The sequence below is a fragment of the Sturnus vulgaris genome, chromosome 3, assembly GCF_052056855.1.
Source record: "Sturnus vulgaris isolate bStuVul1 chromosome 3, bStuVul1.hap1, whole genome shotgun sequence".
Taxonomy (NCBI): domain Eukaryota; kingdom Metazoa; phylum Chordata; class Aves; order Passeriformes; family Sturnidae; genus Sturnus; species Sturnus vulgaris.
In genome coordinates, this window is record NC_142245.1 from 115,245,867 (window position 1) to 115,314,014 (window position 68,148).

General features: G+C 49.2%; 1 long non-coding RNA gene across 1 annotated transcript; it reads right to left on the reverse strand.

The window, feature by feature from the left end:
* Positions 1-38,817: 38,817 nt before the first annotated feature.
* On the reverse strand, positions 38,818-55,327 carry LOC148224589 (uncharacterized). Its single transcript, XR_015802930.1, has 5 exons — positions 55,042-55,327; positions 50,704-50,932; positions 48,256-48,374; positions 47,522-47,712; positions 38,818-39,019 (listed from the first exon to the last, which is right to left on the reverse strand). It is a non-coding gene; the product is annotated as an uncharacterized LOC148224589 (long non-coding RNA).
* Between the last annotated feature and the right edge of the window lie 12,821 nt (positions 55,328-68,148).

A 68,148-nucleotide genomic window follows, 5' to 3' on the forward strand; every position in this document is an offset into this window, starting at 1 on the left:
GAAACAAGGCCTCTGGAGCTGTGCAGGGCTTTAACCTTTGTCATAACTTCCTTTCAGATGCAGATGGTTTAAATCAGAAGCAGAGCGCCCCATTGTGGGTGAGGGGGTTGCCCCAAGCAGGTCGGTGACTGTTTGTCCTCGCCGGGGAAGCATAAGTGGTGGCTGTGTTACAGCACTGTTCTTTCTCTTTATTTTTAGGAAGTGATGCTGGATATCAGCTGTCAGGTGGAAGTGGGCAAGGTGAGCAGTGACAGAAGCAGTTATTTGTGGTAAAGGTCTCAATTTCTGGTGCAAGTCTAAGCGTCCGTTACTGTTGGTGTGTTTTAGGCATTGCACTTTTATTAAGGTGAGACCCCTCCTCGCTAAGAAAAGTGGTTTTGCACTGTCCTGAGAACTCGGGAAGTATTCCAGGAGCCTGTGATGAAGCCTTGACCTTTTCCTGTTTGGAGATGCCATCCAGGTAACCTTCAGGAATAGGTAAGGAGCTGTGGTGAGTTGGGGAGGTAGGGTGGAGTAGTGTGGGTGCACTCAAGTTTGAGCAATGTCGCATCACCTTGTCCCCCCCTCAGCCACGCATACCCTGTGATGACGGCGTCAGGCTCTGCGTGTGGCCGAAGCGTGCGGCCCTCCAGTGTTGTCAGGAGATGGTGAGCGGCAGAATTGTCATGTTTTGGCTGATGGTGCTGCTCAGATCATACACTGATGGTTGATTTCATTTATAGCGGCTGACATGAGTGACAGCAGCCTGGTGAGAACATGAAATTGCAGAGGATGAGGTGGCCTCCCTTTACAACTGCCGTGGGTTCGCATCTTCGGACGTCGGAGAGATAAGTCGAGGGCTTCCGCCCACAGGGAGGATGAAAGCGGGATGTGGATTCGGGACTCTGCGGGAGGGATTTTTGAGCCAGCTTTGGAGATGGGGGCGTCCAAGATGTGTGCCCTTTGGCCATATAAAGGGTAAGTCCTGTAATGCTGACGTGCGCAGGGCAGAGCGGCCCTGGTGTCTGTCGTGTCATTTGTCTATCGTGCAGTGTGTGTCTTTAGTGTGTCTTGTGTGGCATGTCTTTTGCCTTTGTCCTTCGAGGGGCTTATTGGGACCTCTAGCATCATTCTTAGCATCTGTATTCCCACCTTTCCTGTCCCTGCGCCGGTGCCATCAAACCTTTGAGTCGGGAGCTAGGACAGGCATCAGAATCTCATCTCTCTTTAGAAGCATCCAATCAGAAGTGTTTTACTGTCTTATTCTGAGCTGCCATTGACAGCCGTGCACTGCAGAGATCCATTTTTAGTGGAGTAGGACTTGCAGGAGTGTGAAGATAGGTAGTGGATTCTGAGCGTAGGGTTCTCGTGCATCCATCTTTGCGGTTCTTGGAATGAATCGTCCTGTTAGCGTCTTGTTCCTGCCGGCTTCTCTGAGCCTCATCAGGTCAGCGTCGCTCTCATCTCGACCGTGTCCTTCCTCGTTCTCTCCGTGCTTGCAGTCGCTCTTCTGAATGAGTTTTCTCTTGCTGTTGCGTCCCCTTGTTTGTCATCCCCTGTGTCAGAGGCGTTTGCGTGTCTGGCCTGGGATCGTTCTGCCCTGCTGCGCAGTGTGGGAGTGGGGGTAAAAGCATAAATGCTGGGGACTTGAAATTTGTAATGCAGAGTATATTTGGATTCTGGATGGTTTTCCTAGGTAGAAACAAGGCCTCTGGAGCTGTGCAGGGCTTTAACCTTTGTCATAACTTCCTTTCAGATGCAGATGGTTTAAATCAGAAGCAGAGCGCCCCATTGTGGGTGAGGGGGTTGCCCCAAGCAGGTCGGTGACTGTTTGTCCTCGCCGGGGAAGCATAAGTGGTGGCTGTGTTACAGCACTGTTCTTTCTCTTTATTTTTAGGAAGTGATGCTGGATATCAGCTGTCAGGTGGAAGTGGGCAAGGTGAGCAGTGACAGAAGCAGTTATTTGTGGTAAAGGTCTCAATTTCTGGTGCAAGTCTAAGCGTCCGTTACTGTTGGTGTGTTTTAGGCATTGCACTTTTATTAAGGTGAGACCCCTCCTCGCTAAGAAAAGTGGTTTTGCACTGTCCTGAGAACTCGGGAAGTATTCCAGGAGCCTGTGATGAAGCCTTGACCTTTTCCTGTTTGGAGATGCCATCCAGGTAACCTTCAGGAATAGGTAAGGAGCTGTGGTGAGTTGGGGAGGTAGGGTGGAGTAGTGTGGGTGCACTCAAGTTTGAGCAATGTCGCATCACCTTGTCCCCCCCTCAGCCACGCATACCCTGTGATGACGGCGTCAGGCTCTGCGTGTGGCCGAAGCGTGCGGCCCTCCAGTGTTGTCAGGAGATGGTGAGCGGCAGAATTGTCATGTTTTGGCTGATGGTGCTGCTCAGATCATACACTGATGGTTGATTTCATTTATAGCGGCTGACATGAGTGACAGCAGCCTGGTGAGAACATGAAATTGCAGAGGATGAGGTGGCCTCCCTTTACAACTGCCGTGGGTTCGCATCTTCGGACGTCGGAGAGATAAGTCGAGGGCTTCCGCCCACAGGGAGGATGAAAGCGGGATGTGGATTCGGGACTCTGCGGGAGGGATTTTTGAGCCAGCTTTGGAGATGGGGGCGTCCAAGATGTGTGCCCTTTGGCCATATAAAGGGTAAGTCCTGTAATGCTGACGTGCGCAGGGCAGAGCGGCCCTGGTGTCTGTCGTGTCATTTGTCTATCGTGCAGTGTGTGTCTTTAGTGTGTCTTGTGTGGCATGTCTTTTGCCTTTGTCCTTCGAGGGGCTTATTGGGACCTCTAGCATCATTCTTAGCATCTGTATTCCCACCTTTCCTGTCCCTGCGCCGGTGCCATCAAACCTTTGAGTCGGGAGCTAGGACAGGCATCAGAATCTCATCTCTCTTTAGAAGCATCCAATCAGAAGTGTTTTACTGTCTTATTCTGAGCTGCCATTGACAGCCGTGCACTGCAGAGATCCATTTTTAGTGGAGTAGGACTTGCAGGAGTGTGAAGATAGGTAGTGGATTCTGAGCGTAGGGTTCTCGTGCATCCATCTTTGCGGTTCTTGGAATGAATCGTCCTGTTAGCGTCTTGTTCCTGCCGGCTTCTCTGAGCCTCATCAGGTCAGCGTCGCTCTCATCTCGACCGTGTCCTTCCTCGTTCTCTCCGTGCTTGCAGTCGCTCTTCTGAATGAGTTTTCTCTTGCTGTTGCGTCCCCTTGTTTGTCATCCCCTGTGTCAGAGGCGTTTGCGTGTCTGGCCTGGGATCGTTCTGCCCTGCTGCGCAGTGTGGGAGTGGGGGTAAAAGCATAAATGCTGGGGACTTGAAATTTGTAATGCAGAGTATATTTGGATTCTGGATGGTTTTCCTAGGTAGAAACAAGGCCTCTGGAGCTGTGCAGGGCTTTAACCTTTGTCATAACTTCCTTTCAGATGCAGATGGTTTAAATCAGAAGCAGAGCGCCCCATTGTGGGTGAGGGGGTTGCCCCAAGCAGGTCGGTGACTGTTTGTCCTCGCCGGGGAAGCATAAGTGGTGGCTGTGTTACAGCACTGTTCTTTCTCTTTATTTTTAGGAAGTGATGGTGGATATCAGCTGTCAGGTGGAAGTGGGCAAGGTGAGCAGTGACAGAAGCAGTTATTTGTGGTAAAGGTCTCAATTTCTGGTGCAAGTCTAAGCGTCCGTTACTGTTGGTGTGTTTTAGGCATTGCACTTTTATTAAGGTGAGACCCCTCCTCGCTAAGAAAAGTGGTTTTGCACTGTCCTGAGAACTCGGGAAGTATTCCAGGAGCCTGTGATGAAGCCTTGACCTTTTCCTGTTTGGAGATGCCATCCAGGTAACCTTCAGGAATAGGTAAGGAGCTGTGGTGAGTTGGGGAGGTAGGGTGGAGTAGTGTGGGTGCACTCAAGTTTGAGCAATGTCGCATCACCTTGTCCCCCCCTCAGCCACGCATACCCTGTGATGACGGCGTCAGGCTCTGCGTGTGGCCGAAGCGTGCGGCCCTCCAGTGTTGTCAGGAGATGGTGAGCGGCAGAATTGTCATGTTTTGGCTGATGGTGCTGCTCAGATCATACACTGATGGTTGATTTCATTTATAGCGGCTGACATGAGTGACAGCAGCCTGGTGAGAACATGAAATTGCAGAGGATGAGGTGGCCTCCCTTTACAACTGCCGTGGGTTCGCATCTTCGGACGTCGGAGAGATAAGTCGAGGGCTTCCGCCCACAGGGAGGATGAAAGCGGGATGTGGATTCGGGACTCTGCGGGAGGGATTTTTGAGCCAGCTTTGGAGATGGGGGCGTCCAAGATGTGTGCCCTTTGGCCATATAAAGGGTAAGTCCTGTAATGCTGACGTGCGCAGGGCAGAGCGGCCCTGGTGTCTGTCGTGTCATTTGTCTATCGTGCAGTGTGTGTCTTTAGTGTGTCTTGTGTGGCATGTCTTTTGCCTTTGTCCTTCGAGGGGCTTATTGGGACCTCTAGCATCATTCTTAGCATCTGTATTCCCACCTTTCCTGTCCCTGCGCCGGTGCCATCAAACCTTTGAGTCGGGAGCTAGGACAGGCATCAGAATCTCATCTCTCTTTAGAAGCATCCAATCAGAAGTGTTTTACTGTCTTATTCTGAGCTGCCATTGACAGCCGTGCACTGCAGAGATCCATTTTTAGTGGAGTAGGACTTGCAGGAGTGTGAAGATAGGTAGTGGATTCTGAGCGTAGGGTTCTCGTGCATCCATCTTTGCGGTTCTTGGAATGAATCGTCCTGTTAGCGTCTTGTTCCTGCCGGCTTCTCTGAGCCTCATCAGGTCAGCGTCGCTCTCATCTCGACCGTGTCCTTCCTCGTTCTCTCCGTGCTTGCAGTCGCTCTTCTGAATGAGTTTTCTCTTGCTGTTGCGTCCCCTTGTTTGTCATCCCCTGTGTCAGAGGCGTTTGCGTGTCTGGCCTGGGATCGTTCTGCCCTGCTGCGCAGTGTGGGAGTGGGGGTAAAAGCATAAATGCTGGGGACTTGAAATTTGTAATGCAGAGTATATTTGGATTCTGGATGGTTTTCCTAGGTAGAAACAAGGCCTCTGGAGCTGTGCAGGGCTTTAACCTTTGTCATAACTTCCTTTCAGATGCAGATGGTTTAAATCAGAAGCAGAGCGCCCCATTGTGGGTGAGGGGGTTGCCCCAAGCAGGTCGGTGACTGTTTGTCCTCGCCGGGGAAGCATAAGTGGTGGCTGTGTTACAGCACTGTTCTTTCTCTTTATTTTTAGGAAGTGATGCTGGATATCAGCTGTCAGGTGGAAGTGGGCAAGGTGAGCAGTGACAGAAGCAGTTATTTGTGGTAAAGGTCTCAATTTCTGGTGCAAGTCTAAGCGTCCGTTACTGTTGGTGTGTTTTAGGCATTGCACTTTTATTAAGGTGAGACCCCTCCTCGCTAAGAAAAGTGGTTTTGCACTGTCCTGAGAACTCGGGAAGTATTCCAGGAGCCTGTGATGAAGCCTTGACCTTTTCCTGTTTGGAGATGCCATCCAGGTAACCTTCAGGAATAGGTAAGGAGCTGTGGTGAGTTGGGGAGGTAGGGTGGAGTAGTGTGGGTGCACTCAAGTTTGAGCAATGTCGCATCACCTTGTCCCCCCCTCAGCCACGCATACCCTGTGATGACGGCGTCAGGCTCTGCGTGTGGCCGAAGCGTGTGGCCCGAGGGTGCTGGCATTGTCAGGAGATGGTGAGCATCAAAATTGTCGTGTTTAGGCCGATGGTGCTGCTGAGATCATGCATTGATTTCCTTTATTGCAACTGCCATCCATGACAGCAGCGCTTTGAGAGCGCAGAATTGCCAGAGGACGAGGCAGCCTACCTTCGCACCTGCTGTGGGTTCGCATCCCCACACGTCCGAGAGATAAGTGAAGGGCTTCCACGCACAGGGAGGATGGAAGTTGGATATGGGGTCAAGACCCTGCGGGAGGGATTTTTGAGTCATGTTTGGAGCCGAGGACGTCCAGGCTGTGTCCCCTTGGACCATTTCAGGTGTCGGTTTGAGGATGCCGAGGTGCACAGGGCAGAGCGGTCCTGGTGTTTGTTGTGTCACTTGTCTATCGTGCTCTGTGTATCTTTAGTGTGTCTCGTGTGGCATGTCTTTTCCCTTTGCCCTTCAAGGTTCTTTCTGGAAACTCTGGCGTCATTCTTGCCATCTCTGATTGCTTCCTTCCTCAGCCTGGCACCGGTACCCTCAAACCTTTGATTCAGGAGCTTGGACAGGCATCGTTATCTGATTGGATGCGTCTCAAGAGAGATGAGATGTCTTTTTTAAGGTCTTGTTCTCTGCGCTGCAGAGATCGATTTTCAGTGGAGTAGGACTTGCAGGAGTGTGAAGATAGGTAGAGGATTCTGAGCGTAGGATTCTCAGGCATCCATCTTTGCGGTTCTTGGAATGAATCGTCCTGTTTGCGTCTTGTTCCTGCCGGCTTCTCTGAGCCTCATCAGGTCAGCGTCGCTCTCATCTCGACCGTGTCCTTCCTCGTTCTCTCCGTGCTTGCAGTCGCTCTTCTGAATGAGTTTTCTCTTGCTGTTGCGTCCCCTTGTTTGTCATCCCCTGTGTCAGAGGCGTTTGCGTGTCTGGCCTGGGATCGTTCTGCCCTGCTGCGCAGTGTGGGAGTGGGGGTAAAAGCATAAATGCTGGGGACTTGAAATTTGTAATGCAGAGTATATTTGGATTCTGGATGGTTTTCCTAGGTAGAAACAAGGCCTCTGGAGCTGTGCAGGGCTTTAACCTTTGTCATAACTTCCTTTCAGATGCAGATGGTTTAAATCAGAAGCAGAGCGCCCCATTGTGGGTGAGGGGGTTGCCCCAAGCAGGTCGGTGACTGTTTGTCCTCGCCGGGGAAGCATAAGTGGTGGCTGTGTTACAGCACTGTTCTTTCTCTTTATTTTTAGGAAGTGATGGTGGATATCAGCTGTCAGGTGGAAGTGGGCAAGGTGAGCAGTGACAGAAGCAGTTATTTGTGGTAAAGGTCTCAATTTCTGGTGCAAGTCTAAGCGTCCGTTACTGTTGGTGTGTTTTAGGCATTGCACTTTTATTAAGGTGAGACCCCTCCTCGCTAAGAAAAGTGGTTTTGCACTGTCCTGAGAACTCGGGAAGTATTCCAGGAGCCTGTGATGAAGCCTTGACCTTTTCCTGTTTGGAGATGCCATCCAGGTAACCTTCAGGAATAGGTAAGGAGCTGTGGTGAGTTGGGGAGGTAGGGTGGAGTAGTGTGGGTGCACTCAAGTTTGAGCAATGTCGCATCACCTTGTCCCCCCCTCAGCCACGCATACCCTGTGATGACGGCGTCAGGCTCTGCGTGTGGCCGAAGCGTGCGGCCCTCCAGTGTTGTCAGGAGATGGTGAGCGGCAGAATTGTCATGTTTTGGCTGATGGTGCTGCTCAGATCATACACTGATGGTTGATTTCATTTATAGCGGCTGACATGAGTGACAGCAGCCTGGTGAGAACATGAAATTGCAGAGGATGAGGTGGCCTCCCTTTACAACTGCCGTGGGTTCGCATCTTCGGACGTCGGAGAGATAAGTCGAGGGCTTCCGCCCACAGGGAGGATGAAAGCGGGATGTGGATTCGGGACTCTGCGGGAGGATTTTTGAGCCAGCTTTGGAGATGGGGGCGTCCAAGATGTGTGCCCTTTGGCCATATAAAGGGTAAGTCCTGTAATGCTGACGTGCGCAGGGCAGAGCGGCCCTGGTGTCTGTCGTGTCATTTGTCTATCGTGCAGTGTGTGTCTTTAGTGTGTCTTGTGTGGCATGTCTTTTGCCTTTGTCCTTCGAGGGGCTTATTGGGACCTCTAGCATCATTCTTAGCATCTGTATTCCCACCTTTCCTGTCCCTGCGCCGGTGCCATCAAACCTTTGAGTCGGGAGCTAGGACAGGCATCAGAATCTCATCTCTCTTTAGAAGCATCCAATCAGAAGTGTTTTACTGTCTTATTCTGAGCTGCCATTGACAGCCGTGCACTGCAGAGATCCATTTTTAGTGGAGTAGGACTTGCAGGAGTGTGAAGATAGGTAGTGGATTCTGAGCGTAGGGTTCTCGTGCATCCATCTTTGCGGTTCTTGGAATGAATCGTCCCTGTTAGCGTCTTGTTCCTGCCGGCTTCTCTGAGCCTCATCAGGTCAGCGTCGCTCTCATCTCGACCGTGTCCTTCCTCGTTCTCTCCGTGCTTGCAGTCGCTCTTCTGAATGAGTTTTCTCTTGCTGTTGCGTCCCCTTGTTTGTCATCCCCTGTGTCAGAGGCGTTTGCGTGTCTGGCCTGGGATCGTTCTACCTGCTGCGCAGTGTGGGAGTGGGGGTAAAAGCATAAATGCTGGGGACTTGAAATTTGTAATGCAGAGTATATTTGGATTCTGGATGGTTTTCCTAGGTAGAAACAAGGCCTCTGGAGCTGTGCAGGGCTTTAACCTTTGTCATAACTTCCTTTCAGATGCAGATGGTTTAAATCAGAAGCAGAGCGCCCCATTGTGGGTGAGGGGGTTGCCCCAAGCAGGTCGGTGACTGTTTGTCCTCGCCGGGGAAGCATAAGTGGTGGCTGTGTTACAGCACTGTTCTTTCTCTTTATTTTTAGGAAGTGATGGTGGATATCAGCTGTCAGGTGGAAGTGGGCAAGGTGAGCAGTGACAGAAGCAGTTATTTGTGGTAAAGGTCTCAATTTCTGGTGCAAGTCTAAGCGTCCGTTACTGTTGGTGTGTTTTAGGCATTGCACTTTTATTAAGGTGAGACCCCTCCTCGCTAAGAAAAGTGGTTTTGCACTGTCCTGAGAACTCGGGAAGTATTCCAGGAGCCTGTGATGAAGCCTTGACCTTTTCCTGTTTGGAGATGCCATCCAGGTAACCTTCAGGAATAGGTAAGGAGCTGTGGTGAGTTGGGGAGGTAGGGTGGAGTAGTGTGGGTGCACTCAAGTTTGAGCAATGTCGCATCACCTTGTCCCCCCCTCAGCCACGCATACCCTGTGATGACGGCGTCAGGCTCTGCGTGTGGCCGAAGCGTGCGGCCCTCCAGTGTTGTCAGGAGATGGTGAGCGGCAGAATTGTCATGTTTTGGCTGATGGTGCTGCTCAGATCATACACTGATGGTTGATTTCATTTATAGCGGCTGACATGAGTGACAGCAGCCTGGTGAGAACATGAAATTGCAGAGGATGAGGTGGCCTCCCTTTACAACTGCCGTGGGTTCGCATCTTCGGACGTCGGAGAGATAAGTCGAGGGCTTCCGCCCACAGGGAGGATGAAAGCGGGATGTGGATTCGGGACTCTGCGGGAGGGATTTTTGAGCCAGCTTTGGAGATGGGGGCGTCCAAGATGTGTGCCCTTTGGCCATATAAAGGGTAAGTCCTGTAATGCTGACGTGCGCAGGGCAGAGCGGCCCTGGTGTCTGTCGTGTCATTTGTCTATCGTGCAGTGTGTGTCTTTAGTGTGTCTTGTGTGGCATGTCTTTTGCCTTTGTCCTTCGAGGGGCTTATTGGGACCTCTAGCATCATTCTTAGCATCTGTATTCCCACCTTTCCTGTCCCTGCGCCGGTGCCATCAAACCTTTGAGTCGGGAGCTAGGACAGGCATCAGAATCTCATCTCTCTTTAGAAGCATCCAATCAGAAGTGTTTTACTGTCTTATTCTGAGCTGCCATTGACAGCCGTGCACTGCAGAGATCCATTTTTAGTGGAGTAGGACTTGCAGGAGTGTGAAGATAGGTAGTGGATTCTGAGCGTAGGGTTCTCGTGCATCCATCTTTGCGGTTCTTGGAATGAATCGTCCTGTTAGCGTCTTGTTCCTGCCGGCTTCTCTGAGCCTCATCAGGTCAGCGTCGCTCTCATCTCGACCGTGTCCTTCCTCGTTCTCTCCGTGCTTGCAGTCGCTCTTCTGAATGAGTTTTCTCTTGCTGTTGCGTCCCCTTGTTTGTCATCCCCTGTGTCAGAGGCGTTTGCGTGTCTGGCCTGGGATCGTTCTGCCCTGCTGCGCAGTGTGGGAGTGGGGGTAAAAGCATAAATGCTGGGGACTTGAAATTTGTAATGCAGAGTATATTTGGATTCTGGATGGTTTTCCTAGGTAGAAACAAGGCCTCTGGAGCTGTGCAGGGCTTTAACCTTTGTCATAACTTCCTTTCAGATGCAGATGGTTTAAATCAGAAGCAGAGCGCCCCATTGTGGGTGAGGGGGTTGCCCCAAGCAGGTCGGTGACTGTTTGTCCTCGCCGGGGAAGCATAAGTGGTGGCTGTGTTACAGCACTGTTCTTTCTCTTTATTTTTAGGAAGTGATGCTGGATATCAGCTGTCAGGTGGAAGTGGGCAAGGTGAGCAGTGACAGAAGCAGTTATTTGTGGTAAAGGTCTCAATTTCTGGTGCAAGTCTAAGCGTCCGTTACTGTTGGTGTGTTTTAGGCATTGCACTTTTATTAAGGTGAGACCCCTCCTCGCTAAGAAAAGTGGTTTTGCACTGTCCTGAGAACTCGGGAAGTATTCCAGGAGCCTGTGATGAAGCCTTGACCTTTTCCTGTTTGGAGATGCCATCCAGGTAACCTTCAGGAATAGGTAAGGAGCTGTGGTGAGTTGGGGAGGTAGGGTGGAGTAGTGTGGGTGCACTCAAGTTTGAGCAATGTCGCATCACCTTGTCCCCCCCTCAGCCACGCATACCCTGTGATGACGGCGTCAGGCTCTGCGTGTGGCCGAAGCGTGCGGCCCTCCAGTGTTGTCAGGAGATGGTGAGCGGCAGAATTGTCATGTTTTGGCTGATGGTGCTGCTCAGATCATACACTGATGGTTGATTTCATTTATAGCGGCTGACATGAGTGACAGCAGCCTGGTGAGAACATGAAATTGCAGAGGATGAGGTGGCCTCCCTTTACAACTGCCGTGGGTTCGCATCTTCGGACGTCGGAGAGATAAGTCGAGGGCTTCCGCCCACAGGGAGGATGAAAGCGGGATGTGGATTCGGGACTCTGCGGGAGGGATTTTTGAGCCAGCTTTGGAGATGGGGGCGTCCAAGATGTGTGCCCTTTGGCCATATAAAGGGTAAGTCCTGTAATGCTGACGTGCGCAGGGCAGAGCGGCCCTGGTGTCTGTCGTGTCATTTGTCTATCGTGCAGTGTGTGTCTTTAGTGTGTCTTGTGTGGCATGTCTTTTGCCTTTGTCCTTCGAGGGGCTTATTGGGACCTCTAGCATCATTCTTAGCATCTGTATTCCCACCTTTCCTGTCCCTGCGCCGGTGCCATCAAACCTTTGAGTCGGGAGCTAGGACAGGCATCAGAATCTCATCTCTCTTTAGAAGCATCCAATCAGAAGTGTTTTACTGTCTTATTCTGAGCTGCCATTGACAGCCGTGCACTGCAGAGATCCATTTTTAGTGGAGTAGGACTTGCAGGAGTGTGAAGATAGGTAGTGGATTCTGAGCGTAGGGTTCTCGTGCATCCATCTTTGCGGTTCTTGGAATGAATCGTCCTGTTAGCGTCTTGTTCCTGCCGGCTTCTCTGAGCCTCATCAGGTCAGCGTCGCTCTCATCTCGACCGTGTCCTTCCTCGTTCTCTCCGTGCTTGCAGTCGCTCTTCTGAATGAGTTTTCTCTTGCTGTTGCGTCCCCTTGTTTGTCATCCCCTGTGTCAGAGGCGTTTGCGTGTCTGGCCTGGGATCGTTCTGCCCTGCTGCGCAGTGTGGGAGTGGGGGTAAAAGCATAAATGCTGGGGACTTGAAATTTGTAATGCAGAGTATATTTGGATTCTGGATGGTTTTCCTAGGTAGAAACAAGGCCTCTGGAGCTGTGCAGGGCTTTAACCTTTGTCATAACTTCCTTTCAGATGCAGATGGTTTAAATCAGAAGCAGAGCGCCCCATTGTGGGTGAGGGGGTTGCCCCAAGCAGGTCGGTGACTGTTTGTCCTCGCCGGGGAAGCATAAGTGGTGGCTGTGTTACAGCACTGTTCTTTCTCTTTATTTTTAGGAAGTGATGGTGGATATCAGCTGTCAGGTGGAAGTGGGCAAGGTGAGCAGTGACAGAAGCAGTTATTTGTGGTAAAGGTCTCAATTTCTGGTGCAAGTCTAAGCGTCCGTTACTGTTGGTGTGTTTTAGGCATTGCACTTTTATTAAGGTGAGACCCCTCCTCGCTAAGAAAAGTGGTTTTGCACTGTCCTGAGAACTCGGGAAGTATTCCAGGAGCCTGTGATGAAGCCTTGACCTTTTCCTGTTTGGAGATGCCATCCAGGTAACCTTCAGGAATAGGTAAGGAGCTGTGGTGAGTTGGGGAGGTAGGGTGGAGTAGTGTGGGTGCACTCAAGTTTGAGCAATGTCGCATCACCTTGTCCCCCCCTCAGCCACGCATACCCTGTGATGACGGCGTCAGGCTCTGCGTGTGGCCGAAGCGTGCGGCCCTCCAGTGTTGTCAGGAGATGGTGAGCGGCAGAATTGTCATGTTTTGGCTGATGGTGCTGCTCAGATCATACACTGATGGTTGATTTCATTTATAGCGGCTGACATGAGTGACAGCAGCCTGGTGAGAACATGAAATTGCAGAGGATGAGGTGGCCTCCCTTTACAACTGCCGTGGGTTCGCATCTTCGGACGTCGGAGAGATAAGTCGAGGGCTTCCGCCCACAGGGAGGATGAAAGCGGGATGTGGATTCGGGACTCTGCGGGAGGGATTTTTGAGCCAGCTTTGGAGATGGGGGCGTCCAAGATGTGTGCCCTTTGGCCATATAAAGGGTAAGTCCTGTAATGCTGACGTGCGCAGGGCAGAGCGGCCCTGGTGTCTGTCGTGTCATTTGTCTATCGTGCAGTGTGTGTCTTTAGTGTGTCTTGTGTGGCATGTCTTTTGCCTTTGTCCTTCGAGGGGCTTATTGGGACCTCTAGCATCATTCTTAGCATCTGTATTCCCACCTTTCCTGTCCCTGCGCCGGTGCCATCAAACCTTTGAGTCGGGAGCTAGGACAGGCATCAGAATCTCATCTCTCTTTAGAAGCATCCAATCAGAAGTGTTTTACTGTCTTATTCTGAGCTGCCATTGACAGCCGTGCACTGCAGAGATCCATTTTTAGTGGAGTAGGACTTGCAGGAGTGTGAAGATAGGTAGTGGATTCTGAGCGTAGGGTTCTCGTGCATCCATCTTTGCGGTTCTTGGAATGAATCGTCCTGTTAGCGTCTTGTTCCTGCCGGCTTCTCTGAGCCTCATCAGGTCAGCGTCGCTCTCATCTCGACCGTGTCCTTCCTCGTTCTCTCCGTGCTTGCAGTCGCTCTTCTGAATGAGTTTTCTCTTGCTGTTGCGTCCCCTTGTTTGTCATCCCCTGTGTCAGAGGCGTTTGCGTGTCTGGCCTGGGATCGTTCTGCCCTGCTGCGCAGTGTGGGAGTGGGGGTAAAAGCATAAATGCTGGGGACTTGAAATTTGTAATGCAGAGTATATTTGGATTCTGGATGGTTTTCCTAGGTAGAAACAAGGCCTCTGGAGCTGTGCAGGGCTTTAACCTTTGTCATAACTTCCTTTCAGATGCAGATGGTTTAAATCAGAAGCAGAGCGCCCCATTGTGGGTGAGGGGGTTGCCCCAAGCAGGTCGGTGACTGTTTGTCCTCGCCGGGGAAGCATAAGTGGTGGCTGTGTTACAGCACTGTTCTTTCTCTTTATTTTTAGGAAGTGATGGTGGATATCAGCTGTCAGGTGGAAGTGGGCAAGGTGAGCAGTGACAGAAGCAGTTATTTGTGGTAAAGGTCTCAATTTCTGGTGCAAGTCTAAGCGTCCGTTACTGTTGGTGTGTTTTAGGCATTGCACTTTTATTAAGGTGAGACCCCTCCTCGCTAAGAAAAGTGGTTTTGCACTGTCCTGAGAACTCGGGAAGTATTCCAGGAGCCTGTGATGAAGCCTTGACCTTTTCCTGTTTGGAGATGCCATCCAGGTAACCTTCAGGAATAGGTAAGGAGCTGTGGTGAGTTGGGGAGGTAGGGTGGAGTAGTGTGGGTGCACTCAAGTTTGAGCAATGTCGCATCACCTTGTCCCCCCCTCAGCCACGCATACCCTGTGATGACGGCGTCAGGCTCTGCGTGTGGCCGAAGCGTGCGGCCCTCCAGTGTTGTCAGGAGATGGTGAGCGGCAGAATTGTCATGTTTTGGCTGATGGTGCTGCTCAGATCATACACTGATGGTTGATTTCATTTATAGCGGCTGACATGAGTGACAGCAGCCTGGTGAGAACATGAAATTGCAGAGGATGAGGTGGCCTCCCTTTACAACTGCCGTGGGTTCGCATCTTCGGACGTCGGAGAGATAAGTCGAGGGCTTCCGCCCACAGGGAGGATGAAAGCGGGATGTGGATTCGGGACTCTGCGGGAGGGATTTTTGAGCCAGCTTTGGAGATGGGGGCGTCCAAGATGTGTGCCCTTTGGCCATATAAAGGGTAAGTCCTGTAATGCTGACGTGCGCAGGGCAGAGCGGCCCTGGTGTCTGTCGTGTCATTTGTCTATCGTGCAGTGTGTGTCTTTAGTGTGTCTTGTGTGGCATGTCTTTTGCCTTTGTCCTTCGAGGGGCTTATTGGGACCTCTAGCATCATTCTTAGCATCTGTATTCCCACCTTTCCTGTCCCTGCGCCGGTGCCATCAAACCTTTGAGTCGGGAGCTAGGACAGGCATCAGAATCTCATCTCTCTTTAGAAGCATCCAATCAGAAGTGTTTTACTGTCTTATTCTGAGCTGCCATTGACAGCCGTGCACTGCAGAGATCCATTTTTAGTGGAGTAGGACTTGCAGGAGTGTGAAGATAGGTAGTGGATTCTGAGCGTAGGGTTCTCGTGCATCCATCTTTGCGGTTCTTGGAATGAATCGTCCTGTTAGCGTCTTGTTCCTGCCGGCTTCTCTGAGCCTCATCAGGTCAGCGTCGCTCTCATCTCGACCGTGTCCTTCCTCGTTCTCTCCGTGCTTGCAGTCGCTCTTCTGAATGAGTTTTCTCTTGCTGTTGCGTCCCCTTGTTTGTCATCCCCTGTGTCAGAGGCGTTTGCGTGTCTGGCCTGGGATCGTTCTGCCCTGCTGCGCAGTGTGGGAGTGGGGGTAAAAGCATAAATGCTGGGGACTTGAAATTTGTAATGCAGAGTATATTTGGATTCTGGATGGTTTTCCTAGGTAGAAACAAGGCCTCTGGAGCTGTGCAGGGCTTTAACCTTTGTCATAACTTCCTTTCAGATGCAGATGGTTTAAATCAGAAGCAGAGCGCCCCATTGTGGGTGAGGGGGTTGCCCCAAGCAGGTCGGTGACTGTTTGTCCTCGCCGGGGAAGCATAAGTGGTGGCTGTGTTACAGCACTGTTCTTTCTCTTTATTTTTAGGAAGTGATGCTGGATATCAGCTGTCAGGTGGAAGTGGGCAAGGTGAGCAGTGACAGAAGCAGTTATTTGTGGTAAAGGTCTCAATTTCTGGTGCAAGTCTAAGCGTCCGTTACTGTTGGTGTGTTTTAGGCATTGCACTTTTATTAAGGTGAGACCCCTCCTCGCTAAGAAAAGTGGTTTTGCACTGTCCTGAGAACTCGGGAAGTATTCCAGGAGCCTGTGATGAAGCCTTGACCTTTTCCTGTTTGGAGATGCCATCCAGGTAACCTTCAGGAATAGGTAAGGAGCTGTGGTGAGTTGGGGAGGTAGGGTGGAGTAGTGTGGGTGCACTCAAGTTTGAGCAATGTCGCATCACCTTGTCCCCCCCTCAGCCACGCATACCCTGTGATGACGGCGTCAGGCTCTGCGTGTGGCCGAAGCGTGTGGCCCGAGGGTGCTGGCATTGTCAGGAGATGGTGAGCATCAAAATTGTCGTGTTTAGGCCGATGGTGCTGCTGAGATCATGCATTGATTTCCTTTATTGCAACTGCCATCCATGACAGCAGCGCTTTGAGAGCGCAGAATTGCCAGAGGACGAGGCAGCCTACCTTCGCACCTGCTGTGGGTTCGCATCCCCACACGTCCGAGAGATAAGTGAAGGGCTTCCACGCACAGGGAGGATGGAAGTTGGATATGGGGTCAAGACCCTGCGGGAGGGATTTTTGAGTCATGTTTGGAGCCGAGGACGTCCAGGCTGTGTCCCCTTGGACCATTTCAGGTGTCGGTTTGAGGATGCCGAGGTGCACAGGGCAGAGCGGTCCTGGTGTTTGTTGTGTCACTTGTCTATCGTGCTCTGTGTATCTTTAGTGTGTCTCGTGTGGCATGTCTTTTCCCTTTGCCCTTCAAGGTTCTTTCTGGAAACTCTGGCGTCATTCTTGCCATCTCTGATTGCTTCCTTCCTCAGCCTGGCACCGGTACCCTCAAACCTTTGATTCAGGAGCTTGGACAGGCATCGTTATCTGATTGGATGCGTCTCAAGAGAGATGAGATGTCTTTTTTAAGGTCTTGTTCTCTGCGCTGCAGAGATCGATTTTCAGTGGAGTAGGACTTGCAGGAGTGTGAAGATAGGTAGAGGATTCTGAGCGTAGGATTCTCAGGCATCCATCTTTGCGGTTCTTGGAATGAATCGTCCTGTTTGCGTCTTGTTCCTGCCGGCTTCTCTGAGCCTCATCAGGTCAGCGTCGCTCTCATCTCGACCGTGTCCTTCCTCGTTCTCTCCGTGCTTGCAGTCGCTCTTCTGAATGAGTTTTCTCTTGCTGTTGCGTCCCCTTGTTTGTCATCCCCTGTGTCAGAGGCGTTTGCGTGTCTGGCCTGGGATCGTTCTGCCCTGCTGCGCAGTGTGGGAGTGGGGGTAAAAGCATAAATGCTGGGGACTTGAAATTTGTAATGCAGAGTATATTTGGATTCTGGATGGTTTTCCTAGGTAGAAACAAGGCCTCTGGAGCTGTGCAGGGCTTTAACCTTTGTCATAACTTCCTTTCAGATGCAGATGGTTTAAATCAGAAGCAGAGCGCCCCATTGTGGGTGAGGGGGTTGCCCCAAGCAGGTCGGTGACTGTTTGTCCTCGCCGGGGAAGCATAAGTGGTGGCTGTGTTACAGCACTGTTCTTTCTCTTTATTTTTAGGAAGTGATGGTGGATATCAGCTGTCAGGTGGAAGTGGGCAAGGTGAGCAGTGACAGAAGCAGTTATTTGTGGTAAAGGTCTCAATTTCTGGTGCAAGTCTAAGCGTCCGTTACTGTTGGTGTGTTTTAGGCATTGCACTTTTATTAAGGTGAGACCCCTCCTCGCTAAGAAAAGTGGTTTTGCACTGTCCTGAGAACTCGGGAAGTATTCCAGGAGCCTGTGATGAAGCCTTGACCTTTTCCTGTTTGGAGATGCCATCCAGGTAACCTTCAGGAATAGGTAAGGAGCTGTGGTGAGTTGGGGAGGTAGGGTGGAGTAGTGTGGGTGCACTCAAGTTTGAGCAATGTCGCATCACCTTGTCCCCCCCTCAGCCACGCATACCCTGTGATGACGGCGTCAGGCTCTGCGTGTGGCCGAAGCGTGCGGCCCTCCAGTGTTGTCAGGAGATGGTGAGCGGCAGAATTGTCATGTTTTGGCTGATGGTGCTGCTCAGATCATACACTGATGGTTGATTTCATTTATAGCGGCTGACATGAGTGACAGCAGCCTGGTGAGAACATGAAATTGCAGAGGATGAGGTGGCCTCCCTTTACAACTGCCGTGGGTTCGCATCTTCGGACGTCGGAGAGATAAGTCGAGGGCTTCCGCCCACAGGGAGGATGAAAGCGGGATGTGGATTCGGGACTCTGCGGGAGGGATTTTTGAGCCAGCTTTGGAGATGGGGGCGTCCAAGATGTGTGCCCTTTGGCCATATAAAGGGTAAGTCCTGTAATGCTGACGTGCGCAGGGCAGAGCGGCCCTGGTGTCTGTCGTGTCATTTGTCTATCGTGCAGTGTGTGTCTTTAGTGTGTCTTGTGTGGCATGTCTTTTGCCTTTGTCCTTCGAGGGGCTTATTGGGACCTCTAGCATCATTCTTAGCATCTGTATTCCCACCTTTCCTGTCCCTGCGCCGGTGCCATCAAACCTTTGAGTCGGGAGCTAGGACAGGCATCAGAATCTCATCTCTCTTTAGAAGCATCCAATCAGAAGTGTTTTACTGTCTTATTCTGAGCTGCCATTGACAGCCGTGCACTGCAGAGATCCATTTTTAGTGGAGTAGGACTTGCAGGAGTGTGAAGATAGGTAGTGGATTCTGAGCGTAGGGTTCTCGTGCATCCATCTTTGCGGTTCTTGGAATGAATCGTCCTGTTAGCGTCTTGTTCCTGCCGGCTTCTCTGAGCCTCATCAGGTCAGCGTCGCTCTCATCTCGACCGTGTCCTTCCTCGTTCTCTCCGTGCTTGCAGTCGCTCTTCTGAATGAGTTTTCTCTTGCTGTTGCGTCCCCTTGTTTGTCATCCCCTGTGTCAGAGGCGTTTGCGTGTCTGGCCTGGGATCGTTCTGCCCTGCTGCGCAGTGTGGGAGTGGGGGTAAAAGCATAAATGCTGGGGACTTGAAATTTGTAATGCAGAGTATATTTGGATTCTGGATGGTTTTCCTAGGTAGAAACAAGGCCTCTGGAGCTGTGCAGGGCTTTAACCTTTGTCATAACTTCCTTTCAGATGCAGATGGTTTAAATCAGAAGCAGAGCGCCCCATTGTGGGTGAGGGGGTTGCCCCAAGCAGGTCGGTGACTGTTTGTCCTCGCCGGGGAAGCATAAGTGGTGGCTGTGTTACAGCACTGTTCTTTCTCTTTATTTTTAGGAAGTGATGGTGGATATCAGCTGTCAGGTGGAAGTGGGCAAGGTGAGCAGTGACAGAAGCAGTTATTTGTGGTAAAGGTCTCAATTTCTGGTGCAAGTCTAAGCGTCCGTTACTGTTGGTGTGTTTTAGGCATTGCACTTTTATTAAGGTGAGACCCCTCCTCGCTAAGAAAAGTGGTTTTGCACTGTCCTGAGAACTCGGGAAGTATTCCAGGAGCCTGTGATGAAGCCTTGACCTTTTCCTGTTTGGAGATGCCATCCAGGTAACCTTCAGGAATAGGTAAGGAGCTGTGGTGAGTTGGGGAGGTAGGGTGGAGTAGTGTGGGTGCACTCAAGTTTGAGCAATGTCGCATCACCTTGTCCCCCCCTCAGCCACGCATACCCTGTGATGACGGCGTCAGGCTCTGCGTGTGGCCGAAGCGTGCGGCCCTCCAGTGTTGTCAGGAGATGGTGAGCGGCAGAATTGTCATGTTTTGGCTGATGGTGCTGCTCAGATCATACACTGATGGTTGATTTCATTTATAGCGGCTGACATGAGTGACAGCAGCCTGGTGAGAACATGAAATTGCAGAGGATGAGGTGGCCTCCCTTTACAACTGCCGTGGGTTCGCATCTTCGGACGTCGGAGAGATAAGTCGAGGGCTTCCGCCCACAGGGAGGATGAAAGCGGGATGTGGATTCGGGACTCTGCGGGAGGGATTTTTGAGCCAGCTTTGGAGATGGGGGCGTCCAAGATGTGTGCCCTTTGGCCATATAAAGGGTAAGTCCTGTAATGCTGACGTGCGCAGGGCAGAGCGGCCCTGGTGTCTGTCGTGTCATTTGTCTATCGTGCAGTGTGTGTCTTTAGTGTGTCTTGTGTGGCATGTCTTTTGCCTTTGTCCTTCGAGGGGCTTATTGGGACCTCTAGCATCATTCTTAGCATCTGTATTCCCACCTTTCCTGTCCCTGCGCCGGTGCCATCAAACCTTTGAGTCGGGAGCTAGGACAGGCATCAGAATCTCATCTCTCTTTAGAAGCATCCAATCAGAAGTGTTTTACTGTCTTATTCTGAGCTGCCATTGACAGCCGTGCACTGCAGAGATCCATTTTTAGTGGAGTAGGACTTGCAGGAGTGTGAAGATAGGTAGTGGATTCTGAGCGTAGGGTTCTCGTGCATCCATCTTTGCGGTTCTTGGAATGAATCGTCCTGTTAGCGTCTTGTTCCTGCCGGCTTCTCTGAGCCTCATCAGGTCAGCGTCGCTCTCATCTCGACCGTGTCCTTCCTCGTTCTCTCCGTGCTTGCAGTCGCTCTTCTGAATGAGTTTTCTCTTGCTGTTGCGTCCCCTTGTTTGTCATCCCCTGTGTCAGAGGCGTTTGCGTGTCTGGCCTGGGATCGTTCTGCCCTGCTGCGCAGTGTGGGAGTGGGGGTAAAAGCATAAATGCTGGGGACTTGAAATTTGTAATGCAGAGTATATTTGGATTCTGGATGGTTTTCCTAGGTAGAAACAAGGCCTCTGGAGCTGTGCAGGGCTTTAACCTTTGTCATAACTTCCTTTCAGATGCAGATGGTTTAAATCAGAAGCAGAGCGCCCCATTGTGGGTGAGGGGGTTGCCCCAAGCAGGTCGGTGACTGTTTGTCCTCGCCGGGGAAGCATAAGTGGTGGCTGTGTTACAGCACTGTTCTTTCTCTTTATTTTTAGGAAGTGATGGTGGATATCAGCTGTCAGGTGGAAGTGGGCAAGGTGAGCAGTGACAGAAGCAGTTATTTGTGGTAAAGGTCTCAATTTCTGGTGCAAGTCTAAGCGTCCGTTACTGTTGGTGTGTTTTAGGCATTGCACTTTTATTAAGGTGAGACCCCTCCTCGCTAAGAAAAGTGGTTTTGCACTGTCCTGAGAACTCGGGAAGTATTCCAGGAGCCTGTGATGAAGCCTTGACCTTTTCCTGTTTGGAGATGCCATCCAGGTAACCTTCAGGAATAGGTAAGGAGCTGTGGTGAGTTGGGGAGGTAGGGTGGAGTAGTGTGGGTGCACTCAAGTTTGAGCAATGTCGCATCACCTTGTCCCCCCCTCAGCCACGCATACCCTGTGATGACGGCGTCAGGCTCTGCGTGTGGCCGAAGCGTGCGGCCCTCCAGTGTTGTCAGGAGATGGTGAGCGGCAGAATTGTCATGTTTTGGCTGATGGTGCTGCTCAGATCATACACTGATGGTTGATTTCATTTATAGCGGCTGACATGAGTGACAGCAGCCTGGTGAGAACATGAAATTGCAGAGGATGAGGTGGCCTCCCTTTACAACTGCCGTGGGTTCGCATCTTCGGACGTCGGAGAGATAAGTCGAGGGCTTCCGCCCACAGGGAGGATGAAAGCGGGATGTGGATTCGGGACTCTGCGGGAGGGATTTTTGAGCCAGCTTTGGAGATGGGGGCGTCCAAGATGTGTGCCCTTTGGCCATATAAAGGGTAAGTCCTGTAATGCTGACGTGCGCAGGGCAGAGCGGCCCTGGTGTCTGTCGTGTCATTTGTCTATCGTGCAGTGTGTGTCTTTAGTGTGTCTTGTGTGGCATGTCTTTTGCCTTTGTCCTTCGAGGGGCTTATTGGGACCTCTAGCATCATTCTTAGCATCTGTATTCCCACCTTTCCTGTCCCTGCGCCGGTGCCATCAAACCTTTGAGTCGGGAGCTAGGACAGGCATCAGAATCTCATCTCTCTTTAGAAGCATCCAATCAGAAGTGTTTTACTGTCTTATTCTGAGCTGCCATTGACAGCCGTGCACTGCAGAGATCCATTTTTAGTGGAGTAGGACTTGCAGGAGTGTGAAGATAGGTAGTGGATTCTGAGCGTAGGGTTCTCGTGCATCCATCTTTGCGGTTCTTGGAATGAATCGTCCTGTTAGCGTCTTGTTCCTGCCGGCTTCTCTGAGCCTCATCAGGTCAGCGTCGCTCTCATCTCGACCGTGTCCTTCCTCGTTCTCTCCGTGCTTGCAGTCGCTCTTCTGAATGAGTTTTCTCTTGCTGTTGCGTCCCCTTGTTTGTCATCCCCTGTGTCAGAGGCGTTTGCGTGTCTGGCCTGGGATCGTTCTGCCCTGCTGCGCAGTGTGGGAGTGGGGGTAAAAGCATAAATGCTGGGGACTTGAAATTTGTAATGCAGAGTATATTTGGATTCTGGATGGTTTTCCTAGGTAGAAACAAGGCCTCTGGAGCTGTGCAGGGCTTTAACCTTTGTCATAACTTCCTTTCAGATGCAGATGGTTTAAATCAGAAGCAGAGCGCCCCATTGTGGGTGAGGGGGTTGCCCCAAGCAGGTCGGTGACTGTTTGTCCTCGCCGGGGAAGCATAAGTGGTGGCTGTGTTACAGCACTGTTCTTTCTCTTTATTTTTAGGAAGTGATGGTGGATATCAGCTGTCAGGTGGAAGTGGGCAAGGTGAGCAGTGACAGAAGCAGTTATTTGTGGTAAAGGTCTCAATTTCTGGTGCAAGTCTAAGCGTCCGTTACTGTTGGTGTGTTTTAGGCATTGCACTTTTATTAAGGTGAGACCCCTCCTCGCTAAGAAAAGTGGTTTTGCACTGTCCTGAGAACTCGGGAAGTATTCCAGGAGCCTGTGATGAAGCCTTGACCTTTTCCTGTTTGGAGATGCCATCCAGGTAACCTTCAGGAATAGGTAAGGAGCTGTGGTGAGTTGGGGAGGTAGGGTGGAGTAGTGTGGGTGCACTCAAGTTTGAGCAATGTCGCATCACCTTGTCCCCCCCTCAGCCACGCATACCCTGTGATGACGGCGTCAGGCTCTGCGTGTGGCCGAAGCGTGCGGCCCTCCAGTGTTGTCAGGAGATGGTGAGCGGCAGAATTGTCATGTTTTGGCTGATGGTGCTGCTGAGATCATACACTGATGGTTGATTTCATTTATAGCGGCTGACATGAGTGACAGCAGCCTGGTGAGAACATGAAATTGCAGAGGATGAGGTGGCCTCCCTTTACAACTGCCGTGGGTTCGCATCTTCGGACGTCGGAGAGATAAGTCGAGGGCTTCCGCCCACAGGGAGGATGAAAGCGGGATGTGGATTCGGGACTCTGCGGGAGGGATTTTTGAGCCAGCTTTGGAGATGGGGGCGTCCAAGATGTGTGCCCTTTGGCCATATAAAGGATAAGTCCTGTAATGCTGACGTGCGCAGGGCAGAGCGGCCCTGGTGTCTGTCGTGTCATTTGTCTATCGTGCAGTGTGTGTCTTTAGTGTGTCTTGTGTGGCATGTCTTTTGCCTTTGTCCTTCGAGGGGCTTATTGGGACCTCTAGCATCATTCTTAGCATCTGTATTCCCACCTTTCCTGTCCCTGCGCCGGTGCCATCAAACCTTTGAGTCGGGAGCTAGGACAGGCATCAGAATCTCATCTCTCTTTAGAAGCATCCAATCAGAAGTGTTTTACTGTCTTATTCTGAGCTGCCATTGACAGCTGTGCACTGCAGAGATCCATTTTTAGTGGAGTAGGACTTGCAGGAGTGTGAAGATAGGTAGTGGATTCTGAGCGTAGGGTTCTCGTGCATCCATCTTTGCCGTTCTTGGAATGAATCGTTAGCGTCTTGTTAGCGTCTTGTTCCTGCCGGCTTCTCTGAGCCTCATCAGGTCAGCGTCACTCTCATCTGATCGTGTCCTTCCTCGTTCTCTCCGTGCTTGCAGTTGCTCTTCTGAATGAGTTTTCTCTTGCTGTTGCGTCCCCTTGTTTGTCATCCCCTGTGTCAGAGGCGTTTTTGTGTCTGGCCTGGGGCTGCTCTTCCCTGCTGCGCAGTGTGCGTGTAAAAGGCTCAGTCCCGGGGACTTGAAAGTTATAATGCAGTCTGTAGTAGGATTCTGGATGGTTTTCCTAGGTTGACGTAAGTTTTCTGGTGGTGCTATGTTGGCCTGCAGTGCTTTGACTTTTGTCCTGACTTCCTTTCAGCTGCAGATGATTAAATCCCGACGCGGAAGGTGAGTAAAATATGAGAAGAGTGAGGACGGACGAGATCTGAGGCGAGGCCAAGGTCCAAGAGGCATCAGCACCAAAGTCGTCGGCATCCTGTAGGAGGCTCATTACCTTCCCGTCATCCCAATGCAGACCATTAGAATGGATATAGAATTTGCAGCGGCTAAAAGGTTACTCCTCAGCATACTCACTAAGAGAGGAGAGGAGATGAAAAAGGCTTGGGAAAGCTCATTATCTGGTCAAGAGAAAATTGTTTTTTTAAATACTCCACTGTGTTGTTTATGGAAGATGAGTGGAGTGAGCTAGGGGACCGTTTGTGGGATTAAACAATTATTGGCAAGGGCACGGAGACTCTTTGTTTTGGGAGTACATGGGGAACGATTATAAACACTTGGAGAGATGAAAGCTGAATCCAAGTTTCCAGCTGCTCCTGTGCAAGCTATGTCATAACAATACACAGGGTTATCATCTCCTGTGCTGTCTCGGTTAGGCTGCCTCAGTGCATTTTTTGGGATAGGGAGCGTACAGCCAGTAAATGGAATAAGGGGAAAACAATGGAGCTCTGTTGCAGAAGTGTTAAAAACCCAAGCAAGCGTAATCTTTAAGTCTAATGCAGTAACGGAGCAAAAAGCAGAGTTATCTGCTCCGATAGCCAATGTGGAAATAAAACGGGATAAGAAAGGAGTTGCAGCCGGACTGTCAGAAGTAGGGTCTCAGAAAGAACACGGAGAGTCAGGTAGCCTGCCGAAGTCCCAGGTAAGTAAAGAACAGGGAGAGACACCTTGCCAGCCGAAGTTATATCCTGCTATCCCTCTGTCTGCTCCTCTGTGTGGTCCAGAATTAATACCCCTTCCTGGAAGAGGATGTTGATAGGGAAAAAGAAGAGGAGCAACTTACACCTGAAGAAAGAAAATTGGTTAAATCCTTTACTCCTCCAATGGAAAAGTTATATCGTCAAGTTGAACAATTAACACATCAAATGGAAAGTTGCAACACAGGGCACAAACAAAACATAACTGCCTGCCCAGAACAGCGCAGTCCTCCTACACAGTCAGTTCAGCAATTACTGCAGATGCTACGACCAGAGCCGTCAGCACCTTCAATGCAAATCCTTCCACCTCCGTATCTAGGCCCAATCCCAGGCCCAGCAGGTGCCGAAGAACATTCTGCAAAAATATCATCAGGAAACGACGGTCAGGAATAGTTTGCAATGCAATCATTGAAGGAGAGCGGCAACCAGCTGAAGCTTTAGCTTGTGCAATTCTGTATGATCAACAAGCTCCTAGGTACGAACAACATCATTGGAAAATTTTGCAACAAACCAAACAAACTATGACAGAACATGGAATTAGATCTGAGGCTGCCAGAACTACACAGGACCGCATTTTCACCGCCAATGTAAATTCACCTCACGATTGTCGGCAAATAGCACGATTACTATTGACACCATCTCAACACGTCATACAGGTAAAGGAGCGGACCAGATCGGCAGTCACCGAAGCTCGTAGACCTAGGGATCCAAATGACATCCTAAATGCACTAAATCCAGATATGCTCACCGGATCAGGGGTATTTAGTAACTGACGTTCAACTTAATTGAACGCATTGGGAACACATCATTTATCTGCACGTTTAGCCAGACAGGCTTTTAATGTCGTTCCAGATTCTCAACCACGTACTCTTTATTCAGCTGTTCAACAAGGAATAACAGAACCTTTATACCAATTTTATTCATCGCTTATGGGCAGCTTGAAGCAATCAGAATGATTTAACCGACAAGGCGTGACAAAAAACATTCAAGTTAGTGGCATTTGAAAAGGCTATTTCCAAAACAAAACCTTTGTTGATTACTTTGGGTAAAGATGCTGATGTAACAGAAACGATCTACTGTAGCAGATACGGCTACTAGAGCATCTCAGTCCCAACAAGGACAAGTTGTCGCCAATGCCGTAGCAGAGGCCATAAAACCAGCCACAAATTTACTTGCTGCTGCAGTAAGCAAAATAGGCCAAACACCAAAGTCAGGACCTTCAAAGACACGAGGCGCATGTTAGCGATGTGGGGCAAAGGGACATTTCAAAAAGACACGCCAAGCGTCAGTACGGTGCGATAGATGTCAAAAAGGCAACCGTTCCGCAGCCGCCCATCGGTCCGCAAAAAACGGATTACAAAGCACAAAGAGCCGCCGTGCGGTGACACAAGCAGTCGGCCCAACGCTGTCCAACAACTTGACCCACCAGCGACCACAGCGAGCTTGGCAATCGATTCAGCAGCAGCAGTAGCCGTTACTCTTATCAATCAAACTGCGTGTCAAATTCCAACAGGTATCACCAGAGCAATATACGCCTCAGACAGCGCACTTGCGGCATTATTAACTGGAAAATCTTCTGCTGGACTTGCAGGACTCATCGTCCTCCCAGGTGTAATCGATGCTGACTACACCGGAGAGATTCAAGTGCGTGCCTACACTTTATCACCACCACTTCCTATTTCCAAGGCAACCAGAATTGCACAATTGATTCTATATTTAACAATTCCTACATAAGAGACATCTTCTGAACTCCACCACAGAGAGGAATTAAAGGCTTCGGATCCACTGGAGACACAGTAGTAAATTTAGTACAGCAAATGAAACAGAGACCAATGGTGAAAGCAACCTTACGATCTGGCACGGTTCAAAAAGAAGTCACCGTTATGCTAGATACAGGAGCTGATGTTAGCATCATTTACAAAGAACGCTGGCCCAAAGATTGGTTTCTTCAAGAAACTGTGCATGCAGTACAAGGCGTAATAGGGAATCCTATACCATAGGGAAGTGTCCATGCCATAGAAGTGAGATTTCCCGAAGGGCAAACAGCCACACAACGCCCATATGTCACGTCTTTACTTGGAAATTTAGGAGGCCTAATCGGTCGAGATGCATTAAATCAGCTAGGAGCAACTCTCACGTCGCCCGCAGCCTCTCAGTCGCCTTTTTAGTTGCAGCCGCTGCCGTTCTGCCGCCAACCCCAAAAATACAATGGAAAAACCATAGACCAGTATGGGTTGAGCAGCGGACCTTGTCCAAAGAGCGGCCGAAAATAGCCCACGAATTAGCGAAAGAACAGTTATAAGCCAAACATAGACAACATTCCATTAGTCTGCGGAACGCTCCCATTTTTTATTCCTAACAAATCAGGCAAATGGCGACGGTTACACGATCTCCAAACAGCGAACGACCAGCCGTGTCCCATGGGAGCATTACAACCAGGAATGCTTACTCCAACTATGTTGCTTCAGAATTGGCATCTCTTGATTATTCACCTCAAAGACCATTTTTCACTATACGCTTGCGAAAGGATGATACAGTGTGATTTGCATTCACTTTATCAGCAATAAATAAAGCAAGTCCTTCACAAGGATATGAAGGTGTACTACTTCCACCTGGCATGAAAGTCTTCCTACTATGTGTCAAACGTTTGTTCATTGGACATTAGAGCCTATCTGTCATAAATTTGCACAATTATTTATCGTTACATGGATGATATCCTGCTATGTCAATAAGAACCCTTTACTAATGATACTTTACAGTACATTATCACTCAGCTGTTGTCAAAAGGTTTATTAATTGCACCAGAAAAGATACAACCTACATGGTGCTACGTACAACTACTATTGCAACACTTCACCATGCTCAGAAATTAATTGGAGATTCGCAGCGGTTTAGAATTGTCGCAGGGATCCTCAACGATGAGATATCAAGTCTTACAAGTCTGCTTAAAGTGCGGACCCAAATAATCCAATCTGTCTTTCTCCTGAATGACGCGATTGCCTTAACAAGCTGAGTCAGCGTCCAGTGTCATCTGTCGCAGGTCATCCATTGTCAGATGTGCCATTAGGTGTTCCTATTTTCAACCATGCCGATGCTCTATTTGCTATCTCATACCAGCGGCCTGCTTGATATTAAGAAAAAGGGGAGACCATCCTACGGGAGATTGTGCCAAGCAAACACAATCACGGGAACGACCACGCGGCCGGCAAAATCAACAGAAAGGCAAGGAGCAACAAAATCAGATAAGGATTCTGGAACTGGCCTTTCCACCACATACGCTGCCCGTGAGCATTTGGCAAAGAACAGAGGTAATAGAACATCTCATTAGGAAAGCATGGGAACGGGGGCTCGACATCACCTGTACAGAGGCGGAACATATCAGTCTACCATTAAAAACTGAACTGTTTGAGTTCATGTTGAGATGCTCAGAGACCCTACAAATAGCTCTCCTAGACTACGCTGGCCACGTGCATAACAGACAACCATCCGATGTGCGATTACAAGTAATAGCAAGACAGCAATTGTTACAGCAACCAAAGGTAAAGACACAACCTGTCAAAGGTATTACGGTATACACCGATGCAGGAAGGAGAACAAAAAAGGCAGCACTTACCTGGAAAGAAAAATCGGGATGGAAAGTACATGTCCTGAACGATTTTATGGGAAAATTGTACAGCAGTTAAATTTAGCCAACAATCCCGATTTTGGATTCTACAGTACGAAACACGGCCATGAGGTGCCATAACTGTATACAGGTTCGATGAGGGACTCAGCAATTAATTTACAGGTTATTGTGACATCATCACCTTGCATTACCAGGAAAGAAGGAAGAACATTGTGTTTCTCAACCAACACCAGGGGAGCGCTCACACCACGGTGTGCAATTAGTGCGGTCAACGTTGGTTTTTCACAGCGTTTATTTTGAACCTACAGGCTAGACCTTTCAAGCCGGACCCATCTGCTGTGTCATTCTGACAGCATGTTACATAGGTTGGTCTAGTTAAAGTCAAGTTATACCAACAGTCAGAAAGTTTGTCCACACAAAGCTTTCTAATTTCCACATTGTTGGTGATGGGTTCCAAGGCATAATTATCAACCTGTTCCTGGTGACAATACAGTATAAGAGAGACTTGTTTTTCACATGACCGTACTGTTGTGGGGCAAGGACTCGCTGTAACCTTGGGCTGCAAACTACCGGTTATAACCGATTTTAAAAATTGCCGGCGATCGCAATGGTAGTAGCTTTCTCGTGAAGGGATTTCTCCATTTTTCTGCATCCTACCTTAATTTTGTCACCAATCGTTCCCGTTAGTACCCTAGCCCAAATCCTTTTTGTCCCAACCCCGGTCACTCGAACGTATACCTCAGAATCGTGCAATACTACCGTCGCTGGGTTTGGGCGACGATCTCTGGGGTACGGTCCTAGAGCACCGGTATACCTGATGGAAGCTTCAGACCATGGCCACTCAGCCGAGTTTTGGCCACGGCGTTGCGGTAGGATACAGAGAAGTATCAAAAAGATTATCACTGTTTAACCGTTCTCATGTCATTCAGTGTTCTTCCGTGAAAAGCAAAGACAACAGAGTCTGCCACCAAGAGGCAGGAGGTCAAAACGATGGAACTATCCAACGGGTACTAATCCGACGCTCCTTTCCCAAAGCATCGGTGGTTACTCATGCCTATTTATTCAAAGGGGTTTTTAACGCTAACGGTACTTCTACTGTACGGAGGTTTACTAAAACAGGTTGCTCAGGTGTTGGGGGTTGAATTGTTCCCTTTTCTTTCTGTGGAATTTTCCCCATTGTTACGCTAAGTATTTGTGGCTGCACCTTAGTAGTAACAGTTTTCTTTCTCAGGAGGGTGGGGACAGGGGGAATATCGGAAAAGCAAAGGTGGGATGGGGGGGCCAGGGTGCTCTCTCACTCGCTAATGGAGTCAGAGGAAGACGGCCGGGGCATCCTAGCATCCTCCCCGCGGTCCCAACGCCGGGAGCCACGTTCCCTGCCGTCGGACATCGCACCGCCGCCTTCCCCCTTCGTCCTACTTCCTCCGGAAACTCTGCCGAGCACCACGACCGACACCGTGAGGGGGGAGTCGCTCCTCCATTCCTCTCACACCCGGGCCATCAGCCAGCCCCCTTCAGCTGCACGGGATCTGCCCTGTCCCCACGACCGGTACCTGAGCACAGGGAGAGGGAGCCTGGGGCCAAAAAAGGACTGGAACTGAGTTATAGTGTTCTGTTTTGCTGTCAATTTTTATAGCTGTTGTTTTTTCTTTTGTTTGCCACGTTAGATATATTAGTAAAGAACTGTTATTCCTATCTTCCATATCTTCTGCCTGATTTCAAACTATAATAATTGGAAGGGAGGGGGCTGCACTCTCCATCCCAGAGAAGGGTTTCTTGCATTCCCTTAGCAAATACCTGTCTTTCAAACCAAGACACCTTTTACAGCTTGCCATAATCGAAGATGCCAACTTCACTCGTGGTTTTAGGAGTCGCTTTAGGAGACCATTAGTCCTTTCTACAATTCCGTTGGCTTGTGGGTAATAGGGGGTGTGAAAAGTCCGCTTTATTCGTTCCTGCCTTGTCCCACCCTGTACTACTTTAGCAGTAAAGCGAGACCCATTATCAGATTGAATTTCCTGCGGCTTTGGGAAAGTTCCAAACAATTTTTGCAATGCCTTAACAGTGTTATCTCCTGTAGCTCTATTAAAAGTTTCAGCTCCACCTAACCCCGATATTATTTGCATTCCTACCATCATGAAATGTTTGCCACCTGAATTTTTAAAGGGACCGACATAATCTATCTGCCACGTGTTCCATAAGCCTTTACCCTTCCTTAAGCGCAACGGGTCACCTTCCAAAGGATGTCTTTCAAATCGTCCACGGCATCGCTCACTAGCTGATACGCACGTTTTGCGCATTTCCCTGGTGACAGGCCAGCCACGAGCAAGGGCTTCCTTGTACAAATCTTTCGCACCTGTGTGTCGTCTTTTATAGGCAGCCATTCTAGCAGGTGCTCCCAGTCCTCTGTAATTTGTTCATTTTTCTGGGGATTCACTCTCGCTAACTCATCAGCTGCATTGTTCTACTCGCCGGCTGGATTTCCATCTGTCTGATGAGAAGCCAGCCAACTTACGTCAAAATTCCCTTGACCTGCTATATTTAGAATTTTTTGCTATACTGGGATTCTGTTGACTTCCTAATCATTTTGCTGCCAGAAAGGAAGCCACTCTGTACATCCTTTAAACGCAGCATAGGAGTCAGTGTAAATACAAACAAGAGAGGTATTATGTGCCTCACACTGGAAAACACTCCAAACAGCAATCAGCTCACCCACCTGAGCACTGCCTTCTCTCTCACTAATAATTCGCTTACCAGATGAAGTATGGAGAGCTACTGCCCTGTATTTCCACACCTTTCCCTCTCGTTTAGCAGATGCATCAGCTAACCAAGAATTTGCCAGTTTTTTGGGAGAAAAAGGAGGGGCCACTTTAATTAACGAGGCAGGTTTGTCATGGCCGCTAGCCAAGCTTTCAGTTTCTTGTATTGCCAGATTTTTTGCAGCTCCTTCTGTTACTAAGAAGATGTTACAGTAATGCTCGATCTGCGCATACCACTTCCTGACTGAGGTTCTTTGGGCTACCCCTCAGGGGGAGGGGTCCTGCTGGTAACCACTTGAATAATTTTGAAAGGGCCTCTCAATACAAGTGATTGTTGACCTGTAATTTTCTTCACTTCTGTGAGAGCTAAGCTACCAACAAAAAGTCCCTTTTCCCAAGTAGCGTACCTTTTATCGGCATGTTTAAAACCACAGGAATAGAAACCCACTGGCCTTGTAGGGCCCTCCGGGCCCCCTTGCCATATGCGCACCGACAACCCTGAGGTGGGAAATCTCCATTCTACCTGGAAAGGATCTGTGGGATGAATAGGGCCTAGAGCTTGATGCGCAGTCGCTTGAAAAATCAGCAATTGCAGCGCTTCCTCCTGAGAAGTTCAATCCCATTTCACCCCTTTCCTCAGCAAGTCATAAAGAGGCCTGGCAATTATTGAAAAATCTGGAATGTGTTTTCTCCAGAACACTAATAGTCCTGGAGCTTGTTGAAGCTCTTTCCTGGATCCAGGCATTTTAATTTGATCTAAGGAAGTTCAACTGTCAGGTGGAATACATGTCATATCTCCTTTCCACCCAATTCCCAAGAACTTCATCTCCTGAGAAGGTTTTTTAATTTTCTCCGGTGGAATTTGTAACTCAAGGCTATTCAGATGTGTTGGGAACGATAAGGATTGGACAGGAAGTTCTCACAGATACGTACGTGTCACAGAAAGATCTTTGAATGTAGAATCTGAAGAAGGAATAGAAATGACAGCAAGTTTTGATATAGAAGAGAAGAACTGCTGAGCCAGCCTTACTGGGTGACTAGAAGGCAAAGAGCAAGTGAGTTGGAAGGGGATTTTTTGGCTTAGAGCAAAGGAAAAACCCTCCTCAAACAAAAGATGTTTTACCAAACAAAAGGATTTTCACAGACAAACAAGGAAGCCGATGTTGCAAGTAGAGAAGAGATCTCAGAATTTTCCACTGCAAGAAAACTGAACAACGCCTTCTAGCGTAAACTGTAACATCCTAACCTTTTGCGACTGGAAATAGCAACACGAATACTGTAATGTTAGTAGTTAGGATAGGTCATAGGTAATAGTAAAAGTATTGCTTGGTTGTCGTGCGTTAAGACGCTCTGTAATGAAAAGCGTATAACGCATCGTCACCAGAGCCGGAGGGGGCTTCGGACAAACCTACAGCTGAAAAGGCTGTGGGCTGGGCTCTTGTCACCCACGACCCGTGAATGGCTGTATCATTTGGATATAATAAACGGCGTTTTCAAGAGCTGCCCGGAGCCCCGCGTCGCTCGATTTCGGCTCTTACAATTGGCGCCCAGATTTTAAAGGGCAGAATCGGAATATTCTTCAGTAAGAGGCCTCCCGGTGAACTTGAAAGGGAAGAGGATTAGGCACGTTGAAGGAAAAGCGACCGGTGCCTGGACATCGTTGCTGCTGGACGGTACGCGGACCAGAGCTTGACGGCTTCTGCTGCAGAGGAAGACAGCAGGTGCGCACTGGGTAATCACGGGGCAGAATATATCTGCAAATCAGAGGGATGTGTATCAGCATTTTTAATCTTTAATTGAATCAAGTCTTGCCTAAGCAAGAGCTCAAACAGATTGTAACATGGACTATAACTCATGTCCCAAATACTAACTCTGAAGAGATCTGTACTAGAGACTTCTGGGACTCTGTAGCGGTTAAATTATATAACATTTCTCACCGCAACAAAATAGCAACAGATTTACTCCCGGCTTGCCGTTTGCTTGTGGAGATCTTTGTCCCGAAACCGCTCCCCGTCCCGCATTCCACCTGAAGTCTCACCGCCGATCCCCTCCGAGCAGTCCCTGCCAGCTTCTCCAGACGCGAGAAAGGCGGGGGAAGATAACGCCGATTGCCACTGCGGTACGAGAAACTGACGAATGTAACAATACCCTGGAGGGAAAAGGGGACTTTAAAACAACACCAGGAACCCCTGGAAAGCAACCGGATTTGTTTCGCCAATGACCACTGCTGACTTGCGAATTGTCAGAGTGTGGAACTCAAGTTGATATCACAGGCGCTGATATCAAAGGAGCTGATGTTACTGTAATATCTCATTCTGTTTGGCCAAGAAATTGGAACTTTGTAAGTCCTTCAGGTGCCCTCGCAGACATCGGAGCGTCACGATCCGCTATTAATGCGGAGCGGGGGTCGTGATGGTTCTTTTGATCAGAAGGGTGCAAACAGGCAAAATGCAGGGGACAAAATCAGTTTATTCAACGGCAGAAAATCAGTTTATTCAACAACAGCAATGCATTTCATCAAATGCCGACAATTCAGTTACGGTAAAGGGGAGAGGTATAGGAAACAAAGTATAGGGAAAGGGGAAGGAAAGGAAGGGATGGGAAAATAGCTACCAACAGACGAGACGGGCGTCCTCGCGGGTCATCCGATAGACGAGTCTTCGTCCGTGGGGAGATCTCAGGGGTCTTCTCCAGGGGGTAGACGTGTCTTCCTCGGTGGAGAGATCTCAAAAGGTCTTTTCCAGAGGGTCGCTCTTTATAGTCCTTATCCAAAGCGAGCGGCCTCTGGCCAAGAGGTGGGAAGATTTATGGACCATTGTGTGGTGCTGCAGGAGACAGGTACGGTCAAGCAGTCCTCAGTTGGTACAACGCGACCTCTGGTTGGTGCCACGACAGCACAGTCCAGTGAACACAATACACCAGCACGCAGTCACGAGCATCCACCTTGGCCCGGCCGGCAAACCATTGTCGGGAGTCAGCCTGGGTGGGGGTCCTCGAGGTCTCCTTGCGACGGTCGGGAGGCAAAATCGAGGGGAACTTCGGACCGACCCTTACACCACCCCGTGACTCACGATCGTCGTCAAGAGCGCCCCTTTGTAGAGTTGTAGTGAAGTCTTCAGTTGTGGCGTCTTCAGGACTCGTCCAAGTTGGTAGCATATCCCGGAAAACAGAGACCGGAAAGTAGGAAAAAGATAAGGGACAGGATAAGGAAAAGGAGAAAAGGGAAAACAAAACAGATTAATTATATTCAATTTTTTGATTGCTAACAATTTCAAACAATTTGTTCAATTCTTTAATTTTTTTCAATTTTGTTTAGAAATAAATCAATTTTTTTAAAGCAAGTTTTTGATTAAACAATTCTAATTGCAATTAGAAGATAATCAATTCTAGTTAAAATATTTTATCCTATTTAAAACCTTGTGTCAATAACCCTAGGGATGTCAACAGTAACCTATCTGGATACATCTGTCACAGATGCCAATTGTGCTAACCGTTTCATTATTCTCCAAGTCACAATGTATAGAATTGCTGATAAAACAAAACCAAAATGAAAAGAACAATGGTGGGATGACACAATTTGTTCAGGACACCTCTAGCAGTAGGTGACCACCCAAAGAGAGTATCCCACCACCTGTGTTCAGCATCTGTCTTTACCCTTTCCAAAACACGATGTATTTTTTCCACATTGTGATGAACAGCTATTAGAGTTTTCTGTCCATTTTTCTTGATCTTCTCCAAAATTTCGATCAGATCTTGGTGGAGCAACAATTGCTTCACCAGAGAGAGGTTCATTCCAATTGGAGTGGGCAATAGATGGTGGATCAGTCAATTTGACTGCAAAAGATGGTGAGAAGTAACTGGGGCTACATAGGAAAAATCACATCATGAAATCCTAGTAAAGTTACAGACACAAAAGTTTGAATGATTTTTAGTATTCACTACTAAATTTTCTATGGAAACACTATCGCAAGCACTTCTAAAGCATGCACATCCATTTCCTACATATACCAGTACTATTTCAGGAATCTCGTTTGGATGAATTTCAAAATTGCAAACATTCTGTTCTGTATCCAAGCAAATATCTTGAGCTCTGATTGCATTACTTTCACAGATAAACCCTTGTTGTTCCCGGACAATGCAAGTTCCCAAATTGACGGTTTGCCACCTCCCACCGATTTGACGGGCCCATTCCCTATGCTCGAAAGGATAGAGAATAGCTCCATCATGGTTCAACCCTAATGCAATGATAGGGAATATCGAATGCACTGAAGCATTACGAATTGTCAGTACAAAGGCTGTGGCTGTGTTTGCGCTGGGATCGTAGGTAAAATTTACTAAGTTCCACCAGGACTGGAATTCTTTTTCAAAATCAGTGGCACTTTCCCAGAGTATTTTTCAAATTTCAGTGGGAAAAGTGCCTTCCTCACCTTCTCTTATAATTAAAGCAGCAACCGACTGCATCCACAACTGGGCCCGGATACAACTGAGAGCCAAAGAGATGTTACTTTGTGTAGTACCAAGTGCATCGATTATCAATTTGTGGTCATTTACGTCCCAACTTGGTAATATGTTTGATAACAACCACTGTTGGGTCCCCAAAGCTGTTAAGGCTGTTTGCAGGGGCCGTTGTAATTTGGTTACATCTCCAGCTGTGGTAGCCAATTTATTCATTAGTACTTCTGAATCGATGGTATTCAAAATTCCTAATCCTGTTCCCACAACACCGGTTATGTCTCTTGCCATTCATTTTTTTAGAAGGATTCCGTTTCCACAGCCAGGTTGTCCGTCCCTCAAAAGAAGTCTGTAGAAAGGGTGAACAAGCTGGCTGAACTTCTGAGACATTATTTTGCATCAGCAATTTGATTTGTTTGAGAAACCATGCCGGATTAAACGATATTTGTTGTTGGCCAGTTTTTCTAATTACATATGGTCCAAATTGAAAAATCGTAGGGCTCAACACAACCGGTGGTTGGGTAGTAGGCGTTACAACATTAAAATCAAGTTCCCCCCAGTATTTTGTATCATTTTTTCCACACGTGGTTTTATAGGAAAATTGTATAGCAGTTAGATTTAGCCAACAGTCTTGAGTTTGGGTTCTACAATATAAAGTCCGGCCGTGGGGTCCTATGCCATAACCGTATGCAGGTTTGATGAGGGATCCGGCCATTAATTTACGAGTTATTGTGACATCATCACCTTGTGTCACCGTGAAGGAGGAAAAACCTTGCTTTTGCCATCCAACACTAAGGGGGTGCTTCTTCATGTCCCTCGGTGTTCTTCTGTGAAAAGTAAACACAGCAGAGTCTGCCTCCAGGAGGCAGGAGATTAAAATGATGGAACTATCCAGTGCGTAGCGTGGACTGGAATGCTGTTAACTTCCCAATCATTTTGCTGCTGAAAAGGGGGCCACTCTGTACCTCCTTTAAACACAGCATAGGAGTCAGTGTAGATGTAAACAAGAGAGATATTCTGTACCTCAAGCTGGAAAACACTCCAAACAACTGTCAGCTCACCGGCCTGAGAGCTGCCTTCTCCCTCAGTAATAATTTGTTCACCAGCAGAAGTGGGGAGGCCTACTGGCCTGTATCTCCCCACCTTTCCCTCTCGTTTGGCAGAGGCATCAGCGAACCAAGAATTTGCTGATTGTTCAGGGGAGAAAGGAGTGGCTACTTTACTTACCAAGGCAGGTTTGTCATGGCTATTAGCCAAGCTCTCAGTTTCTTGTATTGCCAGATTTTTTAGAGCTCTTTCTGTTACTGAGAAGATGTTACAGTAATGTTCTATCTGGGCATACCACTTCCCAACTGAGGATCTCTGGGCCACCCCGTCAGGGGGAGGGGTCTCAATAGTGACTGAGATGTGTTTTCTCCAGAACGCTAATAATTCTAGAGCCTGTTGGATCTCTTTCCTGGATTCAGGCAATTTAATTTGATCCAGGGAGGTTAGAGTATCAGGTGGAATACATGTCATACTTCCTTTCCACCAAATTCCCAAAAACTTTACCTCCTGAGAAGGTTTTTGAATTTTCTCTGAGGAAATTTGCAAATCAGAGTTTTCCAAATGAGAGATTATTTTTTTGTTGGGTATCCCCCACTACTTTTATTTCATCCCCTCCCACCAGAATATCATCAATGTATTGATAGACAGCTGTATTGTCAGGTTTGGGTATCTTTTCTAATTCCTGGGCTAAAGTGTGGTGGGCCGAAGTGGGGGAATGTTCAGACCCTTGGGAAAGCCCAGTGCAGGTGTACTGCTTTGGCTCAACTCCCAGAGCCTGTGGAGGAGATTGATTTGGTACATTGTTCAGAACTTGTGGAGAAGTTTGCTCGAGGGGTGCATCACTGATATAATCATATTCTATTTTAATCACAGGTTTCAAGTTGGGGCAGCAGTGTTGCCCACAATTTTTCATCAAAATTAGGTCTTTCTGAGAGTGTATTGGATTAATGTGAATAGCTTCCTTCTCCTGTGTTTCTTTTGGTGTTACACCCTAAGTTGAATTTTTGTCCCATTCTTCTTTTAAGGCAGCTTTTAACAAATTATTTTCATCTAGCAACAAATGGTTCTCATTCCTTTCTTGATATAATTCTTTTTGCAAAATTTGAACAAGATTTTGTAGAGAGTCTATAATTGTTCTTTCCTCATTTCTGCTCTCAGAGCGAGTTTCTATAGCTGCCGTAAGACAAGCTCCTAAAACCGAGCAGAGCATGGTTTTATTTTTGCCCAGTTTGAACTTTGACTCATGTTGCAAAGAATATATTCTATCAATCACATTCTCCAGATTAAACCAATTATTGTTCGCCCATTCCTCCCCACCTTGGGACGGTCTGCCCCTATATTTAGCTAATAGAGCACAAAATGCAGCTTTATCTGTTACAGTGGAATTCTCAGTCATTTTGTGAAGGGAAAAGTAAAAACCACAACGGGGAGGTCTATCTCTTAAGTTACCACACACAACGAAACAGCTTCCCCTGTGTGCCCCCCTTCGCTTCCCTGTGCGGGTGAAGAGACCAAACTACTTGGAAGGCAGTCCTTAGTTACAAAACACCGGGTTGTCTCTTAGCTACACCAAGCAGTCAAACATCATAAAAAACAACAACAACAGCGTCCCGCCTTTTGCACCAGTAGATCTTTTGTGAAATTCTGACGACAGAGCCCTCGAGCGAGTGTGGGGATGCTTTACACCAAGGTGTCTGCAGTCTGCGGGAAATCAGAAAAACCCCCCTTGCTTTCTAGACAGGCTCACCCATTCAAGGTGGCCAGCTAGGTGCGGCTGGAGTAAGACTTCCTTCCCCTGCTACAGACTACAGACAACCTCGCATCCCTTCTGTCTGCCAGAAAATCCTGTCCGTGAGGCCAATTTAATGTCACGATCCTCTATTAATGCGGAGCGGGGCTCGTGATGGTTCTTTTGATCAGAAGGGTGCAAACAGGCAAAATGCAGGGGACAAAATCAGTTTATTCAACAACAGCAATGCATTTCATCAAATGCCGACAATTCAGTTACGGTAAAGGGGAGAGGTATAGGAAACAAAGTATAGGGAAAGGGGAAGGAAAGGAAGGGATGGGAAAATAGCTACCAACAGACGAGACGGGCGTCCTCGTGGGTCATCCGATAGACGAGTCTTCGTCCGTGGGGAGATCTCAGGGGTCTTCTCCAGGGGGTAGACGTGTCTTCCTCGGTGGAGAGATCTCAAAAGGTCTTTTCCAGAGGGTCGCTCTTTATAGTCCTTATCCAAAGTGAGCGGCCTCTGGCCAAGAGGTGGGAAGATTTATGGACCATTGTGTGGTGCTGCAGGAGACAGGTACGGTCAAGCAGTCCTCAGTTGGTACAACGCGACCTCTGGTTTGTGCCACGACAGCACAGTCCAGTGAACACAATACACCAGCACGCAGTCACGAGCATCCACCTTGGCCCGGCCGGCAAACCATTGTCGGGAGTCAGCCTGGGTGGGGGTCCTCGAGGTCTCCTCGCGACGGTCGGGAGGCAAAATCGAGGGGAACTTCAGACTGACCCTTACACGGAGGTGGCACTCCTTGCTTGCAAAGTATATCTATGATTACTGTTATAGGACCAGAAGGAAAGAAAGCATTGATTCGCCCCTATCTGGTGCAGAAACCCATCACCGTGTGGGGAAGAGATTTGCTGTGTGCCTTGTTCGATTTTCCAGCTCTTTGCTCCATTCATTATCCAGCTAGTGACCCTGTGAGTGGAAGCCAGGAGACAGGCACCTGAACACGAAACTGCGCAGAATCACCGGGAGAAAACTGACTGCCAGGAACGGATCAAGAAAAAAGATGGAGTTGTATTATTATTTGTGCAGGTGTATGGTGTTTTTAACCTTTTGTTTTTATTTTTACAAGGAAGCTTTACTCATGTAGTTGGAGTGCCTTTCCCAGAAGGTTTTGATAATGTTACTTTTGATAAATATTGGCCATATAATAATCATCACATTTTCCCCACCCCTAGCTCGAGACAACGAACTTAGATTGATAATTCTAGAGTTGATAAATCTGACCTTCAAAGAATTAGAAATTTTAGGCTCATTCACTATGGACAATTATAATTTGTTTCACTGTATAGGAAAAAATGGCTCTCATCTAAGCGTTGATCCTTATCACCCAGTTTATAGTAATATGACTTCTCGGTGTCATCAATCTAAGCTTCTTACATACGATGAACGTCACACAGATCCTTTTAACAAACTTCCTATTTGATTTCCTAAAGGAATTTGGCTCGTCTGTGGAGATAAATTTGATTAATATGAACAATTTCCTTCTCCTCTCTTTCTGTGGGTGTTTCAATCTGCCTTGATTTTTTGGCACATTCTTCTCTTAGGGCAGCTCATAACAAACGATTTTCATTCCTTTCTTCATCTAATTGTTTTTACAAAATTTCAACTAAGTTTTGTAAAGAATCTACGATTGTGTTTTCCTCGCTTCCTCACTTAGGGCGAGTTTCTACGGCAGCTACAAGAGTGTCCTAGGGTGATGTTATGGTGTTTGTATCTCCAATCGTGTGTCCTGATTATGTTTGGTATTATGTCCTGTGCTTCCAGGACTGAGTCTGAGAGTGAAGCTTTGTTTTGTCTTGTTATCAGCCGGCTCACCTCCCCCATGGTCTATGTTTAGGAGAGGTTTTAGCTCGGTTTGTCTGCTTGCTTGCCTGCTTGCTTGCCTGCTTGCTTGCCTGCTTGCTCGCTTCTGCCTCTTTTTCTTTCCTTCGCTTTGCCCTTGCTTTTTCCTTATTAGTTAGTTCAGCTAGGCAGTCCAACTTTTTCCCTGGACTGTTTTCTCTTCCACCCCGTCCCCTCCCTCTCCTGGATACCATCTGAACCTGTTCCGGACGGGGACCTGGGAAACCCCAAGAAACACCGGGAGTCTACACTCTGTCACCGGCAGCAGCCATTCCCAAGCGCCAGAGACTGATAACTGGGCGACCACTCGCCAGAGAGACTGAGTTTGTCATCCCTTCAGAACGGTGAAAGAGTTTTTTTTGTCAGCTGGTGTTGTCTTTTTTCCCTGTGCTGGGGAGTGTCTTGCTTGTTAAATAAACAGGTTTTTTCTCCCACTCTTCTCCGAGGAAATTCTTCCCGAACCCGGTGGGGTGGGGGGGAGGAGTCGTGGGGTTTGCTGTCTGGGGGCTCCTTCTGGAGGTTTTCCCCCCAAATTTGCCCAAAACCAGGACAAATAAATTGGCGCCCAACTCGAGGCTCGAGAAAGTGGGAAAAAACCCTGTTCTAATAATAATTTGGTTCAAATTCTTTTGTGTTGGTATAGAGCAGTTATTGGCTATGTTGTTGGAATTCATGTCTTTTGGGGTGGAGGCCTGCATGGGTTTTTGGTCCCTAGGGTTTTTTGAAGTCTTAATACCTTTGTGGTCCCTGGGTTTATTTGCTTATCCAGAAATAGCTCTGGTATTGTCCCTAATGCTTAATTTCTGTAGCAGAGGGGCATTGACCAAAATATCCATCGGGCTGGGCTTGGTTTTAATGGCCTGCAGGAGATTTATAAAGGTGCTGGAATCTGTTCCAGGAATGTATGGTTCTTGGTTGTGGTTGTGCACTCAGTTTGTTAGAGGAGAAGCAGGGGATGAGGCTTTTCAGCCTTTGTTCTCCTTCTTCTCCTCTGAATTTGTTACATCCTTATTAGAGAATGTTCAGTTCCCCCTGAGTGTTAAAGAGACCATCTTTCTGGTGTTTAATATAGTAAGCTTTCTCTATACAGTCTGCAGTTTCTCTAGAATGAGAGCTGAGATTTCTAGAGGGGCTGAGACCCCTGACCCCAGAGTAGAGCCAGGCGTGAGGAATCCTGAATGGTGTGGGAAATGGGAGGATATGGGCCAAATCTTAAAGGAATTTTCTGACCCTACATCCTGGGATTTTCCATGTGAACAAATTCAGAACCCAGCTGAGGTGGCAAAGTACCTGAAAGAGAAGTGCCATGGTAATTCTAAGGAGAAGATCATTGCAGTGAGCTGGGCCCTGGCATATGCTTACCGTACCCTGCTAGATACTGTAGGGCAGCAGACAGAGGAAGGGGGACAGGCAGATAAATCAGCCACTATCCCAGTCACTCAGGCTGCAGCCAACACCCCAGGCTCGAGGCCAACAACTACACCAGACAGTGAGCCTAAGCCAGCAGCTAAACCTGTCAGTAAGCCTCAACCAATGGCTGTTGCTACCAGCACGAGAAGTGGAAAGTGCACAGACAAGACTGATCGACCAGTGGATGATGATGATGATGCAGGAGAAGGACCCTCGACGCCTCCTGACATAAAACCAGGAGTCAAAGCAACTGGTAAAAGATCAGAGGCCAATATTGAGTCTTTTTCCCTAAAGGACCTCCGTGGCCTAAGAAAGGATTACACCTGACGACCTGATGAGTCTATAATTAGTTGGTTGGTCCGTCTTTGGGATGCTGCAGGCGAGGCTACAATTCTGGATGGCACTGAAGCCAGGCATTTGGGATCCCTGTCACATGATCCTGTCATCGACCAAGGAATGATGAGAGGGCCTAACCCTCACAGCCTCTGGGCACGGGTCCTGGACAGTGTAGCACAAAGATACCTGTGTGCAGATGATCTTTATATGCAGCAGACCCACTGGAAGACGATAGAACAAGGGATCCAACGCCTGAGAGAAATGGCAGTGGCAGAGATTATCTTCTCAGATGACATAACAACTAGGAATCCGGACTTGGTACCGTGTACATCTGTGATGTGGCGAAAACTTGTACGACTTGGGCCCCATGAATACGCTTCTGCTTTAGCAATAATGAAGCGGGACGAGAGGGATGAGACCGTGCTTGATATGGCAAAGAAGCTCCGAGCATATGCAGATGCTGTGCATGGCCCAACACATGCCAGAATTGCAGCTGTGGAAACACGTCTGCAGAAATTAGAAGACAAGATAGAGGAGAATCATAAAAGACTCAGGGAGGAGATTAAAGAGGACCTTCTCCAAATCTCAGCAGTACAAATTAGAGGCCCTGGTATCCAACGCAGACGTTCCCCTGATGGGGAGAGGAGGTACACCCCACGAGCTGAGCTGTGGTTCTTCCTACGTGATTGCGGAGAAAACATGAGGAGATGGGATGGAAAATCTACTGCTGCTCTGGCACAACGGGTGCGTGAATTGAAGGAAGGCAAGACCCAAAGAGGAAGTTCCACCAAAAGGAGAGCAGCTCCAGTTGCCCGTAGCCAAGCTGCCAGGTATGATGATGATGATATATCTGATCCCCTTGAAGGAACCTCTAAGACATATGCCCAAGGAAAGAAGGATAAACAGGCTTAGAGGGGCCCTGCCTCTAGCCAGGGAGAGGCGAGGGAAAATCGTGTCTTCTGGACTGTGTGGATTCGTTGGCCTGGCACATCGGAACCACAAAAGTATAAAGCTTTGGTTGATACTGGTGCCCAATGCACATTAGTCCCATCAAGATATGTGGGGGCAGAATCTGTTTCTATTGCTGGTGTGACAGGTGGATCACAGGACTTTACCTTGGTGGAAGCTGATGTGAGCTTGACTGGACATGAATGGAAAAAACATCCTATTGTGACTGGCCCAGAGGCCCCATGCATTTTGGGCATAGATTACCTCCGAAGGGGGTATTTTAAAGATCCAAAAGGATTCAGGTGGGCATTTGGGATAGCAGCTGTGGTGACAGAGGGCATCCAGCAATTGAACACCTTGTCTGGACTGTCTGAGAATCCAAGTACTGTAGGACTTCTGAAAGGAGAAGAGCAAAAGGTACCAATTGCCACTTCCATAGTGCATCGCCGACAATACAGAACAACTCGAGATGCTGTGGTTCCCATCCATAAAATGATCCGTGAGCTGGAGAGCCAAGGGGTGGTCAGCAAAACCCACTCACCCTTCAACAGCCCCATCTGGCCTGTGCGTAAATCTGAAGGAGAATGGAGATTGACCGTAGACTATCGTGCATTGAATGAGGTGACTCCACCACTGAGCGCTGCCGTGCCGGACATGCTGGAACTGCAGTACGAGCTGGAGTCCAAGGCAGCAAAGTGGTACGCCACTATCGATATCGCCAATGCATTTTTCTCCATTCCTCTGGCAGCAGAGTGCAGGCCTCAGTTCGCTTTCACATGGAGGGGAGTGCAGTACACCTGGAATCGACTGCCCCAGGGGTGGAAGCACAGTCCTACTATCTGCCATGGACTGATCCAGACTACACTAGAAAAAGGTGAGGCTCCAGAACATTTACAATATATTGATGATATCATTGCGTGGGGGAACACAGCAGCAGAAGTGTTCAAGAAAGGAGAGAGAATCATCCAAATCCTCCTGGAAGCCGGCTTCGCCATCAAGAAGAGTAAAGTTAAGGGACCTGCTCGAGAGATCCAGTTCCTGGGAGTGAAGTGGCAAGATGGACGACGTCAGATTCCTACTGATGTCATCAACAAAATCACAGCTATGTCCCCACCAACCAACAAGAAGGAGACACAAGCTTTCTTAGGCGCCATAGGTTTTTGGAGGATGCACATTCCTGAGTACAGTCAGATCGTGAGCCCTCTTTACCTGGTCACCCGCAAGAAGAACGATTTCCATTGGGGCCCTGAGCAGCAACAAGCTTTTGCCCAGATAAAGCAGGAAATTGCTCATGCAGTAGCCCTTGGCCCAGTCAGGACGGGACCAGATGTGAAGAACGTGCTCTACTCTGCAGCCGGGAACCATGGTCTGTCCTGGAGCCTGTGGCAGAAGGTGCCTGGTGAGACTCGAGGCCGACCATTAGGATTTTGGAGTCGGAGCTACAGAGGGTCTGAAGCTAACTACACCCCAACAGAGAAGGAGATCTTGGCCGCCTACGAAGGGGTCCAAGCAGCCTCAGAGGTGGTTGGCACAGAAGCACAACTCCTTCTGGCACCCCGACTACCAGTGCTGGGGTGGATGTTCAGAGGAAAGGTTCCCTCAACCCACCATGCCACCAGTGCTACATGGAGCAAGTGGATTACCCTCATTACACAGCGCACCCGGATTGGAAAACTGAATCCCCCTGGGATTTTGGAAGTAATTACAAATTGGCCTGAAGGTGAAAGTTTTGGTGTCACAGATGAGGAACAAGAACCAGTGACACGGGCTGAAGAAGCCCCACCATATAACCAACTGCCAGCAGAGGAAACACGCTATGCTCTATTCACCGACGGTTCCTGTCGCATTGTGGGGATGAATCGGAGGTGGAAAGCAGCCGTATGGAGCCCCACGCGACGGGTAGCAGAGGCCACTGAAGGAGAGGGTGGATCCAGTCAACTTGCTGAACTCAAAGCGGTTCAACTGGCCTTAGACATTGCAGGAAGAGAGAAGTGGCCAAAGCTTTACCTTTATACCGATTCATGGATGGTAGCCAATGCTCTGTGGGGATGGTTGGAGAGATGGAAAGAGGCTAACTGGCAGCGTAGAGGAAAACCAATTTGGGCTGCCGAAGAGTGGAAAGATATCGCTACCCGGTTAGAGAAATTACCTGTGAAGGTTCGCCATGTAGATGCCCATGTTCCCAGAAGTAGGGCTAATGAAGAGCAGAAAAACAATCAGCAGGTAGATCAGGCTGCAAAGATAGGGGTGTCGAAGATAGACCTTGATTGGGAACACAAGGGAGAGTTGTTCCTGGCTCGATGGGCCCATGATGCCTCAGGTCATCAGGGCAGAGATGCCACATATAAGTGGGCACGAGACCGAGGGGTGGATCTAACCATGGACAGTATTTCTCAAGTTATCCATGACTGTGAGACATGCGCTGCCATCAAGCAAGCCAAGCGGATGAAGCCCCTCTGGTATGGGGGGCGGTGGTCCAAGTACAAATATGGAGAGGCCTGGCAGATTGACTACATCACACTGCCCCAGACATGCCAAGGCAAGCGCTATGTACTGACCATGGTGGAAGCCACCACTGGATGGTTGGAGACCTACCCTGTGTCTCACGCTACAGCCCGTAAGACCATCCTGGGCCTTGAAAAGCAGGTCCTTTGGAGGCATGGCACCCCTGAGAGGATTGAGTCAGACAATGGGACTCATTTCAAGAATAGCCTTATCAACACTTGGGCTAGGGAACATGGCATTGAGTGGGTGTACCATATCCCCTACCATGCACCAGCTGCAGGGAAAGTGGAAAGGTACAATGGACTGTTAAAAACCACCTTGAGAGCATTGGGTGGGGGATCATTCAAAAACTGGGAGCAGCATTTAGCAAAGGCCACTTGGTTAGTTAACACCCGGGGTTCCACCAACCGAGCGGGCCCTGCCCAGTCTGAGTCCCTGAATATGGTAGATGGAGACAAAGTCCCAGTGGCACATATCAGAGGTTTGTTAGGGAAGGCAGTTTGGATCAATTCTGCCCCGAGTACAGACAAACCCATTCGTGGGATTGTCTTTGCTCAAGGACCAGGTTGTACATGGTGGGTAATGCAGAGAGATGGAACAACACGATGTGTGCCTCAGGGAGATCTGATTGTGGGGTGAGGCAGCATGAGACAGAAGGAAATATGTAAGTGTCAAAGGTCTGAGCAAGTGAGATAGAAGGAAATGTGTAAGTGTCGAAGGTTTGAGCAAGTGAGATGGAAGAAAATGTGTCCGAGTAAGTGAAAGATGGAAATTTCTACTTGCTGAAGTTTTTACATGCTGTTTAGTATGTTCACGATATGGAGATAAGGGGTGGAATGTCCTAGGGTGATGTTATGGTGTTTGTATCTCCAATCGTGTGTCCTGATTATGTTTGGTATTATGTCCTGTGCTTCCAGGACTGAGTCTGAGAGTGAAGCTTTGTTTTGTCTTGTTATCAGCTGGCTCACCTCCCCCATGGTCTATGTTTAGGAGAGGTTTTAGCTCGGTTTGTCTGCTTGCTTGCCTGCTTGCTTGCCTGCTTGCTTGCCTGCTTGCTCGCTTCTGCCTCTTTTTCTTTCCTTCGCTTTGCCCTTGCTTTTTCCTTATTAGTTAGTTCAGCTAGGCAGTCCAACTTTTTCCCTGGACTGTTTTCTCTTCCACCCCGTCCCCTCCCTCTCCTGGATACCATCTGAACCTGTTCCGGACGGGGACCTGGGAAACCCCAAGAAACACCGGGAGTCTACACTCTGTCACCGGCAGCAGTCATCCCCAGCGCCAGAGACTGATAACTGAGCGACCACTCGCCAGAGAGACTGAGTTTGTCATCCCTTCAGAACGGTGAAAGAGTTTTTTTTGTCAGCTGGTGTTGTCTTTTTTCCCTGTGCTGGGGAGTGTCTTGCTTGTTAAATAAACAGGTTTTTTCTCCCACTCTTCTCCGAGGAAATTCTTCCCGAACCCGGTGGGGTGGGGGGGAGGAGTCGTGGGGTTTGCTGTCTGGGGGCTCCTTCTGGAGGTTTTCCCCCCAAATTTGCCCAAAACCAGGACAAAGAGAAGCTCCCAAAACCGAGCAGAGTACGGTTATCTTGTTGCCCCGTCTGAACTTTGATTCATGTTGCAAAAGAACATATTCTATCAATGGTATTTTCTAGATTAAACCAATTTTTGTTGGCCCATTTTTACCCACCTTGGGACGGTCTGCCCCTATATTTAGCTAATAGAGCACAAAATGCAGCTTTATCTGTTACAGTGGAATTCTCAGTCATTTTGTGAAGGGAAAAGTAAAAACCACAACGGGGAGGTCTATCTCTTAAGTTACCACACACAACGAAACAGCTTCCCCTGTGTGCCCCCCTTCGCTTCTCTGTGCGGGTGAAGAGACCAAACTACTTGGAAGGCAGTCCTTAGTTACAAAACACCGGGTTGTCTCTTAGCTACACCAAGCAGTCAAACATCATAAAAAACAACAACAACAGCGTCCCGCCTTTTGCACCAGTAGATCTTTTGTGAAATTCTGACGACAGAGCCCTCGAGCGAGTGTGGGGATGCTTTACACCAAGGTGTCTGCAGTCTGCGGGAAATCAGAAAAACCCCCCTTGCTTTCTAGACAGGCTCACCCTTTCAAGGTGGCCAGCTAGGTGCGGCTGGAGTAAGACTTCCTTCCCCTGCTACAGACTACAGACAACCTCGCATCCCTTCTGTCTGCCAGAAAATCCTGTCCGTGACACCAATTTACCCTCACGATCCGCTTGATACGGGGCGGGGCTCGTGATGGTTCTTTTGATCTCAAAGGTGCAAACAGGCAAATGGCAGGGGACAAAATGAGTTTTTTCACAGCAATGCATTTTTTTTAGATGGCAACAACTCAGTTGCGATCGAGTAGAGAGATATAAGAAACAAAGTACAGAGAGAAAAAGAGAGAGGGAAGGGAAAATAGCTACCAGCAGAGGAGACGGACGTCCTCGTGGTCCTCGGCCAATAGACGGGTCTTCATCCGTGGGGAGTGTAACGAGTTTCTGGAAACCTCCGGGTGCCTTTAAGGGCTCCTACGCTGTTGGGCTTGTTCTCCTTTTTAAAAAAGCGAAGCAGCTAACGGTTGCTGTAAAGTTATTTCTTGTAGAACTGCATCAGTCTCAAAGGCAAAAACAGAGCAAAGCAAAGGCATTAAAGCAATGGCATAAAGCCACGGCATGAAGCCCCGGCTCTCCCCGAGGCGTGTTCTTTGATAGAAACTTCCAAGCAAGCTAAGACACAAACTCGGACCGCTACTCCTTAACCTATTAGAATTGTAGTTTTTTAGCACGCTAGGCTACGTATAAACTACGCACGTGGCCTATCTTGTTTTAACTGAAAAATGTAAGCAATATTCTTGACTATTGTATCTGAAGCTAGGTTCTTGGAGCCCTTAAGGAAACACTAGCATGTTTTTTAACCTTCACTAGAGCATGTGCTACTTCTCAGGCATCTAAGATCTTTTACTCTCTAAAAGCACTTAAAACTTATTTTATTTACTTACTTATTTACTCGCTCCATCTATTCATTTACTCATCCCATTTACTCACTTTACTCATTCCAATGAGCCTTTTGTCCCTTTTATTGTATCCTGGCTTACCTTTCATAGAAATTTGCCCATCTAGAATTAAAGATGCCTCAATTGTTTTAATAATTACCTTACCTTTAGCTGTTTCTTTTGCCTTTCTGTCCATGTCTTGAGTTTGAGTTGCTAATTTGAATAAACTTATTTTTCTTGTTGTGAGACAGAACCAGGAGTAAGAGAGCAAGGCAGGCCTAAAACTTGAGAGAGTATAAAAGAAAATTTATTAACTACACAAACAAAAAGAGAGGAAAAAAAAATTTTTTTCAGAATAAGAGTTTTTAGATCACTCCTTCCCTCCCTCTCCCAATCTTCATAACAACAAAACAAACATATAACAAATACTTCGGTCAGTGCCCAATTTAGTCTTTCTCAGTTCACTTCTGGAGAAAGAAGCTTCTTCTTGTGGAAGTTGTAGGGATTTTTCCCACAAGAAGGAAAAAACCAGTTCTCTTGTGGTTTTATCTTTCACGATTTGCATCCGCCCGGGAACCTGCAACCGTGACGCTCCTCCCAACTCTACAACCGTCCCAAAGTTGTAGATGTGGGCCATGTCTGTCTCATGGGGTATTACTTTTAAGAATGAAATGTTTGACAGCAAAGATTCTCTTTGTCTCCTTTTTCTCTGCTCAGGCTTCATCTTCAGAAAACCAAAATCCCCTTCTTTTCTCAGGACAGAAATTCTCAACACAGGTGCTTTTTAGTCAAATCATCTATTAAATGGAACATTTCCATCCCCCCATGTCTCTTTCCATGGTTTATAGGAATATTCAGTACATCAGTTCATTCCTACGATTTCACAAAAAGATTTTCAGCCATTTCAGCATCTTCTCATTCTCTTTCCATCTTAAAAACTTAGCTCTTACATCACTGACTTCAGAAATCTTCTTATTCCCTTTCATATTCAAAGGAAAGGCTGGAGGCTTTGCAAATCTTATCTGAGCACTAAAGAGTTAAAGTTTAACACAACTACAAGAGTTGGGCCAGGCTCAGGCCGAGCTGGGAGGCAGCTGAGGTGTTAATCAGCCTTTCTGGGGCTGGGCTACAGCCCCACACTGCTCATGGCCACCCGGGCAGGCCCGGCCCGTCCGGCGGCAGCAAGAGTCAGCCTCCCCCCACGCCAGAGCCGCAGGCCCGTGGAGGAGGAAGCCGTGAAGGTCTTATCACACAACTTTTTCTCCCCCTGGCCATCGGGTCCCCCTCGTTGGCAAACGGGGCCCAAGCGGCCTCCCGAGCCTCCCCCCCCCCCCGCATGGGGGAGAGGGAAGCTCGGGTTGATGTTACCTGCTCAGCCGCCGGAAGACAAAGAGGGTCGGTTCCGGATTACCTTCCCCAAAATGTGTGTTCACGGAGCGAACTAACTTTCTCTAATTGGCTGTTGCAGGTATCCCAACCCCCACAGAGGAAATTCCCTTAGGAAGAATGTCTTCTGAGTTTCTTCTTCCTAAGTCAACCTATCACAGTCCACCAGCTCATTTCCTTTTTCCAATTCAGAGCTCACTTTTTGGTGTATACATGTTGTTTTTTTCCTTCAGCTAGCTCTAAGGCCCGGGTTAAGGTGATTATTTCAGGCTTCTGTGCAGAGGTATTTGTTGGCAATGGTCCGGACTCTATCACCTCTCTATTGTGGTAACTGCATACCTAGCATGTCTTTTTCCACTGATGCTGTAGCTGCTCCCATCAGTGAACCAGGTCTCGGCGTCCCCGAGAGGGGTGTCCTTCAGATCCGGGCGACTGGAGTAAGCGGCTTCAGTGGTCTCCAGGCAGTCATGGATCACTGGTTCTCCCATACTCCTGCTGAGGAAAGAAGCTGCATTGACGGTGTTAGTTACCACAATTTCAACATCATCTTATTCTGTTAGTATGGCCTGGTACTTTAGAAATTTTTGTGGGGAAAGCCAACGTCTTCCTTTCACCTCTGGGACTGCAGACGCCGTGTGGGATACTGCCACGGTCATCTTCTGGCCTAGGGTGAATTTGCGTGCCTCTCGGATGTTCAGTGCTACCGCTGCAACAGCTCTCAGGCACCCTGGCCACCCCTTGGCTGCCGCGTCCAGCTGTTTGGAGAGGTAGGTGACTGCCCTCCGGTACGGGCCCGGGTCTTGCGCTGGTATTCCCAGAGCAATCCCCTGCTATTCGTGAGAAAACAGAAAGAGCTGTTTACTCACATCTCGAAGTCCCAGGGCCGGAGCTGACATGAGAGCCCTCTTTAGTTGGTCAAAGGCTCGTGTTGCTTCTTTCATCCACTGGAGATCTCTGCTTCCTTTTGTAATCAAGGTATATAGGAGTTTGACTAACAGCCCATAATTGTAAATCCACAGTCTGCACCACCCTGTCATGCCCAAGAAGGTTCTCAGTTCTTTCACCGCTTGGGGTGTTGCGGTCTGGCGTATTGTTTCCTTGCGATCCCGTCCCAAGGTTCTTTGTCCAGCACTAATCTCATAGCTCAAATAGACAACTGTTCATGTCACCATCTGGGCTTTCTTCTGGGATACCCCTGTAGACCCCCAAAAAATTTAGGAGGCTTACCGTCCACTCCATACATGCTTCTTGAGTTTCAGTAGCTATCAGGAGGTCGTCCACATACTGTAGCAGCTGTCCCTCTTCTGATGGAGCTTCCCAGGATTCTAGATCTTTTACCAGCTGTTCTCCAAATATGGTAGGGGAGTTCTTGAGCCCCTGGGGTAGTACGCACCACGTGAGCCGAGTTTTACGTCCAGTTTTGGGATTTTCCCATTCAAATGCAAAAATTTTCTGGCTGGTTTCATGGAGAGAAAGGTAAAAGAAAGCATCCTTTAAATCTAAAAAAGTAAACCGGGTTAGTTTGGATGTTAAACGAGTTAACAAGGTGTAGGGGTTGGCTACCGCCGGTAACAGCTCGCAAATCTTGTACTAACCTGTACGATCCATCGGGCTTTTTTACAGACAAAATAGGAGTATTAAAATCAGATTGACATTTTTTAGTAGTCCTATTTGCAAAAAGTTCTTAATTACTGGACCAATCCCTTCCCTACTTTCCTTTTTTAAGGGGTATTGTCTAATTTTAACCCGTTGTTTTCCTTCTTTAAGCCAGATTTGTACAGGCAGAGCATTCTTTGCTCTCGCCGGTATATTGGAGGCCCACACCCCAGGGAGCAGCTGATCTATTATTTTCTTAATAATTTCTTCTTTGTTTTCAGCCGCAATATCTTTGGTTATTAGCATTAAATTTAACAGTCCCACGTATTGCTGATCATTTACCTCCAAACTAATTTCCCCAGTTTTGAATATTATTTTTGCTTTTAATAGTTCCAATAGATTCTTACCCAAAAGCGCTAATGGAGCATAGGGCGTACGTAAAAACCTGTGAATTCCCCATTGTTTCCCAAACTTATATTTCAATGGGCTACAAAAATAAGCCCTTTCAGATTGGCCAGTTGCCCCCTTTACCGTGACATAATCATCTGTTATTGGTATTAAGGCTTTATTTAGCATTGAATATGTTGCTCCCGTGTTTATCAAAAGTTTTTTTTTCTTTGTTCCCTACTTTTATTGCATCCGGAGGGTCTCCTAGGGTAAGATCCTCTGCTCCGTTCCTCTTTTCAGTCTCCTCTTCTTTGATCATCACCTTTTCTTCCTTCTGGATACCGAAGTTGAAATAGAAATTGCTTTGACTAGAGCAGGGGATGGAACATATGCCGGAGTCGGGATAGAAGAAGAAATCTCAGGAGGTGGAGTGGGACCGGAGCGGGGGATGGGACATAGAAATTTCAGGAGGTGGAATGAGGGAATAGGAGCTGAAGCAACTCTAGCTGGCTTTTTTTTTTTTCAGAAGTAGAAGGTAAAGCAGGAGTTGAGGTTAATAACCGTCTTAAATTTGCTTCCCCTCTCACCCCCCTTTGCCTTTTAGCGGGTGGTTCAAACAAATTCCCCGGTTCTTATTCCAGAGGGTTAGCTGGATACACCTTATCAGGGTGTGCGCAGCGTCGGTTTACGGAGCACATACTGCAACATTATTTTAATTTAGTCTCGTTGTCTTTTTCTAAGACCGATACCAAGGGGTCAGAGGGGGCTCTGGGTCCACAATCTTTCTGTCACTCAGGGTGATTCAGGAGAGAAAAAACCAAAAAAACCCCCAAACGCTCAGCGTAAGTCGCCTCCTCCCATTTCCGTGTCTCAAAAATAACATAAGCCGTAACAAAGTTTCATTATGTAAATGTCCAGCTGAGGGCCACCTGGCTCCCCCCTCAAGTTATAAAGCGGCCACCATTGTGTACAAAACTTTTCAAGGGTCTTTTGGTTCTCTGAGCCTCCGTGCCCCGCTAGCTCCTTCCCATGTGCCAAAACGCACCCCAAAGGACTGGTTTTAGGGATCTCTTTACTCTGGTTAGTTCCCGTCATCCCTCCTTAACAAAACCGGTACCTCTGCTTTAGTTCTTATTATCTTGTCCTTTGCTTCTTGTCCTGCTTTTCACTCAGCAAGACAAGATCCTTGCAATCCTTTCCTAGACTTTTTCTTACAGCCCACAGCTCGGGTACTAAATGTAACTTTCCACTTACCAGCTCCATCAAGGAGCTGTTGTTTACATTTACTGTGCTGGTTAGCAGAAGAACGATAGTAATAGCACCCAGGCACGAGGCCAACCTCTAGATGCACCAAAAACTGCAGGAAAATTCTTACAAATACAAGCTATTTCATTCACTCTTTCTTAACTCTCTAAATTTTCCACAGCTCCCAATCCAAAGCCACAAGTCCTCCAGCAGATGTCCGATATAAACTTTTAAAATATGTTCTCTTATTCCTCCTGTCTGTCCACTAGTTCACTGAATTCACAAACTCCCGTGGGTCAAGCCCAAACCACTGAGGTAAAGGAATTGCTTCTATTCATCCGGTTAGATTGGATCCTTACACTGACGCTGCTCTTATTCTGATTTCAACAATCTGCAAACACAGCCTCTGTACTTAAAATCATATTCATGCCTCATTTCCTAATAAACTCTTTCACTCGGGCTGTGCTTCCCTTATAACTTTTTGCACAAGTCAAAAGGCAGTATTGCCTCAGAAATACAGTTAGAGTGAATATACTGTCTTTGGTAACCACAACGCACGCACCACGGTAACAGCAGGGAGGGAGTTTTTAAGGGTTTCACGCACCCCACTCGCCTCGTTTTTCCCCGGCCGTTTCAGTCGCCCGAGAACTGAACCGCGGGTCCAAACTCCCACTCGCTTCCTGCTAAAAGCACATCTCAAACGAGCTCTCTTTCCCACTCGCTCTCACGATCAGGACACACTCACACGGTTCAAGAACCGTACGCCAGGATTTTGCCTTTACGAGCGCTAGCCCCGCAACGCTAGGGAACAAAGCCCTCTACGGCACAACGAATGGCAAAATCTACTGCCGGACAGAATCGGAGATAGATAAGGATTTGACCGATGTGTCCCAAACCGAGCTGCAGGAGCTATTGGTCAGAGAGCTGAGCAACCTGAACTTTCAAGCAATCGCAAGCGCTTGCCTGTGAACATTTATAACGGTATTTAAGGCGCAGTCAGAACAAGAAAGTGCTTTTTATCACTCGGATCATAGAGTCCCGCGTCTCGGTCTCGGGCACGGCCTCCGTCAAGATGACGGGAGGGATTTTTGTTTCACGGGGAAAAGGGCTACCATTTGGGCCCGGCGCTCCGCGCACAAGACCGAGATTCCGCCCGCCAAAATGCCGAACGGATCGGGATTTCTGCCGGACACAAGCTGCGGCCACTTAGAACCCCGGCTCCCTTTGGAGCCACCAAAGCCTTCTCAAAACCGATACCGGGAGACTGGGGAAGCGAGGATTTTTTCACAGGGAAAAGGACCGCCATTCGTCTCCAGCTCTCCGTGCCCAGGACCGAGATGTTTCACGCTACAATGCCGATCGGACCGGCATTTCTCCGACGCAAAGTGCCACCGCTTAAAACCCCGGCTATTCCTCGAGTGCCGAAAGCCTCCTCTAAATAGGCGTTACGAAACCGGTGAAGCGAGGTTTATTTCACAGACAAATAGGCCACCGTTCGCGTCCGGGGCCCTGCCCCCCGAGACCGAGCTAAAACGCCGCACGGATCGGGATTCGTGCCGGACCCGAGCTGCCGCCAATTAGAAACTCGGCCGTCTTTGGTGTGACGAACACCTCCTCCAAACTCGCATGGGGAAACTGGGAACGTGAGTTTTGTTTCAGAGAGAAAAGCGCCGATGTTCTCGTCCAGGGCCCGTGCCCGAGACCGGGCTTCCGCCCGCTAAAATTTCAAACCGATCGGGATTTCTCTCTGACTCGTTTAGCCACCGTTTAGAACCCTCGATGACTTTGGAGCGACAAACGACTCCCCCAAACTCATATTAGCAAACCGGGAGGATGAGTTTAGTTTCACGGGGAAAAGGCCCACAGTCGCCATTTACGGCTTTGCTTCCGCTTGCTAAAATTCTGAAGGAATCGGCATTTCTCTCACGCCCGAGCCGCCGTCACTTACGAGCCTTGCTGCCTTTGGAACGTGAAACAACTGTTCCCAACTGAAGACTGGGGAACTGGGGGTGAGTTTTGCTTCACAGAGAATTTTCATTTTTACTGTTTCTATTTATAATATAGATAACCCTAAATGGAGGTGTCTGTGAGACTTAGGCCATTCATCTCATTCCTTTCTAGTCCCAACTGCTTAGTCACATTTGCTGCACTGCTTAGCAATTGCTAAGGGGCAATTATGCAGCTTAATAAATTACCTGAGTTATTTAGCTATGCTGATGAAACACAAAGTTTTATTTCTGACCTGATTTCTGCCCTTTTTCTCAAAGCAGTTGTTGCCCAAAGGAAAGTGCTTTCATTTCCCTGAAAACTTTTCTTTTATATTGAGAAAAGACTCACCTTTTTCTCCTTGAATTTCCTCCTCTTGAATTCAAGTCAGGAGAGCCAAACAGCTGCAGCTCTTCTGAGGCCTTTTATCCCTGGTGGGATTTGCTCCTCCTCTTCCTGGGTGTGCCAGGCGGGGCCCAATCAGGGGTATATTAACCCCAGGTTTTGCTGAGGGCCTTCATTCCCTCTCAGGGATCAGCTAGGATAAGGGCTCTCCTGCCACTTCTGTGAAGAGGCTGTTTTTCCTTATCTCAGCTTGTTTTCAGGAAATGCTTTTAGGTATCTAAAGCAGCAAAGGCTTTGAAGATTTAGTGAAGAAAACAGCATCAAAAACAGTGAGTATTTGCATCAATGATTTTGGGTTGTGTGTTCAGAGGTAGTAAAGAGCTTTCGGTTTTGTTTTTGTAGGAGGAACACAACTTCCGGAAATTCCAGGTAGCGTCCGGTACTGCACTTGAGATTTTTTCGACTCACTTGAAGCAGACACCTCCTCGGGAACCGGCTGCCAGACCTGGTTCAGTGCTCTGAAGACCCCTCTAAAAGCATTACAGGAGTCCGTGATGAAGCCTTCACCTTCTCCTTTTTGAGGGTGCCATCCGGCGTGCCTTCCACAAAGGCAGAGGACTTGCGGTGAGACCGGGATGTCGGGAGGAGGAGGGTGCGTCAACTCCATTTTCAGCCACGCCTCATCACTTTCTCTCTTCTTAAGCCAGGCATACCCTCTGACGGTGGCTTCAGCCTCTGAGAGCTGTTGAAGCTTATGTCCCGAACACCCGGGCTTTCTCTGGACACGGTGAGTAAGGGAATTGTCAGGTTTTGGCCAATGAGTTTCTTAGCACCAGCTGTGATGTTTCCTTTTCTTTATTCTAGCTGACTCAGAAACATCAGCCCGGTGACCGCAGGAACCTCCCAGAGGGCGGGGCCTCCTTCCTTCCCAGCAGACCCGGATTCTCATCCCCGTACTTCGGAGAGATAAGTGGAGGGCTGCCAACACATAGGGGGTGGGAGCGAGGTGGTGGGTGTGGACATTTTAGGGGGGATCTCGGAGGCAGATTTGCAGATGGGGACGTCCAGGAAGCGGCCCCTTAGGCCCCATAAAGATGATCTGTTTGATCGCAGCGCCGAGGCACGCAGGGCAGAGCAGTCTCCGTGGGTGTTGCTTCACTTGTCTCTCGTGCTTTTCGTGTCTTTTGTCTGTCTTATGTCGCACCTGTTTTTCTCTAGCCCTTTGAGGGGCATCCCGGAATCCCCGGGGTCCCTCTTAACCTCTCCGATCTCTATATTCATCGGCCAGGTGCCAGCGCCTTTTAATTTTCGGCCGGGGAGCTCAGATATCAGAATCTTATTTCTCAATAGTAGCATCCGGTCTGTCTTTTCAGGTCTTGTTCTGAGCTGTATTGACAGCCCTAGCCCTCACAGATCCATTACAAGGAATTAGGACTTTGAAAACATAGGGGGAGCATCGTGACCCCAGGATTCTCAGGCATCCATCTTTGCTCTCGTTGCGATAAATCATCGTGCTAGCATCTTCTTCCAGGCTCATCGGCTGGCTCTCGGTCTCCTCTCGGTCATCTTCTTTTGCATCCTCTCGGTCCTCGGGGTCATTCTTCCCCCCGAGTGTTTTTTCCTCCCCGTGTCGTCCCCTCGTTCGTCCAGTCCCGTGTCACGGGTGCCTGCACATATTCGGCCCGGAGCTGCTCTGCCCTGCCGCCTTGTTCGGGCATAGATCCCGGAGGACGAGTCCCGGGTACTCGCAATCTGAGAAGGGGGGTGTAGTTGTGCTCTAGGTGTTATCTGTAGAGTGAGCCAGGATGTGTAGTGGTCTTAATGTCTCCTGCAGGGCTCTGACTTTTGTCCTTACTTCCTTTCAGATGCAGATGGATTAAATCGGAGTCAGAGGGCCCATCCTCTGGGAGGGGGCTCCCCCTGGAGGTCAGTCACTGTATTTGCAGTGGAAGCATAAAAGGTGACTGTGTTACAGTATTGTTCTTAGTGCTTTCTTCAGCAGTTCAAGATGGATATCAGCAGACAAGTTCATGTGGACGAGGTGAGCTGTGACCTGTGGGCAGAGTAGTTTCTTTTAGTCAGGTCTCAATTTCAGGTGCTGCTCTCACTATCCATTACTTTATTTGTGTTTTTTAGCAGTGCACTCACTTGAAGCTGACACCTCCTCGGGAGCTGGCTGCCAGACCTGGTTCAGTGCTCTGAAGACCCCTCTAAAAGCATTACAGGAGTCTGTGATGAAGCCTTCACCTTCTCCTTTTTGAGGGTGCCATCCGGCGTGCCTTCCACAAAGGCAGAGGACTTGCGGTGAGACCGGGATGTCGGGAGGAGGAGGGTGGGTCAACTCCATTTTCAGCCACGCCTCATCACTTTCTCTCTTCTTAAGCCAGGCATACCCTCTGACGGTGACTTCAGCCTCTGAGAGCTGTCGAAGCTTATGTCCCGAAGACCCGGGCTTTCTCTGGACACGGTGAGTAAGGGAATTGTCAGGTTTTGGCCAATGAGTTTCTTAGCACCAGCTGTGATGTTTCCTTTTCTTTATTCTAGCTGACTCGGAAACATCAGCCCGGTGACCGCAGGAACCTCCCAGAGGGCGGGGCCTCCTTCCTTCCCAGCAGACCCGGATTCTCATCCCCGTACTTCGGAGAGATAAGTGGAGGGCTGCCAACACATAGGGGGTGGGAGCGAGGTGGTGGGTGTGGACATTTTAGGGGGGATCTCGGAGGCAGATTTGCAGATGGGGACGTCCAGGAAGCGGCCCCTTAGGCCCCATAAAGATGATCTGTTTGATCGCAGCGCCGAGGCACGCCGGGCAGAGCAGTCTCCGTGGGTGTTGCGTCACTTGTCCCTCGTGCTTTTCGTGTCTTTTGTCTGTCTTATGTCGCACCTGTTTTTCTCTAGCCCTTTGAGGGGCATCCCGGAATCCCCGGGGTCCCTCTTAACATCTCCGATCTATGTATTCATCGGCCAGGTGCCAGCGCCTTTTAATTTTCAGCCGGGGAGCTCAGATATCAGAATCTTATCTCTCAATAGTAGCATCCGGTCTGTCTTTTCAGGTCTTGTTCTGAGCTGTATTGACAGCCCTAGCCCTCACAGATCCATTACAAGGAATTAGGACTTTGAAAACATAGGGGGAGCATCGTGACCCCAGGATTCTCAGGCATCCATCTTTGCTCTCGTTGCGATAAATCATCGTGCTAGCATCTTCTTCCAGGCTCATCGGCTGGCTCTCGGTCTCCTCTCGGTCATCTTCTTTTGCATCCTCTCGGTCCTCGGGGTCATTCTTCCCCCCGAGTGTCTTTTCCTCCCCGTGTCGTCCCCTCGTTCGTCCAGTCCCGTGTCACGGGTGCCTGCACATATTCGGCCCGGAGCTGCTCTGCCCTGCCGCCTTGTTCGGGCATAGATCCCGGAGGACGAGTCCCGGGTACTCGCAATCTGAGAAGGGGGGTGTAGTTGTGCTCTAGGTGTTATCTGTAGAGTGAGCCAGGATGTGTAGTGGTCTTAATGTCTCCTGCAGGGCTCTGACTTTTGTCCTTACTTCCTTTCAGATGCAGATGGATTAAATCGGAGTCAGAGGGCCCATCCTCTGGGAGGGGGCTCCCCCTGGAGGTCAGTCACTGTATTTGCAGTGGAAGCATAAAAGGTGACTGTGTTACAGTATTGTTCTTAGTGCTTTCTTCAGCAGTTCAAGATGGATATCAGCAGACAAGTTCATGTGGACGAGGTGAGCTGTGACCTGTGGGCAGAGTAGTTTCTTTTAGTCAGGTCTCAATTTCAGGTGCTGCTCTCACTATCCATTACTTTATTTGTGTTTTTTAGCAGTGCACTCACTTGAAGCTGACACCTCCTCGGGAGCTGGCTGCCAGACCTGGTACAGTGCTCTGAAGACCCCTCTAAAAGCATTACAGGAGTCTGTGATGAAGCCTTCACCTTCTCCTTTTTGAGGGTGCCATCCGGCGTGCCTTCCACAAAGGCAGAGGACTTGCGGTGAGACCGGGATGTCGGGAGGAGGAGGGTGGGTCAACTCCATTTTCAGCCACGCCTCATCACTTTCTCTCTTCTTAAGCCAGGCATACCCTCTGACGGTGACTTCAGCCTCTGAGAGCTGTCGAAGCTTATGTCCCGAAGACCCGGGCTTTCTCTGGACACGGTGAGTAAGGGAATTGTCAGGTTTTGGCCAATGAGTTTCTTAGCACCAGCTGTGATGTTTCCTTTTCTTTATTCTAGCTGACTCGGAAACATCAGCCCGGTGACCGCAGGAACCTCCCAGAGGGCGGGGCCTCCTTCCTTCCCAGCAGACCCGGATTCTCATCCCCGTACTTCGGAGAGATAAGTGGAGGGCTGCCAACACATAGGGGGTGGGAGCGAGGTGGTGGGTGTGGACATTTTAGGGGGGATCTCGGAGGCAGATTTGCAGATGGGGACGTCCAGGAAGCGGCCCCTTAGGCCCCATAAAGATGATCTGTTTGATCGCAGCGCCGAGGCACGCCGGGCAGAGCAGTCTCCGTGGGTGTTGCGTCACTTGTCCCTCGTGCTTTTCGTGTCTTTTGTCTGTCTTATGTCGCACCTGTTTTTCTCTAGCCCTTTGAGGGGCATCCCGGAATCCCCGGGGTCCCTCTTAACATCTCCGATCTATGTATTCATCGGCCAGGTGCCAGCGCCTTTTAATTTTCAGCCGGGGAGCTCAGATATCAGAATCTTATCTCTCAATAGTAGCATCCGGTCTGTCTTTTCAGGTCTTGTTCTGAGCTGTATTGACAGCCCTAGCCCTCACAGATCCATTACAAGGAATTAGGACTTTGAAAACATAGGGGGAGCATCGTGACCCCAGGATTCTCAGGCATCCATCTTTGCTCTCGTTGCGATAAATCATCGTGCTAGCATCTTCTTCCAGGCTCATCGGCTGGCTCTCGGTCTCCTCTCGGTCATCTTCTTTTGCATCCTCTCGGTCCTCGGGGTCATTCTTCCCCCCGAGTGTCTTTTCCTCCCCGTGTCGTCCCCTCGTTCGTCCAGTCCCGTGTCACGGGTGCCTGCACATATTCGGCCCGGAGCTGCTCTGCCCTGCCGCCTTGTTCGGGCATAGATCCCGGGGGACGAGTCCCGGGGACTCGCAATCTGAGAAGGGGGGTGTAGTTGTGCTCTAGGTGTTATCTGTAGAGTGAGCCAGGATGTGTAGCGGTCTTAATGTCTCCTGCAGGGCTCTGACTTTTGTCCTTACTTCCTTTCAGATGCAGATGGATTAAATCGGAGTCAGAGGGCCCATCCTCTGGGAGGGGGCTCCCCCTGGAGGTCAGTCACTGTATTTGCAGTGGAAGCATAAAAGGTGACTGTGTTACAGTATTGTTCTTAGTGCTTTCTTCAGCAGTTCAAGATGGATATCAGCAGACAAGTTCATGTGGACGAGGTGAGCTGTGACCTGTGGGCAGAGTAGTTTCTTTTAGTCAGGTCTCAATTTCAGGTGCTGCTCTCACTATCCATTACTTTATTTGTGTTTTTTAGCAGTGCACTCACTTGAAGCTGACACCTCCTCGGGAGCTGGCTGCCAGACCTGGTTCAGTGCTCTGAAGACCCCTCTAAAAGCATTACAGGAGTCTGTGATGAAGCCTTCACCTTCTCCTTTTTGAGGGTGCCATCCGGCGTGCCTTCCACAAAGGCAGAGGACTTGCGGTGAGACCGGGATGTCGGGAGGAGGAGGGTGGGTCAACTCCATTTTCAGCCACGCCTCATCACTTTCTCTCTTCTTAAGCCAGGCATACCCTCTGACGGTGGCTTCAGCCTCTGAGAGCTGTCGAAGCTTGTGTCCCGAAGACCCGGGCTTTCTCGGGACACGGTGAGTAAGGGAATTGTCAGGTTTTGGCCAATGAGTTTCTTAGCACAAGCAGTGATGTTTCCTTTTCTTTATTCTAGCTGACTCGGAAACATCAGCCCGGTGACCGCAGGAACCTCCCAGAGGGCGGGGCCTCCTTCCTTCCCAGCAGACCCGGATTCTCATCCCCGTACTTCGGAGAGATAAGTGGAGGGCTGCCAACACATAGGGGGTGGGAGCGAGGTGGTGGGTGTGGACATTTTAGGGGGGATCTCGGAGGCAGATTTGCAGATGGGGACGTCCAGGAAGCGGCCCCTTAGGCCCCCTAAAGATGATCTGTTTGATCGCAGCGCCGAGGCACGCCGGGCAGAGCAGTCTCCGTGGGTGTTGCTTCACTTGTCCCTCGTGCTTTTCGTGTCTTTTGTCTGTCTTATGTCGCACCTGTTTTTCTCTAGCCCTTTGAGGGGCATCCCGGAATCCCCGGGGTCCCTCTTAACATCTCCGATCTCTGTATTCATCGGCCAGGTGCCAGCGCCTTTTAATTTTCAGCCGGGGAGCTCAGATATCAGAATCTTATTTCTCAATAGTAGCATCCGGTCTGTCTTTTCAGGTCTTGTTCTGAGCTGTATTGACAGCCCTAGCCCTCACAGATCCATTACAAGGAATTAGGACTTTGAAAACATAGGGGGAGCATCGTGACCCCAGGATTCTCAGGCATCCATCTTTGCTCTCGTTGCGATAAATCATCGTGCTAGCATCTTCTTCCAGGCTCATCGGCTGGCTCTCGGTCTCCTCTCGGTCATCTTCTTTTGCATCCTCTCGGTCCTCGGGGTCATTCTTCCCCCCGAGTGTCTTTTCCTCCCCGTGTCGTCCCCTCGTTCGTCCAGTCCCGTGTCACGGGTGCCTGCACATATTCGGCCCGGAGCTGCTCTGCCCTGCCGCCTTGTTCGGGCATAGATCCCGGAGGACGAGTCCCGGGGACTCGCAATTTGGGACGCCGGGTGTAGTTTTGCTTTAGGCTATATCTGCAGACCGACCCGGGATGTTGGGAGCCGTAGAGCTCTCTTGCGGGGCTTTGACTTTTGTTTTAAATTCATTTTAGATGTGGCCGGATCCGGTCCGTGGCCAGGGACCCCTTACGGGAGCCGAAAGAAGATGTGAGGTGAGCCGGGGAAGCTGCGCAAAGTATTCCCGGGGATTACTCCGCTCGAGCGAGAGAGTCATATTTACTGTTTTGTCATCTTAGGCACTCGGAGGAGGCAGTTTGGAAACGGCCGCACCGAAGAGGACGCGGAGGAGGTCTCGACTTCCACGGCGCCCACGCGTACCGAGGATGGATTTTGTCCCCTCATCTTTTAAAGATAAGTGTCGGGGCCGGTGGTGGGGAGAAAGGGAAAAGCCTTTAAGGTGACAGGAGGAAATTTGAAGTTAGCTTAGAGGAGAGGGCTGTAGCGGGATGTTCCCTTTGGAGGTAAAGGCAGAGGGTTTATCCTCATCTTCATCGAAGCCTTTGCCGGGCAGGGCAGTTCCGAACCCCGTCCGCTTTCTAGCTCGTTTCGCGTCGTCGGTCTTTTCCTCGTCTCGACGTCGTCGTGGGTCTACCGGCGCCGGGAGCCCGCCTTCCATCTCGTCCCTATCTCCACGTCGACTCGGCGGTCGTCTCTTCATTTCGTCGGTTTACGATCTTCTCGAGTGTCCTCTTAATAGCTTTTGCATTACCTTTCTGTAAGGAGTTACATGTCATCATCACTCGCCCATCTAGGGCTGTATCCGCCCGTATCGCATCGCGTCTCCTTCGCCCGCGTCGTAATCCATTGCATTTCCTTCGCCCGTGTTGTAAATCACTGCATTTCCTTGCCTGTGTTGTAATCCACTGCATTTCCTTGCATGTGTTGTAAATCAATGCATTTCCTTTGCCTGTGTTGTAATCCATTGCATTTCCTTGCCTGTGTTGTAAATCACTGCATTTCCTTGCCTGTGTTGTAATCCATTGCATTTCCTTTGCCTGTGTTGTAATTCACTGCATTTCCTTTGCCTGTGTTGTAAATCACTGCATTTCCTTGCCTGTGTTGCAATCCATTGCATTTCCTTTGCCTGTGTTGTAATTCACTGCATTTCCTTTGCCTGTGTTGTAATTCACTGCATTTCCTTTGCCTGCGTTGTAAATCACTGCATTTCCTTGCCTGTGTTGCAATCCATTGCATTTCCTTTGCCTGTGTTGTAAATCACTGCATTTCCTTGCCTGTGTTGTAATCCATTGCATTTCCTTTGCCTGTGTTGTAAATAACTGCATTTCCTTGCCGGTGTTGTAAATCACTGCATTTCCTTGCCTGTGTTGTAATCCACTGCATTTCCTTTGCCTGTGTTGTAAATAACTGCATTTCCTTGCCGGTGTTGTAAATCACTGCATTTCCTTTGCCTGTGTTGTAATCCACTGCATTTCCTTTCTCTGTGTTGTAAATCACTGCATTTCCTTGCCTGTGTTGTAATCCATTGCATTTCCTTTGCCTGTGTTGTAAATCACTGCATTTCCTTTGCCTGTGTTGCAATCCACTGCATTTCCTTTGCCTGTGTTGTAAATCACTGCATTTCCTTGCCTGTGGTGTAAATCACTGCTTTTCCTTTGCCTGTGTTGCAATCCATTGCATTTCCTTTGCCTGTGTTGTAATCCATTGCATTTCCTTTGCCTGTGTTGTAAATAACTGCATTTCCTTGCCTGTGGTGTAAATCACTGCTTTTCCTTTGCCTGTGTTGTAATCCATTGCATTTCCTTTGCCTGTGTTGTAAATAACTGCATTTCCTTGCCTGTGGTGTAAATCACTGCTTTTCCTTTGCCTGTGTTGTAATCCATTGCATTTCCTTTGCCTGTGTTGTAAATCACTGCATTTCCTTGCCTGTGGTGTAAATCACTGCTTTTCCTTTGCCTGTGTTGTAAATCACTGCATTTCCTTTGCCTGTGTTGTAATCCATTGCATTTCCTTTGCCTGTGTTGTAAAACACTGCATTTCCTTGCCTGTGGTGTAAATCACTGCTTTTCCTTTGCCTGTGTTGTAATCCACTGCATTTCCTTGCCTGTGTTGTAATCCATTGCATTTCCTTTGCCTGTGTTGTAAATCACTGCATTTCCTTGCCTGTGGTGTAAATCACTGCTTTTCCTTTGCCTGTGTTGTAATCCACTGCATTTCCTTGCCTGTGTTGTAATCCATTGCATTTCCTTTGCCTGTGTTGTAAATCACTGCATTTCCTTTGCCTGTGTTGTAATCCATTGCATTTCCTTTGCCTGTGTTGTAAATCACTGCATTTCCTTTGCCTGTGTTGTAAATCACTGCATTTCCTTGCCTGTGTTGTAATCCATTGCATTTCCTTTGCCTGTGTTGTAAATCACTGCTTTTCCTTTGCCTGTGTTGTAAATCACTGCATTTCCTTTGCCTGTGTTGTAATCCATTGCATTTCCTTTGCCTGTGTTGTAATCCACTGCATTTCCTTTCTCTGTGTTGTAAATCACTGCATTTCCTTGCCTGTGTTGTAAAACACTGCATTTCCTTGCCTGTGTTGTAATCCATTGCATTTCTTTTGCCTGTGTTGCAATCCACTGCATTTCCTTTGCCTGTGTTGTAGTTCACTGCATTCCTTTGCCTGTGTTGTAAATCACTGCATTTCCTTTGCCTGTGCCTGTATTGTATCGTACTGTATTGCATTGTATCGCTTGTCGCTGTGATTATGCTTGGAGCTGCCCTGCCCTGGCACATAGTTGCTTTTAGGTAGATCAGTTAGAAAACTTTATTGTTCCTCTCTTTTCTCTGGGGCTCTTGGTAGACAATATGTGGGGATAACTCTGGCTCTCAAGTAAGTAACCACTCGGCCACCGCCTGTTGTCTCGTAGGTCCCTGAGGCGGATCGGTCTCGGCGATCTCCGACGCCACCGTTCTTTCCCGGAATATAGCGTCCGATGTCGAAGAGCGGCGGACGAAGATCGCCGGCGGCATCCTCTTTAGCGTGCCATTTCAAGTAAGGGTTCCGGTCGGCAGGTAAGTCGAAAAGAGCGCGGCCACGTCCGCACGTGAGAGTTTGCGAGCGTGCGTGCGTGGGAGCGTGCGTGATGACGTGTTCTAACCTATTGCGTGTGACTTTTGCCTTTCAGGATTTTCAACTCATTTTTAAATTTAGAATAAAAAATCCCCAGCCGGGGGGTTTTTTTTTTTTTCCCCCCGGCTGGGTTTTTTTTTCCTCGGTCCCGGCCGGTCCGCGAGGCGAAGTTCATCGCCAAAGTTAGGGTGCGGACCGTCCAGGGACCGGGGTTTTCGTCAGGCAGGACGATTTTTGAGACTCCCGGGAACCACGTTCCCGAGGACACCGATGGCCACGGTGCACCGTAGGCGTGGAGATGCAAGCGAGCGCGAGTTTGAGTCCGAGTCGAAAGAGTCACTGGTTTTTAGCGTGCCGCTTCTGTTGTGGGTTTCTTGTATAAACAAATCTAGCCATAATCGATACTTTAGCAATGCTTGTCTCGTAGGTCCCCGAGGCGGATCGGTCTCGGCGATCTCCGACGCCACCGTTCTTTCCCGGAATATAGCGTCCGATGTCGAAGAGCGGCGGACGAAGATCGCCGGCGGCATCCTCTTTAGCGTGCCATTTCAAGTAAGGGTTCCGGTCGGCAGGTAAGTCGAAAAGAGCGCGGCCACGTCCGCACGTGAGAGTTTGCGAGCGTGCGTGCGTGGGAGCGTGCGTGATGACGTGTTCTAACCTATCGCGTGTGACTTTTGCCTTTCAGGATTTTCAACTCATTTTTAAATTTAGAATAAAAAATCCCCAGCCGGGGGGTTTTTTTTTTTTTCCCCCCGGCTGGGTTTTTTTTTCCTCGGTCCCGGCCGGTCCGCGAGGCGAAGTTCATCGCCAAAGTTAGGGCGCGGACCGTCCAGGGACCGGGGTTTTCGTCAGGCAGGACGATTTTTGAGACTCCCGGGAACCACGTTCCCGAGGACACCGACGGCCACGGTGCACCGTAGGCGTGGAGAGGAAAGCGAGCGCGAGTTTGAGTCCGAGTCGAAAGATCGTATTTGTAATCGAATTTGTATCCGAACGTGCCTTTGTACACATTGTTTTGCTGCGCCGTAAATAAAACAATTCAATCCGTCACCAGAAATCACCCCGAATAAAGATACCCCTTTCCCTCCCCGCCCCCCCCCCCCGGCTCCTGTCTTTATTTGGTGTGATTTAGTCATTTTTCTCTCTCTGATTCTCCTCTTTTTTTCTCTCTGTTTTTCCTCTTGTTTCTCTCTCTGTCTCTGTTCTTTTTCTCTCTGTTTCTCTTCTTGTTTCTCTCTTTGTGTCTCTGTTCTTGTTTTTCTCTCTGTGTCTCTGTTCTTGTTTCTCTCTCTGTCTGTGTTCTTGTTTCTCTCTCTGTGTCTCTGTTCTTGTTTCTCTCTCTGTGTCTCTGTTCTTGTATCTCTCTCTGTCTCTGTTCTTGTTTCTCTCTCTGTGTCTCTGTTCTTGTTTCTCTCTCTGTGTCTCTGTCCTTGTTTCTCTCTCTGTCTGTGTTCTTGTTTCTCTCTCTGTGTCTCTGTTCTTGTTTCTCTCTCTGTGTCTCTGTTCTTGTTTCTCTCTGTGTCTCTGTTCTTGTTTCTCTCTCTGTGTCTCTGTTCTTGTTTCTCTCTCTGTGTCTCTGTTCTTGTTTCTCTCTCTGTCTCTGTTCTTTTTCTCTCTGATTCTCTTCTTGTTTCTCTGTGTCTCTGTTCTTGTTTCTCTCTGTGTTCTTGTTTCTCTCTCTGTGTCTCTGTTCTTGTTTTTCTCTGTCTGTGTTCTTGTTTCTCTCTCTGTGTCTCTGTTCTTGTTTCTCTCTGTCTGTGTTCTTGTTTCTCTCTCTGTGTCTCTGTTCTTGTTTCTCTCCGCGTCTCTGTTCTTGTTTTTCTCTGTCTGTGTTCTTGTTTCTGTCTCTGTGTCTCTGTTCTTGTTTCTCTCTGCATCTCTGTTCTTGTTTTTCTGTCTCTTCTGTTTCTCTGATTCTCTTCTTTCTCTGATTCTCTTCTGTCTCTCTTCTTCTTCTTTCTCTCTCTCTCTTCTTCTTCTTTCTCTCTCTCTTCTTCTTTCTCTCTCTCTCTTCTTCTTTCTCTCTCTCTTCTTCTTCTTTCTCTCTCTCTCTCTCTTCTTCTTTCTCTCTCTCTCTTCTTCTTCTTTCTCTCTTCTATCTATATTTAGTTTCTAGATTTATAAAAAAAGCAGCAGTAGAAACTTTCTGGCTCCCGGGAAGTAAATAAACATTTAAAATTTAAATACAAATATTTACTCCCCGGAGCCAGAAACGTTCTACTGCTGCACCAGACTTTTAGTTTTTATTCTTTTTATATATATACATATAGCTGTATATATATATACCTATATATATACAGGTATATACACACATATACACATGTGTACATACACACATAAATGCATACATAGACACACACACACACACAGGGGGCGGGTCCAGGCGGGGCGGAGCCGGGAGGGGGGGCGGGTCCAGGGAGGGGGGCGGGACGAGGGAGGGGGGGCGGGGCCAGGGAGGGGGGGGCGGGACGAGGGAGGGGGGGCGGGGCCAGGGAGGGCGGGGGCGGGGCCGGGGAGGGCGGGGCCAGGGAGGGCGGGGGCGGGGCCGGGGAGGGCGGGGCCAGGGAGGGCGGGGGCGGGGCCGGGGAGGGCGGGGCCGGGGAGGGCGGGGGCGGGGCCGGGGAGGGCGGGGCCGGGGAGGGCGGGGGCGGGGCCGGGGAGGGCGGGGCCGGGGAGGGCGGGGGGGCGGGGCCGGGGAGGGCGGGGCCGGGGCCGGGGAGGGCGGGGGGCGGGGCCGGGGAGGGCGGGGGGCGGGGCCGGGGAGGGCGGGGGCGGGGCCGGGGAGGGCGGGGGCGGGGCCGGGAGGGGGGGCGGGACGAGGGAGGGGGGGGCGGAGCGGGAGGGGGGGCGGAGCCGGGAGGGGGGGCGGATCCAGGGAGGGCGGGCGGGGCGAGGGAGGGGGGCGGGGCCAGGGAGGGGGGGCGGGACGAGGGAGGGGGGCGGGGCCAGGGAGGGGGAGCGGGACGAGGGAAGGGGGGCGGGGCCAGGGCGGGGGGGCGGGACGAGGGACGGAGGCGGGGCCAGGGAGGGGGGGCGGGACGAGGGAGGGGGGGCGGGGCCAGGGAGGGGGGGCGGGACGAGGGGGGGGGCGGGACGAGGGAGGGGGGGCGGGGCCAGGGAGGGGGGGCGGGGCCGGGAGGGGGGGCGGGGCGAGGTAGGGAGGGCGGGGCCAGGGAGGGGGGGCGGGGCGAGGTAGGGAGGGCGGGGCCAGGGAGGGGGGGCGG